Here is a 72,089-nt window from a genome sequence, read left to right as displayed (position 1 = left end):
ATATATATCTGCAGAGAGGTTGGTGGCAGTCTGTTTAGCTATCTGGTCAGCGAAAGCGTTCCCTTTTCCTATATCATCTACAATCTTTTGATGTGCTGCACATTTTACGACAGCTAACTGAGTGAGAAGTGCAAGCGCTGAGAGCAGTCGTACTATTAGGGAGCCATGCTGGATCTTTGTACCATGTGAAGTTAAGAACCCTCTTTCTGACCAAAGTCTACCAAAGTTGTGAACCACCCCAAAGGCATACTGACTGTCTGTATATATGTTTACTGTAAGCCCTTCGGAAAGTTCACAAGCTCAAGTCAATGTTATAATCTCTGCGGCCTGCGCGGATTTATGCATGATTCTCTTGGTTTCCATGACCGTGCTTAATGTGGTGATTGCATAAGCAGCTGTGGATGCCATCACAAAACAGCTCCCCTTGTGGATTATTCAAAGGAGTGTCTTTTAGATCAATTCTACCCTTTGTCTCTTGTTCGGTAGTATACAGATAATAATGTGACTCATAGTCACTGCAAGCAGTCCTTTGCGCGAAAGGTTAGAGTTCAGCCGGATTAAGAACACAACACCTCTTAATTCGTATGTGAGGAGCAAACAAGATCAATTCATATCTCGTCAACCGTGCAGAAGTGAGGTGTTGCGTTTGAGTTCTGTTCAATAGAACATCTACAGAGTGAGGCACCATAAGGGTTAGAGGATGGCCTAGGACCATTCCCTCACTCTGTTTTACAGACGCAGCAGCAGCAGCGACAGCTCGCAAACATCTTGCCAAAGCGCATGCTACAGGATCAATGGCGGGAGAAAGTAACTGTATGGCCTATTCTTCCCTCCATGTTCCTGCGTTAACACAGCTAAAGCACATCCATCAAATCCATGCACAAACAACACAAAGGCCTTTTCATAGTTTGGTGTGCCCAAAACCGGTGCCGGGCACAATGCAGTCTTGAGCAAATCATATGCTTGCTGGTGCTCCATGTTCCACGGCAACGGCAAAGAAATGCCCTTCTTCGTCAAAGCCAACATCGACTTAATCATTAGTGAGAACCCGGGAATCCACTGCCTACAGTAAGAAGCCATACCTATCAAGGCTCTAACTTCTTTCTGTGTATTTGGGACAGACATGCCAGAAATTAGTTTTATCCGTTCAGGTGTCAATCTTCTTCCCTCCTTTGAGAGGAGATAGCCTAGATAGGCGACCTCCTGACAACAATATTGAAACTTTTTAAGCAAAGCTTTGTGTCCATGCTTAGCCAGATCTATAAATAATAACACAGTGCCCTCCTTACAAGCGCTCTCTGAGTCGGCAGCTAAAAGCAAGTCATCAACATACTGAAGCAATATACACGTAGAGGGCAATTTAAGGGTATCAAGCTATTCTTTAAAAGCCCTACTATAGATACAAGGACTTTCCGTGTAACCTGGAGGTGCACGGGTAAAGGTGAACGAGCGTCCCTCTAAGGTGAACGCGAACACGTATCTACTGTCCTTGTGTATAGGATTACTAAAGAAAGCATTCTTCAGATCCACAACAGTAAAGTGAGTAGCTGAAGCCAGGATCATAGTTAATATTGTCGTCACATCACGCACAATTGGAAATTGCGGAGAGACAATCTTATTGATGGCACGTAGATCAATTATGAAACCAAATGGAATTGCATTATCGCCTTTTTTGTACACGGGCAAAATTGGACTATTGCACAAACTACCTGCAATTTCCTCAATCACTTCTCGGAAACGATGCATTTCAAAGCTTGCACACCCTCAACTGAAATCTTATATCGTGGAATACGTGGCAGCTTTACTCCATGTTTCAAGACTATTTTAACAGGCTCGATCTGCAAAACACTGACATCGTTGTCGTCAATTGCCCATAAACTCTCTGGTACATCACTAAATTCCGGCGGCAAAGGTCTAGTCAAGAATTGAGAGACAGAAAGTTGCTGTGGTGAAATTGTCAAATGCACTCCATCAGAAGAACAATGAATTACCGCATTTAATTCCTTCAACAGATTCAACCCCAGCAAATTCTCTCCACAATTCGAAGTCAAAAGAAATGGACGGTGGTCCATAAAGGGACCCAAAGAAATAGGTATCGGCGAAGAAACCGGACAAACAACTGGTGTGCCAGAAAATCCTACAGAAACATTAGTTTGCCCCGACAGTAGAATGTTTGGAACCCGAGAATGATCAATGGAACACTTCTGTGCCCCAGTATCAATCAAGAATAGACGTTTCCTATTTCCCACTACCATTTCAACGTAGGGACCTTTCTGATTAACGGGAATAGCCGTCGGTTCCAAACCCTGCTTCGGGCAATCCTAATGAAACGAAATGTCGACAAAAGGAAGTTCCTCAGAGAGGTAAGCGGCAGAAGGATGGTCAAATATTTTTCTAGTATCCACGCTTGGTACCTGATTATCCTGTGAAAAAGGTTGTGGTGGATCCTGTGCAAACTGACTTCTACCAGGGCCCCCAACACTCAGGCGACCTCTGGATCATCTACCGATATTTCCAAATGCGTTATTTGACCTTTGTCGAAGGACCGGGCATTGTGCACGCCAATGACCCTCTTGTCGACAATAGGCACACTGGTTAATGTTTACAGGACCCAAGGGCACATTTCCTTGTGGAGCATACTGACCTCTAATCTGCGAACTACCCCTTCTAGGGCCCAATTTGATGCAATAATACTTTTGTCTTCAAATAACCTATTCTCCTTTCGACTCTTTCCTTTTCATTATTGACATGATTCTCATAGTACTGAGCCATGTGCAGTACTTCTGATTGAGACTTTGCTTGCCAAGCACTCACAGAAGACAAAATTTGAGACTGGATGTCAGGCAACAATCCATGCACAGATTTGTCTACGAATAATCTTTTCGCAGACTCTGTGCCTAAGTCTTGTCCACTGAAATCCGAGAATACCTGTTCAAACCGATTAAAGAACTCGGTAGCACCCTCAGACTTCCCTTGGACACAGGCCTTAAGCTTGTCCCAAATAATTCTCTTTTTGGGAATTATGGTTTTCAATTTTGCAATAATTCTATCATGTAAAGTTAGTATCACCTGAGGCGGTCTCTCTCCAGCTGGCCTTTCTCCATCGAGTCTAATTATGTTAGCCCATGTATCTCCTAACCCTGGTACGTCGTCTACAGTCCTAACCTCTTTCCACAAATCTACGGGCAGGAGTACAGGAAACAACAGATCAATATCACCTAAGGTGAATACTGAGGCCTGCAAGACAGACTCTATGGGCCTCATTACGACCCTGGTGGTACAGGGTTAACAACGCTGCAATCTCAACTTTCGAGAAAAATGTCGGAGGAACCTCTCTCATGGGCAACTGAGATGTAGGCAACTCCGAACGCTTACTAAGCAACAGAGCACAATCGAGCGCTAAAGCAGTCGAAGAAGTGGCAAGTGAAAAAGCTCTCTTATAAATACTCAATAACTCTGTGGTACAACAAATCTTCCTTTTTACACATTCATCCTGCAGGTATTCTATCATTACCTGTATCACTTTCCTCTGCATTTCTGGTGTATACTGACTATAAGTATCATATACTTCAACTGGTGTTATCGACATATCTGTGATCCATCTAATCGCGTCCTGTGTTTCCTCGGATATCGATTTACGACAAGGGAGGAACCGCTTCTGTACATACATACTATCCTCATCGTCATCCTCATTCTGTAACCTTTCCAACTCCTTTCTATACTCAAATATCCTCTCAACATGCTCTTGTACTTTCTCCACAGTGTCTCTAGAAAGAGCTAAGGTGTTCAGATCCCTCAATCCTTGTAGGAGATCTGTATTGTTTAGTCTGTCCCACATTACACATAATTGAATCCCAAATCCTTCGATAAAAACATTTTTCTAAGGAAAATTGTCCATATTACAAAGTGCGGCGAAAACATTAGCTCGATCATCTCTCTCCATACAATACTTAGCCCACGCAATCAAGTCACGTTTCTTCTCTGGAGGTACAGTATTGTGAGTGACAACCCTTGATCCCGCTCCCTGATCAACTACAAGCGGTGCAAGACCACTTGGAAGAGGAAGATCAGGCAAGTTCAGCAGAGGTACTATTACAGGTGCGATAGGAAGAGGTGGAGGTTCAGGTAGAGGAGCAGCAACAAAAGGAGGAACGAGGACCGGAGGAAGAGGAACTGTAGGAGGAGCAGGAACACCAGGCGGAGCAGGGAGAGCAGGAATAACAGCAGGAAGAGGCAAAGCAGCAGGAAGAGGAACATACGAAGGTGGCGCAGTGGCACCAGGCCTTCGTTCATTTAACAATTTATCAATAAACTCGTCGGAAACATGAAAGTCTTTAGAAGGATATATTTTCTGAATGCCAAGTGAGAAAGCCCTATCCATATTCCTAGCTGACTCAGACTGTTTATTATATAACAGTGCCTTTTCAGCGTTCATTTTATGACGGCGCGCATGTTTTTCTCTACTCTTAAGCTCTGACAAAGCTTCTTTCTTCCAATTCTGTAAAACATCTAATGCTGCAGGTCTAGCCTTTTTCTTTAATACAATTGACTCTAAATACTCAATACGAGGGATTTCAAAACTACCATTGATTGGCCACTGAAGTTCAGAAGCATGTCTGGTTTGTCTGTGCCAAATATCATTAAACACTATACTACCAATGCCATGCTTACAGTACATAGTACACGCCGGCGACCCCTCCTGTGGTACCGGACGGCTAAATTCCAAACATTGCCTATCGCTGCGGAATAACGTTCTGAAGCAGGTAGACAATTTTACAGGCATATCAAAATATTGGTGTTACCTGGTCAATAATTGTATTTGCAGATACAATGTGCCAAAACAAATGATCAGGATACTTAAGAATCGGGTCACGACTCACCTGATTAATCCTAAGGAGGTCCGATCGGATTTCAAAATTCTTTCCTAACAGATTTTTTACCTCGTGTTTGGTGATTTCGGCAAATCTGCCCACCTCGATAAATGGACCCTCGTCAAGATACCGTCTCGGACCACAAGCTCATCGTCCAGGGATTGGGCCGTACAGCGCTGTTGAGGTGTCGCATCTCTTTCAAAAAGGGGCCCCTTTTTTTTGTTACACCGTACGATCCCAGTCCGATAGCATGCGTCAACCTTCAACAAGCTGGCATCAATCTTGAGGGTCCCTATTAGGGCGCCATCTATGAAAACAAAAAGAAGATATCGAGGCTGAGTACCCCAAAAGGAAATACACCAAACGCGGGTTACAAAGGAAAATACAAAGATCCTTATTTTATACTGAACAGTTTCAAAGGACAAAGCAACAGATAGCTATCGGCCCTCAGTACAACACAGCGAACTCCAGCTTGGTTTGGTTTGCTCACTGAGTGGAACTGTACATTAGAATAGTCGCACTTTTTATACTCTCAAAATCATGATGTTCAACCCACCTACGAGTTAATATAAGTTAATACATCACAGACCTAGGGTTCGTGCCGAGTTCATACATCTATATATTTAGGATTTACCTTTAATACATTCACTAACAAATCACAATAGCAACAGTATGTCTTAGTATTTCTCGTAGAGCCTTCTCAAACAGTTTTATACAATGCAGTCAAACAAGTGTTCACATTTCGTTATTTAAATATATTGTGTTTAACATATGCTCGCCATGTTACATTCGGAATGACACTGTCCGCCATCTTAGAACAGAGGGTGACTTTAGAGGGAGAATCTAAAATGGCGGATGAACCTAAAATGGCAGTTTACACTGATCTAAGGATAAGACCTTGCAACGCGGATTTCTCCGCAAGTGGCTTATAAGCAGCTTGGCGTAGGCCAATATACATATATACATACAGTATAGGAGGCACAATATGATTTTCCATTTGACAAATTCGCCTTGAGTCTGCGGGGCACCTGCAGGGACCGGACTGGAATTTCATCAAAGGGGGACCTGGCAACCGAATCTTGAACAGGTGTTATTTTACAATCCTCTCTCCATAGGAAACTCAGCGATCATCTTGCTAATGGTCTGGACCATTCAATTATGGTACACATTCTGTGTTTTGTAATTAGTTCAAACAAATAATATAACAAATAATTTCTCACAAAAATAGATTCACATACAATGAATATAGTACAATCTCACATATGACTAGACCAACCCAGTCAATATTCTGTGGTATATTCAATCTCTGTATGCTTCTCTATGCATTTCGGGGTGTAAAATGACCCTTCTTCAGGAGTCGTCAATCCGATTCCTTTTTCTTTACTCAAATCTATAATGCATAATTGATCATAATTTAGTAATTCTTCTAGTCATCAATTCCATTCATCATTATTATCTGTCATGATTCTTTATCTTACAATCACCTGTATATATTTCTTTCTTGGGAATTCATTCCAAGGATTTCTGCTATCCCAACTTCAAAATTTGGACATAAGATACTCCCTAAAAATTCAAAGGTATTAACGCTATACTACCCTCAGTAGAAATCACAGATAGTACTGTCTGTGTTCAATTGGCACAACAATTGTAAGTATTCAGAACTAGTAAAAAGATACATATATTATTTACCTGTGCTGTGTAGTAAGAGGCCACAAGGTTTTTTAATATGTAAAGTCCCGGCTAGATAGATGCCTTGTAGAAGGGTCCTTTATGTCGCACCTGTAATTTACAAATATCAATCATAAATCTAGAGTTGCTCTTTAGCTTATTTTGTTTGGTTAATGTGATTAGTCACATAATGTAACATGCCTTACCCTGAGCAATCTTCCGGGATAAGTAGATCTGCTGGAGTGTGTTCCTTGGTCAACTCGCTTGACAATGATTATCCTTTTAGAGCAGAGTGGGTGTGTTGGTCAAAAAAGTTTGCCAGTAGTTATCCCTCTAGGACATATCCTATGGATTAGAATAGGGAGCTATGTGGCACTTAACAGTGAGAGTCCTCTTAAATTCACATCTACTAATTCCTCAGTATAACTGTACTCTTACCTTCATCTGTGTGTTAAAGAAATAATCTGTGGTTCTTGAAAGAATTTACGGTGCCGCGAAAAAAGCAGTGCGGCAAAATGGCTGCTTTTAATTTATTCACATGGTAACATGATAGCGTGATGACATCACACTCGCGTCATCGTGAATAATGTAAATAATGTGACAAACGTATGTCTCTTCAGATGATCGTATTTTCTGATACTAAGATGCCTTTAGGTGGAGTAATTTACTATTAGAGTTTAGGTTTAGGCTAACAGCCTAAATGATGACAGATATTACAACATATTAACTTCTAATGTGGGGCTATGTTGTGTGTTATCATGCCTGTAAGCCTCTTATGCTCCTTTATAACGGATCAGTAAAAATATATGTATGCACATCCATACGTGGTAGAACCATTATGTAGCTCAATGATCCATATTGGTCTAGTTTTCGGATCCGTGGTAAGTGCATAATGTAATCCCCTGCTTAGTGGTATCTATCATAGCCCAACTTCTTAGTGATATTCTAACTGGATATAAATAAATAAATTAGAGTTCTGAATTGATCACTTTTGCTAGTGATAGTTCTCATAACTTTAGCATTGTGTCTTGTCATGCCTGTGAGCCCCTTATGCTCCTTTATAACGGATCAGTCAAAATATATGTATGTACATCCATGTATGGTCAAACCTATTATGTAGCTCAATGACCTTATTGGTCTAGTTTTTAGATCCATGGTCAGTGCATAATTTAATCCCCTGCATAGTGGTATCTATTTTAGCCCAACATCTTAGAGATATTCAGAATAGATGTAAGTAAATTAGAGTTCTGAATTGATCACTTTTACTTGTGATGATTCTCATAACTTTAGTATACCGTCTTAAATACTGATCATAAGTCTCTTGGTAGGAATGATATAGAAATTTGAATTAGGCAAGAGGGAGTTGTCTGATCTCTGGGTTATAGGTGTTTATAAAATAAAAATCATGCTCACGCTCTAACATTTCACCATCAATGGATGAACTGTATTAGATATTGCAAATCTCAAGAAAGTACCACGTATTAGAGGAAAGCCGCCAGGTTGTAGTCCTCCTTCATACCATTGGGTGATAAGCTATTCAGTTTTTCTACCCAGAATATTTCTCTATGGTCCATATGTTTCCAATGGTTCCCCCCTCTTTTGGATTTTGTGACCACCTCCGAAATGACAAGGGCTAGGTTGTGTTTGTTCTCTGCAAAATGGCAAGCCACTGGTTATCTTACGTTGTTTGTCCTGATACTACTCTTATGCTCATTCCAGTGTTCTAAGGGAACATATTTACCTATACTATATATAAGTGTTAATAACTTCATTGGTTGCCCCTTATCTCGTAGGCACACCTTAAACCACCTCCTAATACGTATAATACTGATTATAGCAGAAGAATGGCAGCAAGTTGGTCTTTGCAACATTGTATAGCATGTTGCTACATACATCCCATGATTGGTTGGCATGCTTTCCCAATCTTGGACTTTCGGCTCGATAGCAACACGTAAGCAAAACGAAACCCAGGTGCCGCAAGCAACATCGGACTACTCCCCATTTTCACAATTAGTCCATCGTCTCTGATCAGTCAGGCGCCAAGCCAAGGCTTTTCCTTTGTAGTTGACCTCAAAGCCTGCTCTCTGTTCTGGGACACTCAAGGCAGTGTAGGCACACTATTATCGTCTTTTGGGCTTAATGAATAGCCCTTGTTTTCAACTTCTATTTACTGCTATTTGATTCAATTGAATTTGGTCCTATTACCCTTCTTGGCCTCTATAGACTTGCGCACTCCATCTTACATGGGATTTCTGCATTTTTGTCTAATACTTTGCTTGTGCATATGTTTTCTTCTTTGCTTAATCTAAGAGAAATATGTCTTACGTACATGGTTTATCCTTTTGATTCCACTTGTGTCTTGCAATTATTCCTTGAAGTAGCATGCTTGATCCTAGGCCAATAGACACCTCTTTATTCCTCACACTAAGCTGTTTTTTCCAGCATCTCCTGACGCTGCAGCCCTGGTCTGTCTATGAGGTAGCTTTCCAGCATGGCCGCTCTAGCCATGTTATGTTTTCCTCTGCAGCAATCTTCTATATGTCTCATCTACTTTGCGTGTCTGCGTTTATACATTTATTAGTCACCATGTTACTTTATCTTCTTCTTTATCTTCTTCTTTACATGTTTCTCTTGTAACTTCAGTTAAATCTTCATTCTTTCAGTATTTGCATATCGTTTCAGTAAGTCTCAGTATCTTTTCTCTATGACATCACTCTGCTTTTGTCAGAATTCACTTATAGCTCTATGATGTCCAATGGTGTGTGAAGACATCCTTCCACCCTCAGTGCGATGGTACATTCGATATGGTTGTCTGAGTGCATATCATCTCTCATACACTCAATGCAGTATTTGGATGATACATGGACCCTCATTACGATACTGGCACTATTAGCCCCATGGTTGGTGCCGGTATCGTAACAAGTCTGCCAATGTTCAATGGGGAATTACCACCCCATTCCAAGGTTGGGGGGGCGGTAATTCCCCATGGGAATTGGGAAGGGCCAATGTTCAATGGGGAATTACCACCCCATTCCAAGGTTGGGGGGGCGGTAATTCCCCATTGAACATTGGTCCTTCCCCATTCCCATTTTTGCCCCATGGGGCTCAATGGGATTGGGGAAAGCGCTAAGTACGGTAGCGCAAATTGCGGTACCGTACTTAGCACCAAGGTCCCTTTGCGGGACTCTACTTTAACGGCTGGTCCCGCAAAGGGACCTCGTAGTAAGGCGCTAAGTGTTTAACGGCGCCGCAGCCTTTTATGGCGCTGTTAAGCACTTAGCGCCAGGGTCCTAATGAAGGCCATGGTGTCCTCCATAGGGCTCTTCTCCTACTGTTCCAGTATGAAAGAGGTGAGGAGGTGGGAGCTAGGGATGACATATCCACCTGCTCCTCTACAGGAGGTAGGTATGAACAAACAATGGAGTGTTTAACAATAGTGAATTAGGGAAGGTAGGTAAGCAAGATTAGGCATAAATATACAGTAATTTATATAGCAAAAACCCAGCTGGCAAACAATGGAGTGCTGCACCATAGAGGATGAGGGAAGCTATGCAGAGGAGGTAGCTACTAGTGTAGCTGGCAAACAATGAAGTGCTGCACCATAGAGGATGAGGGAAGCTATGCAGAGGAGGTAGCTACTAGTGTAGCTGGCAAACAATGAAGTGCTGCACCATAGAGGATGAGGAAAGCTATGCAGAGGAGATAGGTATTAGTGTAGCTGGCAAACAATGAAGTGCTGCAAAATAGCGCATGAGGGAAGGTAGGTGGGGAAGATTAGGCATGGATGTACAGGGATTTATAGAGCACAAACCTTGCTAGCAAACAATGGAGTGCTGCACAATAGGGGATGAGGGAAGGTAGGTGGGGAAGATTAGGCATGGATGAACAGGGATTTATATAGCACAGACCTAGCTGGCAAACAATGACGTGCTGCACAATAGGGGATGAGGGAAGGTAGGTGGGGAAGATTAGGCATGGATGTACAGGGATTTCTATAGCACAAACCTATCTAGCAAACAATGGAGTGCTGCACACTAGGGGATGAGGGAAGCTATGTATAGGGGAAGGTATGAATGTAGTTGGCAAACAATGGAGTGCTGTACAATAGGGGAAGGGATACGATGGGTAGTGAGTGAAGCAGGAATTGAAGGGGGTGTGGCCTTTAAGTGTGAGGTGTCTGCAAATCAGAAATATGTATGTGTACAGGTGTGGTATGTGTTGTTTGAAGAGTGGTGTCTTCAGAAACGCGCGTGTGTGTGTGTGTGTGTGCGCGTGCGTGTGTGTGTATGCTCGAATTCAGACCCTGGATGCATAGCAGAACTGAGCCAGTTTTGTAGTCTTCCCTTTTTCTTTTGCATATCTTTGATTGCAGCCTTGCAATGTTGTGGCTATACGTCTTGCAGTGCCCTCCAAAGTTGGTGAGTTATTACAATTACCCAGGGGAGTGTTTTGGACACTGCCTTGTAGATGATGCATGCTGTCTTGAAGATAATGCACTCAAAGCTTGTAAGCCAGTGTAGTTCTTTAAAGAGGGAGGGGTGATCAATACCTCTGCTTCCAGCACATGGTTCCAGTAACAGTGTTTCACCACATGTGTGAAAGTGCATAGCATTTTGATTTCATTGAGTGTTAATACGACGCAATTAAGGACATGCTACAAGTGTAGCACACGCATGCCATTCAACCCACAATAGTCCCACAGGTGTGTAAACTCTGTCATGCAAACCAATGATGGGAAATGCAATAGCTCCTGATTGTTTATGCAAGTTCATCTGATAATCAATGTATAGGAAGTAAAGCCCCAACAGAGAAACATATGAACCTAATCAGACCTTCCTAGTTAAACTTACAAGAAGAGGATTAACTAAGTCAGTGACCATGTGTAGTGTAAAAGACGCCATCTTTTGGGACAACCAAACCCGTAAAAGGTGCCACACAATACAGTAGTAGTAATAAACTTTATTCTGATACCAATATCCATAAAAGTACAAAACACAGATATAAAACACCGTTAACTAAAACTACATTCATTAAAACATTAACATTCATCTATCCCCTTCAAGTTAAACAATTGCATAAAAACACCCCACACTCTACCCTCCCCCCCACTTGAAGGGAAGGTCTACTTTAGTTTGTTAATAAAAAGGCCTCTTTGTTCTGTATGATCTTCTGATGCATTTTCAGTGCCCTACTTGAAAAGATCTTCAATACCCAAGCTTTCAGAGGGCTTTGGCTTTCAACAGAAAGAGAAGAGCTGGGCCACACCGAGTACAATTTTCTCTCTAAAAACTGGGACTAGCAGCCACATTCTTAACACAGAGTAGTTTGGGGAAGAAAGCAAAAAGTGTGCCAAATCCTCCAAACACGAACCGCATACAGGACAGACAGCATGAATGCTTAATCCCATTCTCTTTGCTATTACGTCCCCAATGGTAGACTCTGGTGATGTGACTTCTTTGTGATTTCTTATGGGATAGAACCAAATAGTCTTTTATTTAGTTTACAGTCTCTAATATTTCTCTTTTGCCATAAATCCAGGCTGAAACTCTCTTTCCCATTTTGAGACTCCTCGCCCTAGTGAGGAGGCTTGGCATTTCAAAGTGCCCCTCCAAATTTAAGTTCTGTAAAGTTTGATTTATGTAGACGAGCCATTAAATTTGATTTTCCCCATTACAATTAGAAATGTTTCTTATAAAATGCTGGGAAAAGGAGGCATTTAGGGTTTTCCCAAATCCTGAGCGACATTGAAATCGGTTCTCTTGCCACATCATTCACAATATAGCTCAGTCCCAGTTCGTTGTGGACTGCAAAGTTCAGTGCCGACAGTGATAGGGCCAATAAAAGGCATTTTCTTCACATTGAATGTCCTTTTGATTTGCATAACCCCAGGTCGCAGCACCATATTTACCGATTCCTCTGATCGTAGCCATATAGATCATTCAAACAATCTTCAGCAGTTGCTGCCTATATAGCCCCATAAGTCAAACAATGCACCCCAACTTACTGCCTTATACTGCATAGCTGTTTTTTAAAATGGGCCTCAGGGGAAAAAGCCTCTGAAAAATGGATCTTCAAATAGTCGAATGATTCGACCTGAGGAATTGGATCAATCCCAGAGCACATGGTCCTAAACTACCCATTCTTCCTAGTTGGATCATATCACACTACTGCAGATTTTTTAGAATTCACCTGTAGGTCTAATACTCCCATAAAGGCTACATAACTGTTGATCAGACATTGCAAAGCTCTTGGGGTCCGGACTATAAGCACGGAAGCATCAGCATAAACTAGTACTGACAGTGGCATCCCCCATATTTTTGAGACATCAGTGTGACAATCTACTAGGAACTTGTGCAGCTTGTTGATTGATATATATAGAAAATAAAATTGGAGCAAGTACGCCGCCTTGCCTGGCTCCGGCCTGGATCAGAAACCAAGATGTGCAATGACCCTCTGCCCCTGATCTTACACGCACCAAATTATTCTCATGTAGGGAGATGAGGAGAACCAAGCCCCATGGTGTAAGATCGTAGGACCTCAGCACCTGCCATACCTTCGTTATCTTGACCTTATCAAAAGCAGTGCTAAGGTCCATAAATGTAAGATACACTGGCTCTTTCTTTATATGCAGTGAGTGTGTAATAATAAATTAGAAGTTTAGGCATTGGTCAATAGAGCCCAGGGATGGATGGAATCCAAGTTGGATTGGGGATAAAATAGAACTTCTGACACCCAATCCTCTATTATCTTCAAAAGGCATCTCCCAAATATTTTACAGCTTGAATTTAGATGTGAAATAGGGCTCTCTTTCTTGTATAGAGGGACAACAACGGCCTTGTTCCATTCTTCCAGGACCATGTCCGTCAGCATTATCGCATTGAATAGTCCTGCTAAGATGGGCTACCAAATCTCAATAAAATCTTGATAATAGTCTACTGGGATTCTGTCAGAGCATGATACTCTATTCCTTTTTTACATGTTATTAGCCTTAGTACATCTAAAGAGCCAAAATTCACATTGTTGTTACTCAATGCTCGCAGCATATTTCCCATAGTAGCCTGAACATCCTTACTTTCCCTCTCCCCGAGGGCTCCTGCATTCATAGCTGTGTAGTTATAAAGTTTGGAAAAATGCTCTGTCCAAAATCATAGTCTCAATCCCTGACACTTGCACCCGATATACAGGGATTATATTAATTGCCGCTCAAAAGCTTGGAGTACTTGCCCATATAGTATCGCACCTCTGCACAACTTTATCCTTCAGTAACGAAAGGAACACCCTTCTTGCTGATCTGCACTGCTAATCAAACCAGCCTTTCTGGGCTCCTTTCCTCCTTCCCAATGCCAAGGTCCTCATAGTTTGAGATGATTGATTCTGGTTTAGCATGAATTTTTCACTGCTTAGTTTCAGGATTTGATCCCCTACCCAGGGGTTGTCTGCCAACTCCCATCTTTGATATTTGTTAGCAATGCCCCTATAGGTCAACCCTTCCAGGTGATGAAATGTATTCCTGCTTGCTTGGTGCCATTAATTTTATCTGAAACACTAAAGCCAAGCCGAAGTGGTCACTGAAGAGGGATGGCTGTGTGCTAAAATCCACTATCTGATTCCACAAATTTACTGTCACCATAATCGATTGTTGAGCACCGTCTAGTGCTTCTAAAGGTCGCTTGACTTGGAATATAGTCATCTATTTTACCATTTAGCGATCTCATGCCCATCTTAACTAACCAGTGCCAGAGTTTCAGACCTTCTGCACAGGATCTGGGATCCTTCTTCATTGGTGCAGGAATATTCAACACTGTCTTGTTCCGGGTCATTTAGTCCCTCGGGGGGCCTGTTTCCCATTTTGAGGTCCAGTCCACCCACATATCATCACTACCTTGTTCCCGCGCTGGGAGGAGGTTTGGTGCCTTTTGCAGAATGTGCCCTATTAAATGAATTGGCTACATACACTGATGCACCGTCTATTCTTTCAAGTTCAAATATCTGTAATGGAACATCAGCTGACCCCTCCAGCTCTAGTAACTTGCAAATAAGAGTGCTTTTAAACAGTGATGCCAGCCCACCATATGGTCTACCCCTTCTGCCTCTTTTGGCCTTCATGTGGTAGTGGTAGGCCCTATATCCATCTGGCACTATATCCCCCCCCACCCATGTCTCCTCTGGGAGTATAATATTGTACTTTTTTAGGTTATCCTCAATGGCAGGTTCAGCTATTTTCATTTAAACCCCAGCAATGTTCCATGATAACGAAGATATTTCCTCTGCATTCCTTACCACACCTGCTGGATATTGTATGTGACCAGTTGGTTTTTTATTCCACCCACCCCTCTGACTTCCCTCCGATGAAAGAATACTGCATTTGTCTGTGTGACCATGGTCAATTGGAGTCTGGGTATGGTGACCAAGTATCCCCCTTATAGTGTTGTTGGCCCCCACCTGGTCATTTGGAGTTGGTGTCTTTATCATCATCTACCCTGACCAACCCCCTCATTGCTAGTGCATTGCGACAATGCAAGATACAGAGCCAGTAGTTCTTATTTGGAAAACTAAAACGGATATTGAACCCGTTACAAAACATACAATCTGAAAGAATTCCTATAGTGGGGAACAGTTTAAATGAAATGTCCGACACCCCCAAGACTTCTGAGAGGGCTTTCACCAATGCTCTTTTATTTCCGTGTGTTAGCCCCTTAAACAGCAGATCAAGTATGTCTTTCTCCAGCCACTGAGAGGGTCTCCTTTGGATAACTCTTGCATTGCTGCCCCACCCATTTGTGGCTTGCCCACTGCTGAAGTCTGTGTTGCTTGTTTGTCTGGAGCCTTAGTTCACTTTTTGTTGCCATCTTCATTGGGAATAACCACTGCCTGGTCCAAAATTGCCCCGACATTTGTTGGTTGTGCATGAGTGCTTCTGCAACTCTGTTCTATGGCTGTACATATGCACCCCACAGTCCTTCCTTTGGTATCTGAAGTTTTTGCTGGTAGCTGTTGTGGTTCTGCAGATTTCTCTTGCATCGTAGGCAATTGGTGGTCCATAGATTCATGACCGGCTCAGTCACCAGAATTCGCCTTCTGGGAATTTGCCCTAGCTTGTATGTTTAACATAGATTCGCTCAGGGCACTAATGGTCTTCAAACACACATCTATTCCCGCTGGTTCTCTCTCACTTCTTTCCAAAGAAATCCTAAGGGCATCCTTCAGTTCCACATAAGCAGCAGTGGGCCTGCTCAAATACTTAGCAAGATGTGATATGCTGCCTTTGTGCTTGCTTGTGTGCATCAGATTCCATATTGCCACCAACAATATTTGAGGCCGCGTAGTTCTGTGCATCGGAGGGCCCATGGTAAAGGGTCAAAGATGAGCCTGCCACACTCCATAGCTCCCCCTCCCAGGTGGCAGCTATAGATTTGGCTGGCTCAAGATCCACTAGGGTGAAGTCAGCAGCTCCTTCCATTTTATAGGGTCTCCCGGCCTCTTCCCACTGACATGGCAGACTTTCATCACTTAAGGGGTCTTTAATAATCACAGGGCTTATTGGGAGCTCCTTGAAATGATCCATTCCAGGTCTGCTTCTAGCAGAAAAGGCAACCCCCACATTGCTGTCAAAAGAACTGTTCAACTCCAAGTCTGATTCAAGCTTGGTGTTAGAAACAAGTGCACATGAATCCAGTGAGTTAGTCAGGACATAAGAGAACATTATCTGGTGGTTTTGTCTTGACTCCCATTGTTTGGGATTGGAGACATGTTTCTTCATAATATCGATCAATAGAGTGCTCCAGCATTTCTCACGATTGACCTGTCCAATGAACAGCCCATTTGGTCTCACACCCAACCTCCACAAACATCCTGTGTCACAATGGACTAGGAACGGGGCCGGAGTGTATCAATAAGATATTTATAAATTTATTACTAAATGAAAAAGGAAATCAAACAATGTCACAGCTACCAATGTTGTGGCAACACTAATGCAACGATCGGTACAGAACAATTAGATTAAGATATCCTATTACAGTTCACACAGTCGTTTAATGGCAAAACAGAAAAAGAACAATTTTTACCAAGTGATAACAACAACGGTTTAGCTGCAACACTCCCCGCTGCAACACTCACCCTCTAACATCAGCTAAACCTGATTCCTTTGAATGGAAGGCAGTGGCAAGGAGTAGAATAGAGAGAGAAAATTGGATTTGGGGTAAAGCCCACCACCAAAAGATGGGAAGCTAGCAAAGAAAGTGAAAGCCTGTTTTTAGAACAAAATGGCAGAATGGGATTTTGATTATTATTCACAACTGCTAGGGGACAGAATGAAAGGAAATTCATATTGCTTACACTTTAGGAGATTTTGGAAAGTTTATAGAATGCTAATCAGCACACCAAGGCCAAAATAGAAATGAAGTGGGAAAATCGGTTTTGGGAGAAAGCTAATGCAAAAGGGAATAATACAGTGGCAAATGGAAATTCGTTTACACTGGGTTTACAAGGACAGGCAGCTCGACAAAGGGGTTTAGCTTACAATAGGTAAATCGGTTTTCAATGACAAGGACAAAGGCACATGAGAGGTAGACATCTAGGCAAAAGGGATTTCTCCCAATGGTACAACGGATGGGGTTTAATAGGACAGATGCAAATGGGAATTTGTTTGGTAATGCACACAATACACGGACAAGTTCAGTTTTCAGTTACAAGGAGATTCGTTCTTTTGAGGCAGCACCTTAATGACTAGAATAATTAAATATACCAGAGACAAGATGGTTGATTTCGAACTTGAACAATCTTGAACTGTGAACTTCAATGGGGGAATTAATTGATTTACTTTAAAAATCTATGGATTTACACATACAACTGAGAGGTTTTCCAAAGGAGATCTGTTAACATACACAGGATAATAATAGATTCTTCTATGGGAAGGTGACTGAATTACACTGGCAATTTTGGGGTTTTGCAATGGTTTTTTCAATAGGGGTTTCAATAGGAGAAATATTGGATACAATGCTACAAAAATGAAGGGCTTGTGCAGTGTAGGGTTGGGATATATGCTACTTACAAAGAAAGCCTTGGTTTTGGATTCAGGAAAGCCAGCTGGATATCAGGATACTCTGGACAGCTAGGGCAAGGGGTCTGGTCACTGCACTCTCAAAGATGATAAGGTTCAGCCACCTTCTCTCCGTCCTCCTTCTCCTGTATCCCAAACTTTTTGTCTGTCCCCTGACCTAGTACAGCCCGTTTTATATAGCACAAATGACATCACTAACTTTACAATCTAGGGGGAGTACCCTGTAAATACCCCTGCCGCCAGGAATGGACAGTTTCTCTCTGTCTCTCCGCCCCCAGTCATGATTGGTTCAAGGGAAGAAAGCACCATCTGTCTTTTTGCATTTATTACAATTCTTTGTTCTCATGACCACTTTTTGGCAAAAACCAGCTATGTCTCATAACTTCATACTTATATTAAACCTGACCATATTAAATAGATATGCGATTGCAGTGGCTCATTGGGAATTAGGTAAGACAAGTGCCAACTCTGTACGAAGTAGTATGGCCTTTTGGCACATTTCTGATCATTTTCATATAATGTATAACAGTTATGATTTAGCAAATGATCCAGCATGTTCCTAATATCATCTTCCATCTTTTCATCAACTGTCATATTTGTCACCTGTTCAGATCAGCCAGAAACTAGTCTTAACTGGACATTTCAGTCCTAGTGAAATGCAATGAATGTCAACTGGGAGTGTCGGTCCCACCTGTGGGAGGGCTGCTTCATCCCCCACAGCCATTTTTCTTCCTCTGGGCTCAGCCGGTGACCAGAGATTTTTATTAGTCCCTTTGAACTTTGCAGTTTGCTCTTTGAGGTGGGTGCAGTAAGGGCTCACACCTCCCGGTCAAGCTTTAGCCATACTTTGCCTTCTTTGAAATCTCTGGGCTCCTGCCTTCATGTCTGTCAGAGCAGGGAATTATGATGCCCTGAGCAGCATCACATTTTATTGCAGGATGGTTCACTGGTAGGTGCGACTTCCAGCTGGAAGCTGGGCTTTTAATTGTGAAGTTTCCTGCCTCAACCCAAACTAGTTGCTCCTGTAATAAGTGTCTTTTCAAAGGTGACTGAAGTTTTGTGGGTCGGAACCTAATATGCATTCGCTTTGGTCAACCCCCCACATCATATTTTCTTGATATTTGCTGTGTGAGCAGTGCTTTCTTTCACTGTGGCTTTTTAAAGCCGTTGTTCATTTAACACGTGTGCAGGCTTTTTGCTTCTAATTTTTAAAATCCTGTCTTGCCGGTCACAGGATTCTTTGATTTCTCCTTTTTGAGCAAGTTTGCATTTGCTGTTGGTCCATTGATAATGAGGGGTAGCACCCCTTCCACATGGTTCTTTAATTTGACGTGAACAAAAGAAAAAGCCAAGCTGTTTTTCGTTTGCACTACTTAAAGGGCTGCTGTTCAAGTGAAAGGGAAAGCAAAAGCCGTTTCTGGTTGTAGTGTTGAAATTCTTGCCCCTCATGGGAATTAAAAATATATCAAGGCTGTTTTTGGATACAGTGTATAACTTCTTATCATTCAGGTGAAATAAAGGCAAAGCAGGCTATATATAATCCCTGACACTTGCACCCGATATACAGGGATTATATTAATTGCCGCTCAAAAGCTTGGAGTACTTGCCCATATAGTATCGCACCTCTGCACAACTTTATCCTTCAGTAACGAAAGGAACACCCTTCTTGCTGATCTGCACTGCTAATCAAACCAGCCTTTCTGGGCTCCTTTCCTCCTTCCCAATGCCAAGGTCCTCATAGTTTGAGATGATTGATTCTGGTTTAGCATGAATTTTTCACTGCTTAGTTTCAGGATTTGATCCCCTACCCAGGGGTTGTCTGCCAACTCCCATCTTTGATATTTGTTAGCAATGCCCCTATAGGTCAACCCTTCCAGGTGATGAAATGTATTCCTGCTTGCTTGGTGCCATTAATTTTATCTGAAACACTAAAGCCAAGCCGAAGTGGTCACTGAAGAGGGATGGCTGTGTGCTAAAATCCACTATCTGATTCCACAAATTTACTGTCACCATAATCGATTGTTGAGCACCGTCTAGTGCTTCTAAAGGTCGCTTGACTTGGAATATAGTCATCTATTTTACCATTTAGCGATCTCATGCCCATCTTAACTAACCAGTGCCAGAGTTTCAGACCTTCTGCACAGGATCTGGGATCCTTCTTCATTGGTGCAGGAATATTCAACACTGTCTTGTTCCGGGTCATTTAGTCCCTCGGGGGGCCTGTTTCCCATTTTGAGGTCCAGTCCACCCACATATCATCACTACCTTGTTCCCGCGCTGGGAGGAGGTTTGGTGCCTTTTGCAGAATGTGCCCTATTAAATGAATTGGCTACATACACTGATGCACCGTCTATTCTTTCAAGTTCAAATATCTGTAATGGAACATCAGCTGACCCCTCCAGCTCTAGTAACTTGCAAATAAGAGTGCTTTTAAACAGTGATGCCAGCCCACCATATGGTCTACCCCTTCTGCCTCTTTTGGCCTTCATGTGGTAGTGGTAGGCCCTATATCCATCTGGCACTATATCCCCCCCCACCCATGTCTCCTCTGGGAGTATAATATTGTACTTTTTTAGGTTATCCTCAATGGCAGGTTCAGCTATTTTCATTTAAACCCCAGCAATGTTCCATGATAACGAAGATATTTCCTCTGCATTCCTTACCACACCTGCTGGATATTGTATGTGACCAGTTGGTTTTTTATTCCACCCACCCCTCTGACTTCCCTCCGATGAAAGAATACTGCATTTGTCTGTGTGACCATGGTCAATTGGAGTCTGGGTATGGTGACCAAGTATCCCCCTTATAGTGTTGTTGGCCCCCACCTGGTCATTTGGAGTTGGTGTCTTTATCATCATCTACCCTGACCAACCCCCTCATTGCTAGTGCATTGCGACAATGCAAGATACAGAGCCAGTAGTTCTTATTTGGAAAACTAAAACGGATATTGAACCCGTTACAAAACATACAATCTGAAAGAATTCCTATAGTGGGGAACAGTTTAAATGAAATGTCCGACACCCCCAAGACTTCTGAGAGGGCTTTCACCAATGCTCTTTTATTTCCGTGTGTTAGCCCCTTAAACAGCAGATCAAGTATGTCTTTCTCCAGCCACTGAGAGGGTCTCCTTTGGATAACTCTTGCATTGCTGCCCCACCCATTTGTGGCTTGCCCACTGCTGAAGTCTGTGTTGCTTGTTTGTCTGGAGCCTTAGTTCACTTTTTGTTGCCATCTTCATTGGGAATAACCACTGCCTGGTCCAAAATTGCCCCGACATTTGTTGGTTGTGCATGAGTGCTTCTGCAACTCTGTTCTATGGCTGTACATATGCACCCCACAGTCCTTCCTTTGGTATCTGAAGTTTTTGCTGGTAGCTGTTGTGGTTCTGCAGATTTCTCTTGCATCGTAGGCAATTGGTGGTCCATAGATTCATGACCGGCTCAGTCACCAGAATTCGCCTTCTGGGAATTTGCCCTAGCTTGTATGTTTAACATAGATTCGCTCAGGGCACTAATGGTCTTCAAACACACATCTATTCCCGCTGGTTCTCTCTCACTTCTTTCCAAAGAAATCCTAAGGGCATCCTTCAGTTCCACATAAGCAGCAGTGGGCCTGCTCAAATACTTAGCAAGATGTGATATGCTGCCTTTGTGCTTGCTTGTGTGCATCAGATTCCATATTGCCACCAACAATATTTGAGGCCGCGTAGTTCTGTGCATCGGAGGGCCCATGGTAAAGGGTCAAAGATGAGCCTGCCACACTCCATAGCTCCCCCTCCCAGGTGGCAGCTATAGATTTGGCTGGCTCAAGATCCACTAGGGTGAAGTCAGCAGCTCCTTCCATTTTATAGGGTCTCCCGGCCTCTTCCCACTGACATGGCAGACTTTCATCACTTAAGGGGTCTTTAATAATCACAGGGCTTATTGGGAGCTCCTTGAAATGATCCATTCCAGGTCTGCTTCTAGCAGAAAAGGCAACCCCCACATTGCTGTCAAAAGAACTGTTCAACTCCAAGTCTGATTCAAGCTTGGTGTTAGAAACAAGTGCACATGAATCCAGTGAGTTAGTCAGGACATAAGAGAACATTATCTGGTGGTTTTGTCTTGACTCCCATTGTTTGGGATTGGAGACATGTTTCTTCATAATATCGATCAATAGAGTGCTCCAGCATTTCTCACGATTGACCTGTCCAATGAACAGCCCATTTGGTCTCACACCCAACCTCCACAAACATCCTGTGTCACAATGGACTAGGAACGGGGCCGGAGTGTATCAATAAGATATTTATAAATTTATTACTAAATGAAAAAGGAAATCAAACAATGTCACAGCTACCAATGTTGTGGCAACACTAATGCAACGATCGGTACAGAACAATTAGATTAAGATATCCTATTACAGTTCACACAGTCGTTTAATGGCAAAACAGAAAAAGAACAATTTTTACCAAGTGATAACAACAACGGTTTAGCTGCAACACTCCCCGCTGCAACACTCACCCTCTAACATCAGCTAAACCTGATTCCTTTGAATGGAAGGCAGTGGCAAGGAGTAGAATAGAGAGAGAAAATTGGATTTGGGGTAAAGCCCACCACCAAAAGATGGGAAGCTAGCAAAGAAAGTGAAAGCCTGTTTTTAGAACAAAATGGCAGAATGGGATTTTGATTATTATTCACAACTGCTAGGGGACAGAATGAAAGGAAATTCATATTGCTTACACTTTAGGAGATTTTGGAAAGTTTATAGAATGCTAATCAGCACACCAAGGCCAAAATAGAAATGAAGTGGGAAAATCGGTTTTGGGAGAAAGCTAATGCAAAAGGGAATAATACAGTGGCAAATGGAAATTCGTTTACACTGGGTTTACAAGGACAGGCAGCTCGACAAAGGGGTTTAGCTTACAATAGGTAAATCGGTTTTCAATGACAAGGACAAAGGCACATGAGAGGTAGACATCTAGGCAAAAGGGATTTCTCCCAATGGTACAACGGATGGGGTTTAATAGGACAGATGCAAATGGGAATTTGTTTGGTAATGCACACAATACACGGACAAGTTCAGTTTTCAGTTACAAGGAGATTCGTTCTTTTGAGGCAGCACCTTAATGACTAGAATAATTAAATATACCAGAGACAAGATGGTTGATTTCGAACTTGAACAATCTTGAACTGTGAACTTCAATGGGGGAATTAATTGATTTACTTTAAAAATCTATGGATTTACACATACAACTGAGAGGTTTTCCAAAGGAGATCTGTTAACATACACAGGATAATAATAGATTCTTCTATGGGAAGGTGACTGAATTACACTGGCAATTTTGGGGTTTTGCAATGGTTTTTTCAATAGGGGTTTCAATAGGAGAAATATTGGATACAATGCTACAAAAATGAAGGGCTTGTGCAGTGTAGGGTTGGGATATATGCTACTTACAAAGAAAGCCTTGGTTTTGGATTCAGGAAAGCCAGCTGGATATCAGGATACTCTGGACAGCTAGGGCAAGGGGTCTGGTCACTGCACTCTCAAAGATGATAAGGTTCAGCCACCTTCTCTCCGTCCTCCTTCTCCTGTATCCCAAACTTTTTGTCTGTCCCCTGACCTAGTACAGCCCGTTTTATATAGCACAAATGACATCACTAACTTTACAATCTAGGGGGAGTACCCTGTAAATACCCCTGCCGCCAGGAATGGACAGTTTCTCTCTGTCTCTCCGCCCCCAGTCATGATTGGTTCAAGGGAAGAAAGCACCATCTGTCTTTTTGCATTTATTACAATTCTTTGTTCTCATGACCACTTTTTGGCAAAAACCAGCTATGTCTCATAACTTCATACTTATATTAAACCTGACCATATTAAATAGATATGCGATTGCAGTGGCTCATTGGGAATTAGGTAAGACAAGTGCCAACTCTGTACGAAGTAGTATGGCCTTTTGGCACATTTCTGATCATTTTCATATAATGTATAACAGTTATGATTTAGCAAATGATCCAGCATGTTCCTAATATCATCTTCCATCTTTTCATCAACTGTCATATTTGTCACCTGTTCAGATCAGCCAGAAACTAGTCTTAACTGGACATTTCAGTCCTAGTGAAATGCAATGAATGTCAACTGGGAGTGTCGGTCCCACCTGTGGGAGGGCTGCTTCATCCCCCACAGCCATTTTTCTTCCTCTGGGCTCAGCCGGTGACCAGAGATTTTTATTAGTCCCTTTGAACTTTGCAGTTTGCTCTTTGAGGTGGGTGCAGTAAGGGCTCACACCTCCCGGTCAAGCTTTAGCCATACTTTGCCTTCTTTGAAATCTCTGGGCTCCTGCCTTCATGTCTGTCAGAGCAGGGAATTATGATGCCCTGAGCAGCATCACATTTTATTGCAGGATGGTTCACTGGTAGGTGCGACTTCCAGCTGGAAGCTGGGCTTTTAATTGTGAAGTTTCCTGCCTCAACCCAAACTAGTTGCTCCTGTAATAAGTGTCTTTTCAAAGGTGACTGAAGTTTTGTGGGTCGGAACCTAATATGCATTCGCTTTGGTCAACCCCCCACATCATATTTTCTTGATATTTGCTGTGTGAGCAGTGCTTTCTTTCACTGTGGCTTTTTAAAGCCGTTGTTCATTTAACACGTGTGCAGGCTTTTTGCTTCTAATTTTTAAAATCCTGTCTTGCCGGTCACAGGATTCTTTGATTTCTCCTTTTTGAGCAAGTTTGCATTTGCTGTTGGTCCATTGATAATGAGGGGTAGCACCCCTTCCACATGGTTCTTTAATTTGACGTGAACAAAAGAAAAAGCCAAGCTGTTTTTCGTTTGCACTACTTAAAGGGCTGCTGTTCAAGTGAAAGGGAAAGCAAAAGCCGTTTCTGGTTGTAGTGTTGAAATTCTTGCCCCTCATGGGAATTAAAAATATATCAAGGCTGTTTTTGGATACAGTGTATAACTTCTTATCATTCAGGTGAAATAAAGGCAAAGCAGGCTGTTTTTGGTGGCAGTATTTAAATGCGGCTTTTCAGGTGAAAGGGATTTCTGTTTGGGGCCTTTAAATGCACCACACAGGATGTTATTATTTCTTCCATTTCTTTCATTGCCAACTGATCTCCACCCTCCCAGGTGGCTCCTCCTCAGCTGGAGCAACCCCATTAACAAGGTAGAGACTTCCTCATCACCACTGCCACCATCTGGTGTTAGATATACCAACACATTCAGTTCAACCCCCAAGCCACTCCTCCAGTTACAGTGGCTGCTTTCAGAGCCTCTGTACTATGTGCCACCCAAATTATTGTGGCTTACCTGGTTGGGTTGGGTGCTCCTGCTACTTTTGCACGAAGGTGTGTGATGGTCACCCCTTTATTACTGATTGCTTTCCTGACCCTGAGTTTTGCCACCATGCTGAGAGGACTGTACCATGGTCAGTAGCACTTTCACTTCCAGCAAGGAAGGAGATTTTTCTAAGGCAAAGTCTCAGTCCACCAATACTACCAGTACCAGTACCAGTGGACCGATGGGACCAGTGGGCCAGTCAGGGCTTGGACTACATCTATAACTATAAGCTGTAGCGCCAACTCTCCCTCTTCCTGTAACTCACTGCAAGGTTCAGATTGGCACAGTGCAGCACTTAGAAATACACCTATGTGCTCTAATCTGTAAGCTATATACTATAAGCTGTAGAAACGGCGCAACAGCACACCTTACCAGCCTATAGTGCGGACTACCTGCACTTGCACTCTGGAATCAAACTCCAGCTCCAGACTCAGGCTCAGCTCAGGCTCAGAATGCCCCTCACAGGTTTTTCAGGCTCTCACCAGGCACCAATGAGACTTCAGTGTTCACCATGTTCGCCTTAGACGATTAGAGGAAAGGCCCTATCAGCGTTCGTACTGGTGTTGCTCATGTTGTTTCAAGCAGCACTGCCACATAACAGCCGCTTCCGACACAATACATTGGATCCATTGACTTGTATGAACACATTAAGCTGAGGTCTTCTGACTAGATGTGAACTACCATTTTATCATAGACACCGTCCATTTTGGTACATGTCGTTTTGAGACCTAACACCAACAAAGTTAGTATAGTATAATGGCGGTGTTGTTTAAAAAATGATGTAACAGCTAAGTTGGGACTGAAAATAGACCAAAGTTAGAAGGCTGTTGGTTGACTAATCGTATTCTCCATCCGTAATAGCAGTGGGTACTGGACCCCAGCAGTTGTTCTCTTCTCCAAAGCCTTAAAGCCACTGTGGTAGCACGTGTCAAGGGTTTACCTTTGTTAACCACATTATAATTTGCATTGAAGTAGCTACACCTCACACTTGTACATTCTCAGGACTTCAACTGAGCTCCAAACTGTTCCCAGAACCACATCAGATACAGACCCCAAAACCGGGCTCAGACTGGCCTATAGGGCAACAGGGCAACACCTGAACCATAAACACAAAATGCTAGTGTGGGTCTGTTTTGGGTGAAAGTGGGCCACTTTTTTGGCCAAGGGGGGCCACTTTGATAAGTTAATTCACTATGCACTACAAGTTTTTCAATTTGTTTAAGCAGCAGGGTTCTATTGCAGCCACCCCACTTACCAGCCGAGAGACACTTGGGCCCATCAAAAACTCCCCACCGCAAGAACAGAAGACTCAGCCATGGGGCAAAGTGTACTGCCTTTATTATTTAACAAAACGACAGGGATCACGCTAGAAAAGGGATGTCACAAAACCAAGCTCCACCCCCAAAACCGATTGGGCATTCACATTGATCATTTTAGGTGAACTAGGTATATTTTCTATAGGAGTTAATTCTACTATTGGATAGCCATATCTGGTGGCTCCTCCTGTGACCACCTCTGCATGTTTCAATGTACAATGTTGCAGGGTCGCAGGGAGACCATTGGCTCCTGCAACATATTATATCTTCCTGTGAAAGGTGACTCTGGATTGTGTAGAGTGGGTCCTCAAAGCCCTGGGAACTTTGATGTTTACCCAGCTGAGTGTACATGTTGCCACCTCTGATCACCTAAGCCGGTGAGAGTGCATTCAGTTGGCAGTACATGATCAACACTGTTATCTTTCCACCTCTGATTTAGTGGGAACAGTTTCTCTCTGTTCACCACGATTGAATGTGCATTGTCTTGTTCTGCTGGGTCACATGTGTTGAGATCACAAAATGTTGTTCACTTGCCTGTAATTATGAGGATTCTTGTCTGAATTTCTTGCGGGTGGTTTATTGTCTTGATAACCAGGAATGTTCCATATCCACTCGTCCTTGGCCGGGCACATCTTTTCTGCTTGTCTCTGGCTGCAGCGATCATACAAGCCCTTCCATGTACTTGAAGCTTGTCTCCCCTTCCTCATTCATTTCAGTGGACCTATAGCTTCCCTATTTGTCCTTATGGCTTTTCAATGTAAGTGGCAGTCAAGCATATGCAAGCTTGATATAAGTATATTTTGGCGTCTTGCGGTTCAGTTTTGGCAAAAAATGTGACTATATATAGAGATATGTATATGTGTCTGTCATCTACCTGCGTAAGTCATAAGCGTGAGTCATAAGCATGTGTTTCATGTCTATATGCAATAAGCTAATGCATGTTCGTGGAACTTTGTGAATGGCTGGCTAGGTATTTCATGTCTAAGTGCAGCTACATCATGTTATCAGTGATGACATCATTGATTTCTTGATTTACTTTACAGTCAGTCGACTTGTTCGATTGATTGCATCTCTTGCAGATTATCGACTGGGTATGGCCTGAATGAGAGAGTAATGTTTCTCACATCGGCGATACATTGATGATGGCAGTGAAGGGCCTAAGAGAGAGATGCATCTGTCGTCTCTCAGTCTTTGGGATAAGAGAGTTGTGTGGGGGACATGAGGGCCATACTTCTGTCTTCAATCCCCCCTCTAGCTGTTGTGTCGACCACACTACCTACATGACTCTCTCTGTTCACATGTAACTTTGGGAGCCAAACCTTTGTCATCCCTCCGAGATGTCCATGGTACTTTGCATGGTCATCCAAACTCCATGTCAAGTAACTGCAGTCTCCACCAAGGTTGCACCAAACCCATTTTCCCCAATAGTCATGGGTGTTGAGTGGAAACTTGAACAACGTTCCTGCGGGAACAGAGGACACTGCGTCAGTTGTGATTCCAGTGTATTCCATATTTTTGTCTATTCATCTTCATCAGTCTCTAAGCCTATCAATACTTTCATCCCTCTGGTCTTTTCAGTGGTCTTTTTGCATTGCATGATGGCTATTCTGATGACACAAAAGGCAAACAACACTAGTACCAGGGGTGCCACCAGTACCTTCAGTCCGTTGGCCATCCATGTGGGTATCCATGAAAAGATTTATGACAGCCAGCAGTCGTCCTTTCCTACAGTATTCATTTCTGCCATCATTTTAGCATGCAGCTCTGATAATCGGGTAATGGCTTCTGTCAGGGACCCACTGTCTTCATCATGGGCAAGAATAAATGTACAGCAAGAACATCTGATCTTTGCACAAACGCCTCCCTCCCTGGCCATGAGGAAGTCTAGACATATCTGTTCTGGAGAGCCATTAACCTCACTGCTTGCAGCTCTTCCTTGATGGCATTGAACCTTTTGACGATTGCATTTATCATCTGCATCAGCTCCCAACGTGTTATTTGGAGCCATTTGGCATTTGTGCTAGTTTGGACTGCTGGAAAGATGGACGCGAAGAACATTTCCGTTTTGAAGAACACTCTGTGCTCTGGTGGTATCGCATCCAGGGCCTCTTCCATTTTTGATGATGCATAGTTCCCTTTTTTGTCTCTGGTCAACCCTACAGATCTCTTCTTCCTTTGGTGAGTATACATTTTGGGGAATGCGTATGTCCTTCCAGGACACTATCAATGCTGGTGTGTTCAACTGTATGAGTGAGAATATTCTTCCCCAGTTGGGTGGCAGCTGCAGGTATGCCCTTGACCCGCAGGCCCAGTTTTGATCCATAAGCACTATGGTTCCAATGTTCATGCCTGGTACCTCTGAGATCTGCTTACACCCCTTATTCTCTCCAACTTTTACTGGACCATCATTCTGGAAACATAAAGAAGCGACCTTCAAGTGGTATGATGGGCATGGGCTCACCTTTGTTTTTAACCAATGAGAGCAGTTTCACACTTGCTTTCCATTCCTCGAGGCAGTTGTCATGTTCCCTTTGCACTACTTCCCTGTAACTGTCATGAGCGTATGTGCTTTGCTCCCACCCACTCCTTCCTTCCACCCATCTGCTGTGTATACTTGTCCATATACTAGCATCTGCGTTTGTTCCCAGCATCCTGACATTTCCCCTCTCTCCCTTGGTCCTGCATTGGTGTACCGTAACTCCTTTTGTGTCACTACCCTTGTTTGTCTCTTTTGTAGGCCTTCAGTGACATATTCTATGGTCTTTTCTGTACTCCAGTAATCGTCCATCATGTCTTGAGTCTTGATGTAACTATCTTCATACAGGATCGTATATCTGGACATCAGCTTAGTGTGGCTTGTCTCCCTTGGAATCGTCCTCTTGTGGTGCAGAGTGATAAATGTATCATGCATTGTGCTATGTCCTTTGGAATTTCAGTTGCCATGAATATCCCGAATGCACAAATGGCATAGGGGATGAGAGAAATAAATGTAACAACTCTCTCCAATGACCTGTGTTCTTATCACATGTTGTTTGAAATAAGGGCCAAAACAGTTAGATAAGAATTTACCTGGATGAAGTCTGTGTCTGCTAGTCACCTAGGTCTCTTATCACCTGTCTTGATATGGCTTCCGTGATGGCATGGATACGGGTTATGTTAGCAGCGATTAAATCATGTGCATTTGATAATAACAGTCTTCGTAGAATAAGCTCAGTTTAACTGCACAATCAGTGGCCTTCTCTGTGATGTAAGGCCCATTGAACCTGGGTTTATACCAACGCCGGATGAAGTTTCTCAACAGGACAGTGTCCCCAGGGTAAAGTAGTGGTGAATTTAGAAGTCCTTCATTCATTTCTAGGGCATTATCTTCTTCGCTGTTCTTCGACCTCTCCTGCCTTGCCTGCAGTTGGCAAGAAATAAAAGAGGCGCTAGCCATCAAAGAAGCAACATATTTGTGCATTTCATTTTCTCCGTCAGAGATGGCATGGGCGTCTGTCAATGCCCTGGTGGGAGGATCCAGGGTGAGTTGCATGCACCATCCAGTTGCCACCTTATGGGACGTTAAGTGGTGGTCGGATCCGGGCTGACTGTACAGTGCAAACAGGGCTAAGGGAAAACAATGGAGCCATACCTTTTTTAATTTGGCTTTTTGTGTGCACATATTTCTTTGTTCAGGCTGTTGAGGTGCTCACAGACACCATTAATTTGCGGTGATAGGCATAGGAGAATGTGTGATGTATGCCCAATAGAGTTGTGATGTGCTCAGAAGTCTCATTCATGAAATTAGATCCATTGTCAGACCGCAGGACCTCACAAACCCGCCATCATGGGCACACCTCTCTAACAAAGAGTTTTGCATCTCTGAAAGCATAAGGGTGTGAGCAGGGACTGGCTTCGATCCATCAGGAAAATGGGCACTCAACCACTACCATGTAGCATTTGTCCTGCCATACCTGGATCATGTCTATGTAGTCTATGTGGAGGTGTTGGAAGGGCCCGATTTGGCGGGGTATGGCTCCTCTCACTACACGTAAAATATGCCAGCTGTAAAAGTCTTATAGGTGACATTGTTTTCCATGAATACAGCTATATGCTCTGCCATATTTGGACAGAATCACTCTTCCCCAGTGTGTGCAACAAGTACGTTCGTACCCAGATGAGTAGGATAGTGCAATTGCGTGAGCGCAATCTGCAAAAGTGCTATTGGAATCACTAGCTTGCCTGTGCTCTCCTGTCACCAAAAATCATCTGTGGGGGATATTGAACATCCCCGTCTCACCCATAATTCTTTCTCCTCTATCGGCGCCCTTCCCTGAAATTCCATTATCTGCGTGGCTGGCAAGGTATTATAGCCTTCCTTTAGAAACATATTGCGCACATGAATACATGTGTTTGATGGGGTATCCAAGTCTGTGATTTTAGAGAAATATGCTGCGCACTTCACTTCAGCGTCTGCAACTTCTTTGCACTGGAAAGCTAGGTCCTCCCCCCTTGTGTGTGCCTGACACATCAGGACCGCTCTGGCTGATGGGAGTTGAAGCGCATCTATTAGCCTTTCTAATGAGGGCCCATGCTGCACTGATGTGCCGTCAGCACGTTGGAAGCCCCTCTTCTGCCATGGTGACAGCCCAGCGTGAATTATACATGTCACGTAGGCCAAATCGGAATCAACAATGTCTTTCTGGTCCCTGCACGCTTCTAATGCCATTGTGAGAGCCACTTATTCTGCTGCTTGTGCTGAAAAATATGAAGGCACCTTGTGCTTGCTATTACTTCAGCTGTCCCGTCCATCTTTATTCTAACAACTGCCGTCACTGTATGTATTTCTCCCATTGTCTGGTCTATTGTTGAAGACCTGTCAACATAAAGCACTTCTCCCCACTCAAGTGGCTTCTCCCCCATTTGGGGAAGGTCCTAATACTGTTCCATGTACGTAGTACAGTCATGTACATAGTCTCCCACCTCCACTGGTTCAGCTAGAAACGTTGGCGGGTTTACAGTCCTGCACCTTACCACCTTTATCACTGGATTCGAGATAATTAGCTCATATCCAGAAGCTCTCTGTGTGGTTAGCATACTCTTGGGTCTTTCGAGGATTGCAAAGAGATCATGCTCCACGTACAAAACATCTGGAAACAGGATTGCTCTGCTTACTGTTTTTCCGCTTGTACAGGGAGTCTATTCAAAGGGCGGTTCTCCCTAAAATAGATAAATATAAAAAGTAAATACAAATATTCTCATGTTGCTGTTCAAAATAACAGCTATTAAACCTTTGTTATTTAACCGATTTAAGCATTATTGTATAAAAGTAAGCTTTTGCTAGTTAATGTGATATTTTGTGCCTGTTATCACATACATTTTATTAACTGGATGTATCTATTTAATTAAAGATGATAAAAAAGCACATGCATTGACCTATCATCTGGGTCAAAGGTCGTGTGATGATTTGTCCGGCTAAAACAATTGTGATGCCATAACTGTGACCCCTATGAAATGACACTGCTGGTAGTCAAGACAGCTGATTGGATTTACTGTGTCCTCAGGTGTTGTTTATTCATTATTATTTAGATTCACTCTTGCACGTTTATTCTGTATAGCTAAAGGTAAGTTAGCACAATAGAGCGTCAAGCGGGACTAGGAATGCATGAATGTGATTAAACCATATGCACATTGTGTAGGTTTAGTCTCAGAATGTACTGTCAGTCAAACATATGAACGATTCTCCTTTTGTAAAAGGTCACTCTCTCCAAATAAACTTCTTTTTTAAAAAAAAAAACATTTTGAACACAAGATTGATAAAAAATGAATGGGTCAAACTCATTTCACGGTAAATGGCTAATGTGCAAGAAGCATTTCAGAAAAAAGAACACTTTTGAAAAATTAGTATCACTTTCCTAACAGAGCTATATTTATCGTAAAATTAAAATCCACCAAAACAACATCAAAACAATTCAATGTGTACAGGAAAACTAAATTTCTTGGATCTTGCATCAAATTACTATTCACTTTCAGCATGGAAGAAAACAGCATATGCCCGTGGCATGACAGTGATGCAATCCCAAAACTGATGTTTATAAGTCGGATATATTATACTAATTAATGGTAATGCAGAGAGCCTTTCTTTCCCTGACAGCACACTGTGCAACCAGATCTCACTCAGCAGCCCACACTAACCTGTTTAATGCAGACACAGTTGAATCAACAGTTCAGTGTTTATTCTCGTGGCAGCCAAATTGCTACCCTTTTATTTGTACAAATCCCAAGGTAAATTTGAATGACCACATTTAAGCCCGAATTGATGCATTCAGAAAGACGGTGTTGTGCCAGCGGTGCACCGGTTTATGGAACATGAAAGTGAAAATAGTAGCCCTCAGAAATCCCTGTTTATACTGATATTGAGGTGTTAACTCTGATCTGTGGTATGGAAATGTGAACCTTTTGACACAACACACTGATCTCCGTCCAGGCACCTGTTTTGTGGTTTGTTTGATTGTGGGCAATTTGGAGTCCTCAAATAAGAGAGGTAATGTGCTGGTCAACGGAGTAGCAGAGTGAAAGAGACAGAATGGGCCTCATTCCGGGTTTGGAGCTAACCATGGAGTAATTAGCTCCATGGTTGCCTCCGAAACCGTCCCAAATCCGGCATGGTGAATGGAGTAATTACCAGTCCATTCCAGGGTTGGAGGGACCGGTAATTCCCCATTCACCTTTTGCCCTTCCCCATTCCCATTTCTGCCCCATAGGGCTCAATGGGAATGGGGAAGGAGGTAATTACGGCACCGTAAATTACAGTATCATAATTACCTCCGAGGTACCTTTGCAGGTCCCGTACTTAACTCCTGCTAAAAGCAGGAGGTAAGGAAGGACCCGCAAAGGGAACTCGGAATACAGAGGTATGGGATTACCGGCATTGTCACCCTAACCGGTGCCGGTAATCCCTTACCTCCAACCTCGTAATGACCCCCAATGATCGTGCCAATGCTGGTCAGCTATGAACACACTGCCTACTCCAAGCCTCCATTAATGACTGTGACAAAGAGACAAGGAAACAAAGACACCCAACTAAGCATCTCAGTGGGTCAAAACGTCTGGTGCAATGATCTGTTTGGTAACTAGGGGTCCACTCAGACTGCCATCCCACAGATGCTGATTAAAGTGCCTAGGTGCTGTGGTAGGTGTATCGTGCGAAATGTAACTAGAGCCACGTTATATGTTTGCATTGTATGTCCCTGCAGTTAATATGAAGGTCACTATTATGCTCATGTTGTAACATCACAAGCCCTTATATATGGGATAAGTACTGCCTGCTGTGTGTTACCTATTCCAAGTCAAATAGGAGTTCTGCGACCATAGAGTGATGAGGCCAAAGGTTGAGTTTCTTTTGGAGCTAATGGAACTATGATGTGACTTGACACATCCTTTTGGTGTGTGGTGGGGTATTTTATTTCTTATAATACATGACTACAACATCAATTCTGTAATACTTGGCTCTTGCCTGCACTCATGAAAGAGAGCTTACAGTTGTCAATATGTAGACTACATTTAGAACCTGTACTCTTGAAAAAAAAAACTTTTAGGCAGATTTGAATGTGTTTAGTAAAATGTACTTTGCAAGTCAGCTTTGCTATTTAAAATATGCTGAATCATGCAAATAGATCCTGTCCCTCTGCACTAAACTCCAGAAGTGCCCTAAATCACCATACCCCAATAACAGTCTCAGTTTTAACCAATAACTAAATTGCTAGGGAAGGAAAACTCAGAAGAGAGGAAGCCGAGAAGGTAGTCATCACTATAATTAAGTGTTTAGATGTCAGCTGGAATCCTGCACGGATAATCGCTTCTTAAATTGCGTGATGTCTCTGGCACACAGTCTCCCACGACTGTAATAAGTTATTACAGATGTCTTTCATCAGTGATGTCATTTTCTTATCACAGGTAGATAGTGATGTCACTAGCAATAAACCGGCTTTATATAGCTATTCCAGGCACGCAGGTTTCATAATGCTATAATCATCCTGTTGCGAGATCACAACTGTACGACTATACCATAATCCAGCACTTGGGACATAATAACTGCCCAAACATGTCACAGTTCTCTGCTTGTGATGTCAGTGAACACTCACTGACATGATGATCAGAGGAGCTGAGTGAAGCACATGGTGTGAGATCCTCCGCACTGACAAAAAGTGCTTGAGCGCATCCATATATGGACAGCATGCAATGTCCAAAATGGCAGGCTCGTCGCACAATGTTTGCCAACTTGTAAGCACGTATTAGCTGCTTCTAAAGTAAAAGACTCATTATCATGTTGATATTGTAAAGGATAATGCACCCCCATTAAATTCATTGCAGGCCTATCTGAAGACAACTTGGTGACACATACCTGCATCCAAGCTATCATGAGCCCTACACTTCTCAGAACTCCTGGGTGACCTAGACTGTCCTTATAATGTAGTGCTCTGTGTGCATTGCAATGTGCATTATAATTAATTCATGTAAGATAGAATCTTAAGGTGTCACCCCTTTACTGTGCACACCATTGCTGCGCATCCCAAGAGGTTGCAATTGTAAAGCTCCATTTCACTGTATATATGTATATGTGGGGTGCAGGTTAAGTTAATAAAAAATGTGGGGGTCTGCCCTGCATATATATTTTATTTCATTGTTTTTTATAAGGCACCTAAAACCATACCCGAGTTGGGTTTCTAAGCGCGGATCTGGGATTCGAACCTCTGTTGCTCTGCATGGTCTTGCTTCCAAGAACAGCGCGTTTCCCCTGTGCTGTCCTCCGTTTACATTTGCAATGAAATGGGGTAAAACTAAAAAAACATGTTGGCGATGCTCAGAAAAGCGCAGTGACCACATAGATGGAATCTTTAAGAGGAATGTGAGACACTAACATTATGAGCAGCAAGAAGGTCATGCTAGTATTAGGGAGAAACTTCTCAGTGGTGGGCTGAAAGGCACACCCCAAAGAAGGAGGTCCAGAAGACATGTTTCTATCCCATCAGTCATTCTCATGTCACACTTTCCCGATGTATCGGATGGAACAATTAACATATTTTGGAAGACACTTTCACTGCATTGCCTTTTGTTCAAGGAATATTTTCAGGGTTGTATGCTAGCAAATATGGGGTCTCATCACAGCATCTTTGCACCAGTGGAAGTGCAATTGTCTCAGTGCAAAAATGAAATATATGAATGTATTTCACCATGATGACAATGTTTGCGCCACAGAAAGCATTGCCTGCAAAAATGCTACGAAAAGATATTTATTTGCATTAGAGAAATGATTGCATGAGTCATTATGCCATGCAAAATTGCACTTGCAGTAACAAATGTTCCCGAAATGAGGCCAAGGCGTGCAGTCGGTCTGCTGTACTTCAATGATTGTCCTGAATTGGCCTTTACGCCTCGGTACACTGTCATCCTCCTGTACACTTGCAGTGGTCCATTCAAGCAACTCTAAGTATCTGATTTATGGAATATTTTGCACGGCGCAAAGTACTTTTCACTGGTGCAAAGTGACATTGCACTGCCAACAAACACGCTGATTCATGAAACAGTGCAAAGTGTTTTTTTACCATGCAGAGTCACTTTGCACTGCAAAAATACACTTTGCACATTTCCATCAATCATGGTGGAACCGTGCAAAGTGTATTTTTGGCGTGCAAAGTGAATTTGCACGGCAAAAAGACACATTGGGCCTCATTCCGAGTATGGCGGTAAGGGATAGCGGCCACCGGTAACGAGACCGGTGGCGGTATTCCCTTACCGCCATACTCCGAGTTCCCTCTGCGCCCTCGCCCTTAACGACTGCTTTGAGCAGGTGTTAAAGTCAAGGGCGCAAAGGGGCCTCCAAGCATATAACGGTGACCGTAATGAACGGTCACCGTTATTTGCATCTTCCCTATTCCCATTGAGCCCTATGGGGCTCATTTGGGAATGGGGAAGAGCCTTGGTGAATGGGGAATTACCGCCCCGCCAACCTTGGAATGGGGCGGTGATTCCGCCATCCACCAAGGCGCTGCCGGTCCGGGTACGGCGTCAACCAAGGCGTTAATAGCGCCATTGGTTAGCGCCATACTCGGAATGAGGCCCATTGCACTGTTCCATGAATCATGTGTTTGTTGGCAGTGCAAAGTCACTTTGCACGAGTGAAAAGTACTTTGCACCGTGCAAAACATTCCATGAATCAGGCCCTAATGGTTTACTGACTTGGTCTGATCTACTCTGTCAGTCTATACAGAATTCCCCTGAACCTTGCTGTAGCCACATTTGGCATCAAACTGTGCAGAAACAGCTTACACAGCTTTGCTCAACAAAACACAATTTTCTTTTTGCTACCTGAACTTTATATTTTGCATTGACTTAAATGTGTAAATCCTAAACTCGCTCGCACACTATGGTGCCCATCCCCGAATATCGAGGAGTGTCTAGGATATGGGGCACAACTGGTGTTTCACTTCCTGCACCCGCCTTTCTCTTCGTGCAAAGCCCTGATTCGCAACAGCGATGTGTATACAGTGGAAGGACGGGCTGAGGTGAAATCAATAAGTGGCAGCCCCCCCTTTTCACACTGACAACTGGACAAGCCTCAGTTCCCTGACTTCAGATGTGTGTGTGTGGGGGGGGAGGAGGGGTGTCAGCCCCTTATCTATCAAGGGCCAGTAAGCATGCTCGCATTGGCCGGCCTTAAAGGGCCCACGACTGCTAGCGTTATTTGAATATTTTCACCTTTGGTGAACAAGGCCCCAAAAGAGATGAGAAGGGGAAAACAGGTCCTGTTTTTTTAAAAAACGGTATTAACACAAGTGCGAAGTGTGAAGCATGTCTATAGGCCATGCGTCCTTCTCAATGACTGCTCTTGCAATGTCCAGATAATTGTGAAAGAAATATATAAATAAGATGTGCAAGCCTCATCATGCGAGAAGAAGTGCAGGGCAGTCACGTCTGGTGCAGGACAGTCACGTCTGGTGCAGGACAGTCACGTCTGTCAATGCATTCCTTAAAGCGCGAGTGCAAAAATGGTGTTTAAAAAAGGATCCGTAGCTTGTCTCAAACTTCATGGCTTTTCTTGGCACTCATGTGAGACATTGGGCCTCATTACGACCGCGGTGGTAGCCGTGCCGGTAAAAACGGTACGGCTGCTGCCAGAGTCGTGTTTTTTTCTGGTGCTCAGCAATGGGGAATTAATTACTGGGGCATTACAGCCCCGGCGGTCCCGGCAATTCCCCAAAGCCTGGTGCCGGAAAAAATGACTCCCCATTCCCATTCGAGTCCCATAGGACTCAATGGGAATGGGGAGGACAGAAGCGCCGGTGCCGGTGCTTCTGTCAAAGTCTGCGAGCGAGTGCCGTTCCGCCCACCTGGTCAGACCTGGCGGGCGCGACGGCACCCGCCCGCAAAACTCAGAGTATGCCGGTCCGGTAACAACGGTGCCGGTATCTTACCGGCACCGTTGTTACAGGACTGGCATACTCATAATGAGGCCCACTATCCTGGCTCTGCAACGGTGCTGCACGTTGTAGATTTGACATTGGGTAACATGTTTTGACTACATCTAAGCCCATCCAGGAAGGCTTGCTTTCCTCCTACGGGGTCTAAGGTGGTCATGACCGTGCACTGGTTTGCATACAGGGGTGGACTGGGACCCAAAAGTGGCCCTGGAAATAATATCTAAAGTGGCCTCATATTACACATTTTCAGCAAGCCCAACCCTCTCCCCATGGAAATAAAATAAGTTATCACACAAAAGGGGCCCGTGCAGAGGCCAACCGGGAACTCTCCAGATTGCCCTATAGGCCAGCGTTAAGGTGGCACAGTGACATTTAGTTGGCAAACACAGTCGCCATATGGTTAGCACAGTCACCTCATGCACTAAGAAGTTGGAATAAGGGAAGCGGTACATTTCTGAGTACTTCCACAACCCCACAGTAGTGAAGACGTAATGGCTTTACTGTTCGGCAGTATCCCTTATATCACAGACTCAAGTTCAGGCTTTACCCATCCTTCCGCCCATTGTACACTATCCTTCCTTGCTATGCCGCCATCTTCAAATTCTTAAAAAGACATGCGCTACAGTGGAGGCTGCAACGCACTCACCGCACAGTCTGAAGATGGCGGCATGTGCCTGCTCCATGAAGTAATCCCCCATACGGACGCGGGAAGGGCAGACACAGCAGCTTGCCCCTCACAGGCTCTCCAGTGGAATTAATCAGATCATTCTGGAGCAGTCTGGGACTTTTTTTTACCAGTTGTACCCTCGAGAGCCACCAGAAGGGCCCTGCTGGAAGTAGAACGTGTCCTGGAGGCTCCCACATCAGGCTTCCTAGGTGGTACAAATCCTGATTTCACACGTGTCTTTGTTTCCAGCAATTCACCTCTAACAGGCAGCCCTTTAATTAATATATGCAGTAGACATGGCCAAAATGTAGGGGGGGGGGGCTTTTGTCTCACGTGTCCCAGCTCTTGTAAAGTGTTCTGGTTGATTGCTTTGCAAACGTTGCTTACTTTATGCAAAGCAAGAAGATGCACAACTGTGTCAACAAATGACTACAAGCAGGTGGGTTTATCACAAAGGCCATTCTAAGGTTGTCTTACGTTTAGTGAGAGTAAGACTGCAGAATTTAACTCGGGTGCTAGCAGCAAGCAAACGGGACAGGGCAGGCATATATTATTCAGACCCACCTCGTGTTTTCTTTGGGAACTAGTATGAAAACGTGTAGCAGCGCTGCCATAAATGGTTGAGACCAGCCTCATTCAATTTCTTTGGGCATAACCAGTGGGAAAGGGGAACCGACCTCTTCATCTGATTTAGGCAGAACCTACTAGAAAGTTGGGTGATATATTTTTGAACAGCTCTTATTTTTTTTTATGAAGACAGCCAGCAACAAGTGTTGCAAAATGCTCCTGTGTCCAATTTGTGACCAGCATCGATTGAAGTATTTCACGAGTTGCCGTGCAGAACTGAGTGTACCTTCTATGGGTTCTTGACCAATTTTTCTAAACTGTGTGCCGCAAAATGCATGATTTGAACACAGTATTTTATATAATTTCGAAAGGAAAGAGCCAACCATAACCTTATTGTATTAGTTCAGGCGTACTTAGTGGAGCCTTTCACATCTGTCTACTTCACAAATTCAGCCGCAGCCACTGCCCTAAACTCTAGTAGTGTGACCAGAGTGTGCACGGAAGCCCAAGACGGTTGCTGGCTAGGTCTTGCTCCCTTCTCTGTCCACATTAGGAGAACCCAAATTCCCCCATAAAAATGGACTTTCCCCAAAGCTCGCCACCCCTTTCCGGCCGCAGTGGTTACTCCTCTGCTGCTCCAGGCCTATGAATAACACACGACATACGAGGGTCTGATGGCGAAGCATCTTTTTGCACAGTGTCAACTTCTTCCCATGCTGAGTAATCGAAAGTAGGGCCGCAGCATACAGTGATGAGGACCTGGGGCCTTCCCCTCTACATGTACAATTCCCAATGTGCATTCAATCAACCGAGTGCTAAGCGTACATGCTAACATACATAACCTATGTCATTGTGGAGTTGCTCGTCCACTTCTGTTTTATTTGTAATTTCCATGCTGGGACTTGCAGGCAAGGATACATAACTGGAAAGATCAACACTACAAGTCCCACAATGCATAGAAAACGAGCTGATTATAGGAGCATATTTCGATTTTCATGGCACACCTCGGCAGGTATGCTTTGAAGTCGAAATATGCCCCTGGGGCAATAACTGACATTAGAAAAATAGGATTGCCCGGGGACCCTGTTTAATACAGCTGCACACGTTCAACCTTCATAGCAACAGGAAAGGGGCACCTACAGTGCGGCCTGCTTGTATCTGGCCTACGTTTTACTAGAGAATAATGGTACGATAACAGTGTGTATATTTCAAGTAGTAATCAGGCAGAGGAGATTGTCCACTGAGAAGTACAAGCATTCCCGTTGTTTTCATTGTTTAATCCTTCTGTACAAAAAGGGTCCCTGGCTGCAGCTCTCAGCAGTAAGCGCAACACTGAATGCAGTCAATGTATCAACAGCGCCATCTAGTGGAGTGTAGGTCTTAAATCTGCACTCTCGGCTCGCTCGATCGTCGCCTGCTTTACAAAGCATTTTCCAAGGGGATTGCGCCAAAAAGCCTTTGTGAATCAGGCGCCATATGTGAAGCTACAGAAGCCCTAACCCTGTGTTGGGGGCTGCTCCGGTCCACCGGGCAGCCCCATGTTATGGTCGGGTGGCAGCCGACCAGGCATCAATAGGCAGCGCTCACGCTGCGATCACAAGTGGTGGGGGTTCATCCTACCTGCTCCGGGGACACCGGAGCACCGCACATGGGCCAGATGGCAACCGGCTTACCGCGGCCCCGGCTCTGGGGGGCACCCAGGCCGGGGTCGCCATCCTGGCCTGCCTCACAGGGCCAGGGCAACACACAGGGACGGCGTTGCCCGGCAGGGGCACCGTCCGGACGGCGTTGCCCGGCAGGGGCACCGTCCTGGAGCTGGCCCCCTTCCTTGGGCCCAGCACACGTGGTGGGGCACCCGCATGGTGCCCCTAAAGACACACACACACGTGGAGTCAGTTGTGTCTCGACTGACGAGCCGGAAGCGGCTCGTTTACTTTATTAACTTGGTCACGTGGTTCCCCACGTGACCACTACAACACACTTGGGCGATACCATGCCTCCCTACAGGGGAGACATGTAACACTCCTCCTTTTTCATAACAACGAAACAACAAAAAAAAACACACCCCAACATAACTACTACCACTACAACCACTCTACTAATCCACCCTTTATTAACCTGGGTGAGTGGTTGTACTATTACTGAATGCCACCATTGTTGACCCCCCCTGGCACCATTTAAAGCATGGCCACAATATGCAGGATCACAGCTTCACATCACCACTTGAATGGGCCATTTTAAGCAAGTCCAGGGTCTGCAGGGTCCCATTCTTCATGTAGATGGCTACTGAGTCCATATCAAGCAATTGCAGATCTGCAGGAGACCAGTCCGACACCATACGTGGGCAGCCACCCATAACAGTTCAGTTCACCACTCAAGGGCCGGCAAAGCCGCACCTGAGAAGGCCCAGGGGCCACCTCGGCCAAGTCCACAGTCCTAGGTGCTGCTGCCCTGGCACCAGGCCGCCAGTTCCACTCCCTCCAGGCACACATTGCTTGCCTGGGCCACACCCCTTTCCTTTGTTTGTTCTCTCCGCTCTTCAATCTCCCGACTTGCGAGTGGGGGAGGGGCAGCCACCTCACCCCCGCCGCCTTTGCGGGCCGACCTGATGGGCCTACCTCAGCCATTTGCCAGACCCCTTGTGCGGTGAGGGGCATCCCCCTCTCATCGCGGCTGGTGCCGCACAGTTCTCTCCCCCTGGGGCCACGGCACCTCCTCATTGCCTTCACGGGCCCAGTCGGATCTGGGCCCGCATCCTCATTTCTTCTTCTTCCGTGCGGCAATTTATGCCGCTCTCTGTGGCCGCGGCCGCCTCCATGGTGGGGAGAGGCAAAGCGACCTTGCTGCGCGGCTCCAGCAGCTCCCACTATGGTTCGGCCACTGTTGTCGGCCGAAATTCAGGCGAGGGGCAGGCAGCTCTCCTGCCCGCTCCTCGTGGCGAGCGCCCCAATGTTCTTGCGGGCCCAGTTGTTATTGGGCCCGCCTCCTTTCTTTTCTTGAGGCCGAGGCTACAGGGGATGCCTCCCCCCAGGCGAGAGGGGGGGGTTCACCCTCCGATGTGCGGCAGACGCCGCACCCCAGATCTCCTCCTCAGCGGTGGGGGACGCAGCACTATCCTCGCTGCCTCTGCGGGCCCCATTAGAGTTGGGCCCGCCCTTTTCTTTTTGTTGTGCGCCGCGCACTGCCGGTGATCCTTCCCGCGGCTCGCGGGTGGGGGAGGGGCAGCGCCTCTGCCGGCATGTTCCCGGCGGGGGAAGAGGCAGCCCTGCGTTCTTCACTGCGGCGCGGGCCGCACACTTCTCCCCCCTCCGTTCCCGTGGCGGGGCACACCGACACACGCGACCGATGCCGTGGACACTCTCTCCCCCGCAGGGGAAACACCTCATCCCTGCTCCTGATGGTGGGGGAAGATCCTCTTCCTCTTTGGCGGGCCCTGTCGGAGATGGGCCCGCCTATGTCCATGCGGCACAGCCGTCGACCTGTTCCGTCTCCCTCGGGGGACGGGGCGGGCAGCTTGCCAGCCTTCTTTTGCGCGGGCCCAGCTGGTGTCGGGCCCGCCATCCTATGTTTGCCGCTCCTCCCCTCCGCGGCTTGCGGGTGGGGGAGGGGCAGCACCTCCTCTGTGGCCGACGCCGCAGAAACTTCTCTCCCCCACGGGGATACAGGGGAAAACCGCCTCCGCTCCTCCACGTCGCGGGCCCAGATGGAGATGGGCCTGCACCATATCTTCTTCGGGGCACGCGGGGCCCCTCGCCTCGTCGCCATTGTTGGGGGCTGCTCCGGTCCACCGGGCAGCCCCATGTTATGGTCGGATGGCAGCCGACCAGGCATCAATAGGCAGCGCTCACGCTGCGATCACAAGGGGTGGGGGTTCATCCCACCTGCTCCGGGGACACCGGAGCACCGCACATGGGCCAGATGGCAACCGGCTTACCGCGGCCCCGGCTCTGGGGGGCACCCAGGCCGGGGTCGCCATCCTGGCCTGCCTCACAGGGCCAGGGCAACACACAGGGACAGCGTTGCCCGGCAGGGGCACCGTCCGGACGGCGTTGCCCGGCAGGGGCACCGTCCTGGAGCTGGCCCCCTTCCTTGGGCCCAGCACACGTGGTGGGGCACCCGCATGGTGCCCCTAAAGACACACACACACGTGGAGTCAGTTGTGTCTCGACTGACGAGCCGGAAGCGGCTCGTTTACTTTATTAACTTGGTCACGTGGTTCCCCACGTGACCACTACAACACACTTGGGCGATACCATGCCTCCCTACAGGGGAGACATGTAACACTCTGCAAGCCCCATTTAATTGACATTCTCCAGCCTCTGCTTGGTTCTCACCTTTACGTTTCTTTTGACCCACAGCAGGGCGGCGACACTTGAGCTCGTATATTCACAACAAAATGGCAACGTGTATTTCCATTTCAATGAGCGGGCTATTCATTGACATGCAAACCCACAATATTAAAATGTCATTGTAGACAGTGTTGTGCTTACTTCACAGGAAGGTTAGGTAACTTTAGGACTGTACCAAAGCACATTTTCTCTGAATTGATTCTCTTTTCCCTAAGGATAATGTGACATTTTAATTCTGTGGTATTTTCATTATATGTTTTAATTTTCAAGACATCTATGAACTAGTTCAGGAGGAGTAAACACATCTCTTAAGGGCCTCATCACGACCTCGGCGGTAACCCTTAAATCCGGCGGTAGCGCTATTACTGCCGCATTTAAGGGTCCGCCGAATCAGGGCTTCGGCGGATTTCGCCCCAGCTCTTGGCCGGGCGGAAATCCGCTGAAAATTTGCGCTATTACCGCCGGCGGGAAATCCGCCGGCGGTAAGAGCGTAAATTTTCCCCATTGAGCCCATTGGGGAATGGGGCATTCCCGAATGGGTTCAATGGGGAATGGGGACTTCCAAGTCCGCCCAACCGATCCCGCGCTATTAGCGCCGGGGGCTATGGCAGTCGCGCTAATAGCCCCCGTGCTAATAGCATTAGCGTTACCGCCGAGGTCGTGATCAGGCCCTTAGAATTCATTTGGCAATGAAGATTTCATTGGATGACCGACTTCACTGAATATGTGCATTTCTCTCAAAGTTATTTACCTTCAAGATCAGAGACTTTCTTCGGGGACATAAATAGAGTCATTGGCATACCACGCTGTGCAGGCTTTTAGTCTATTTCTAAGTGTCCCCGATTTTGTAAGATATATTAATTAGGGTACTGGTAGCTGTAATGTGCCCAGGACCATACCTCAATCCTGGAGGGTGTCAATAGTTGTACCCATATTTAAGAAGGGTTCACGCCAATGTCCCTCAAGCTATTCAGATTTGGATTGAAGAAAACAACATTCTTGATCTGCGCCTGATTGGCTTTAGGAAATGTACGGGTACGGATTCTGGTGGTCTGGTACTTTATAGTCTTATAGCTCAATCTCTGAGGAAGGGTGCTAGGTCAACCTTCGTTGCGTCAATGGACCTAAGCTCTGCCTTTGATCTGGTTGATAGAGCTACACTATGGGAGAGATTGAGAACATTAAAAATGCCGCCGTTTCTAATTGATATTATTATGGCCTTTTATACCGATACGGGAGTTATGGTAAGACTGGACTCAGAGGGTAACTTGACTAAAGAACTTAAAATCTACAACGGGCTTCGCCAAGGATGTAGGCTGGCACCCACCCACGATTTTTAACTTATACGTAAGTGGTGCGGGTGTGGCCCTGTCAGACAAAGGCCTTCTTCCACCTAAAATTGCGAATATCCATCTGGCATGGATGGCTAATGCTGACGACTTCCTACTCATAGACACCACAAAAGTTGGATTACAAAGATTATTAACAGCCTTTGAGGATTTTATTAAAGGTATTTCTTTAAAAATAAATACAGCCAAAACCGTGATAATCTGCTTGGGCAGAGCCAACAAAAAAGAGAATTCCTACTTATGGACATGTGGTAATGACAAACTAAAAGCATTGCCTTTATTCAAATATTTAGGTTTTGTAATTTCGGGAATGAATACAAGAGCCATATTTAAGTCCCAATTAAAACTAAAGGCGGACGTCGCTATTCGGCAAATGAGAGCACTTGAGACTAAATATGGTAAATTTACGATGGTCCCAATTAGGGAATATTACCTAAACAAAGTTATCCCTCGTTTGATATATGGTGCTGAATTTCAACCCATTAGTTGGGAGGCTGACTGGACCTATATTGAGAACTATATATGGAAAACTCTTCTCTACTTTTTACCTAAATGTATACCAGGTGAACTTATTTTATATGAATTTGGACTAACTTGTTTGGTGGCAAACGTAAAGTGGAAAAGATTAGCTCTATGGAGGAAATGCAACCTAGGGGCCGAAGCATCATTGTATACGTGCGTGGGGTTGGATATTCGAAATCCATTTAATCATGCTCTGACTATGGAGACACTACACTGTCTAAAAATGATGGGTATCTCGGCCATTTCGCTGAAGAAAAATCCTGTGCGGGTAAAAGAGAGTGTTATTGGATTTGATTGGTTAAATACAAAGCAAAAAATTGCTGAATCCTCATTGTACCACCAAGCCTGCTCTATAAACAAATGGTATCCAATAATGGAAAGATACCTGCAAAAATATCCCAGTAAACAGATCAGAAATGATTACATGCATTTTAGGTTCAATGTGGTTTTAACTAATCAAATTAATGTCATTAGGAACAACTACTAAGATGACTGGAGATGGTGTAGGTTTTGCAGAGTTGAAGGCATGGTTGAATCACTACAACACGTTATACTTGTATGTCCGGCACTTAAATCCGCTAGGGTAAACTATTTTGCAAAATATGTACATGACACGTCCAGTGTTAATAGGGATTTCATTTGGTCAAGAATGTTGCACAACTGCGAAGATAATCTGAACATTAGAGTGGTTACTTTTCTGAGGAATGTTTGTTCTATCTTCTTTTAGAGAATGTATGTGTTCTTTTTTGTGGATTGAAATATCTTTTAAATGGCTACTTATTTATTATCATCAAAAGATTCACATTGAGTATTGAAAAAAAATGTTAATAGTAGTTTTGTTTACATTTGTATACGCTTTTTACTGCTTTGTTTTACTTGCTCTTATTTGTAAAGGTTTAAAATAAACCAAAACAATAAAATAAAAAATAAATAAATAATGTGCCCAGGATAACACAGTGGGCCTGATTTAGAAAAGAGTTTAAAGGGAAATCCCATTGAAAAACACTGTAAATCAGGCTCATTCGGCCTCATCACAAGTTTGGCAGTAGCCCTTAAATGCGGCGGTAACAGTGTTACCGCCGCATTTAAGGGTCTGCCAAATCACGAGGTTGGCAGCATTTACCCCCAGCTGTAAGCTGGGGGTAAATGCGCCCGGAATTTGCTGATTTTTGGCGCAATTTCCACACAGTAATACCGTCGATGGTAATCGCGCCTAAAATTCCCCATTGTGTCCAATGGGGAATTCCCCAATGGGCCCATTGGGAAATGGGGAATTACCGTTCTGCCAAACCCGTGATCCGGAGCTAATAGCGCAGGGGGCTTTGGCGGTAACGCTATTAGCCCTGGCAGTTTCCGGGCAGTAATACCAACGGGATACTGCCCAACTCGTGATGAGGCCCATTGTGTTCAAACTTGGAAGCTGGGATTAAGTGCAATGATTCAGAGTCAGCAACTCATCATAACTCATCACAAAGACCGCAGACCTGATTCAAAATGTGTTTCTCAATGGGAAAGTCCCATTGAAAAACGCCTGGTAAATCAGGCACTACACATTGCCTATCCAGTTTGTTTTGTACATTTCCAAGGCATCTTAGTTTACCTAAAGAAAACCGAGGGGGCCTGATTTCCAGCAGCATTTTACAATAACTAAATCCCATTAGGGTTCTTATATGGGGAGTGGGTGCATTTGTGCAGTCAGCAAGAACATGTTTTCTTACTGTGGCTAGGCTTCTTTTATACTGGCATTAAAGCAAAACCAACAGTAGTATGTTCCTACGTGGGGATCCTGGCATATATTGGCAGAGTAAGCATGGACATATTTTGTAATAGTATTGTTAATTGCATTATGGACAAAGCAAGCATGTTCTTAGTGGGAATACAGGTCTTTATGGGTGCACCAGTATGGACATATATAGGCACAACCAGCATGCCAATGAGGTGTGAACTGGCATAGTACACGTATATCGTGAGCAAAGGCATTATGAAAATGCATTGTAAAATGCTACTGTCCATAGTAGTTTACGGATAGTAGCATCAAACAGATATGTTTGAATGTCTTACACTACAAATCTATTGTAAATTGTGTGGTTTTTTACCTAATTTGTTAGCGAAAGTGCTCTGTAGAATTTCCCCTTTTAACCCATTATTTAAAAAATATTCTCAGGTGAACCCCCCTCTCACTTCACTTGAAACCGCTTTGGATGGTTTGGGCTCCCTCGCTACACTTGGTTGTTTCTGCACATTCAGCCGGGGGCAGGACAAATCACCTTGCGCCTGCGGGCTCCCCTTGGGATGGGCCCAGCTACCTTAGCTTCAGCCCCCCTTTGTTAGACAATCCTGGCTATGCCTCTGTGCCTCAGAGGTCAGAGTGAAACCTTCACCATGAAAGCATCATAGTGAGCATTTGTAACATAGGCATTACTTTAAATAACTAAGGCACTCAAATGGTGTGTGCACACACTTCAAGCAAGAAATATAAACTGAACTGTACATGGGCATCGCCAATCAAGACAATCAGGTTTTTGACTTTAGATTAAATGAAACAAAAACATTACTTTTGTTTATATATGCATCTAACCCTGAATTCTTTTATTTTTTTATTTTCTTATTCTTGCATGTATAGTTTACAAGAAACCTTACACAACATAATAACATTAGCAAAGAAAAACACTTTCCATAAAAAAGAGAACAAAAGAATATAAATATTTCCATAAAATCCTGAAATTAAAGATGGGCTTACAAGTAAACTTTGGTTCTGAAGATTGACCGTAGCTTCCAGCGTTTTTTCCGAAAGGAACTTTTTCTTCCTTCATTTTCTTCAAGCACTAACCCAGTGGGAATACGCCCAGCCCGTTTTTAGAACAATATACGGCATCCCTTTCCAAACGAAGAGCACCAAGACACACCTTTTGTGCACTGTGTCAGGAGTCAACAGCAGAACTCACTAGCTCTCTGAACTACTAAAGCATGAATTACAGCCTAGTATCACAGTAGAATGCAATCAGCAGAAAAGCATTTCTGTTCACCGCGCGGAACGCTGAGACCGCACCACACAGACTTCCCCTGCCTTCAACTCTAGTTTTAGCAAGCTCCTCATAAGATGCTCATGTTATTGGATTTCTGTGTATAAATTGCACACTCTGATTTCAAACTTGTATTAGAATAATACATGCACATAATTGTATGCTTTTCAGGTTCACTGCTTAGCCCTGAAGACGACCGCAGCAGGTTGAAACATGCGTCAGCGTTTAGCTGCACCTTTGCTATTTATTGAATTTGTTTTTTGCTCTCCTCTGTACACACAATGAAATAGTAACTTGGCTGACCCAAATTGTTGCTGACCTGCAGGACCTTGAAATTGGTTGAATTTATCTTTTGCTTTCTGTTGTACATACAATGCAATAGGTTTTGATCGGACAAGGTAATTAGCAGTACCCTTGGAGTTTGCCAATTTTGGACTTTTGCTTTCTGTAACCACCAGCAATGAAATAGTGACCCTGGTGGCCCCAATTGTTTACTTTTTTTAGTTCTATCTGTTATTTGCGCTGACGCTAATGGTTAAAACTAATAAATAGTGCCACATTGGCAGACAAATATACATGTTGTCATCTATTGCTTATTGCCTTATATTGCTAATTCAAGTAGGGAGAGCAGCAAGCAGCGGACAACCCTTTTTCCAATTTAATTCTATTTTCATTAGGTGCCACAGGGAAGACACCAGGTCCACTACTACTGTAGCACCCAGTTGAGTTAAGTGGTATAGACGACACCTTACACTAATTTGGTTCAATTAAATCCAAGTGCAAGCGTATTTTGCTCTAGGTTTCCCCAACACACCAATTATTCCGGTTATTTATATGTTAGCATAGTGCAGGCATGCACATTTTCTAAAAAAGGCGGCTATTACCATCTAGTGGCTATTCTAAATATTACACTCACATCTAACAATATCCATAGGATGTGAATAGATATTTCATTTGAAATATCTTGTACACAAATATATATTCCTGTGTTCTCCACATACATAGAGCAAGAATACACAAATCTGCATGTTTTAATAAGGGCGGTTTCAAGGAGGAAAGCCAGGAGAATACCCTCCCGGTTGGATCCTGACATGATAGAAGTGACCCAAACAGAGGTAATAAGATACAAATACCAGCCGGACTTCATATCAAAAAATAGATTGTAAAAGTGCCATAACGCAGGGAATTGCATGTTTCACTTGTAAGCAATAGTATATAAGTAACACACAGTGGCTGAAATTGAATGATACCCGTAGCAATATGCTCACAGGGTTATTGTTAGTAAAATGTACAGCTTTTAACATAATACATACGCCCGCCCTACTCTTTGAACTCGTCCCATCTCCGCATGGTCTCCAACCCACTACCTGCAACTTTCCCCCTCTCTCACACCTTCCCCCATTTCCTTTAATCACACGCTTTACATGGCACAGGTTTGAAAGCCCTATTTATTCCCTTTGATCTGATTTTCTCATACTTCCTTTCTTGCTCTTCCGCGGTGCCCTTCCTTCTGTCCTTTTCTGCATTGCATCTTTGCTGCCGCAAAATACTTTACATGTTGTGCGTTTCCTGGGAACGGCCGAGAAGGCCGGAGATGCCTCTCTCATGCTTGAGGAGTTTTGTCTGCCAGGATCTTGCTAAGTGAGTCCTTAGGCTCTAGACCAAGAAAGGAGCACGTGGAGAGACCGGGTTGGACAATAGCCTTATCTAAAAAGGCAGCGAAGAAGGGAGCCATAAAACGAAGTGCATTTATCTCATTGCGCATGCGTCACAGATAACCCCATGGGTGCGTGCGAAACGAAGTGCATGACCGTATGCTGCGGGTGTTATTATAGTGTGAACAGCAGAACTCTCCCCAATAGCAGACAGGCGGAAAAGTTGATCGTCTGATCTATGAATGGGAATCCAGCACCACTCAGGGGCTGATAGGTTTTTCAGTTAAAATGCTGATTAAGGCCATTTAATGCACGCACCCGTCTCGTATCAGAGCATACTACTGGCACCCGCCACCCTTCCCTTACAACTCCGTCTCAGGTTGCAGAAGCCACCCTGTGCCCATTGTTTCAGCAGAAGGTATAGGTAGGGACTATTTTTTGTGTAAACCATAGCTAAGGTTGGCAACAACAGCTTCCCAGTTAAAGCTGCCCAACTTTGGAACACCCTACTCCCCTCTTTGAGGGCTGACCAAACCTATTCCAACTTCAGACTTAACATTATGAACTGGCTCAAAGAAAATGATCACTAACACTACTACGGCCCTTTCTGATTTTTTCTAACTCGACTCCTCTCCTTTTCACCCACCCTCCCACCCTTTTTGTATATATGTAGTTTATCTCCTTTCCTACCCCTTTTTTTGTATATATGTACTGTACATTGTCATTTCATTACTGTAATCTACTCTCACCTATGTCCATGTATTTGGTAAACTTTATATTTTGTAACATATGCACTGTATTCTCTTTTGCTATATTCATTGCTATCTAACTGTACATTACATTGTATCTCATATTGTATTTTGTAACTCTGTAAGCTGAAAATATTTGTGTTCATGTACCCTGATACCCTCGGGTCTGGCGGGAATTATACATAAACTAAAAAAACAAACATAAGGCAATAAACATCAACTAGTTAACTGGGAGGAGAACTGTCTGCAATATTCCCCATTATTCACGTACATTATGCCTCTGACCTAGCCTAAACCTCTTTTGCACTCAGAGTGTTGGCGAACAAAATCGCTCAGCCGCTGGGGCTAAGCGTCTACCCCGAATTAGCCTTAGGCAAATAAACAGATAATTGCACATTTAGGGCCTGATTCATGGAATTATTTGCGTGTAAAAAAGGGTACTATTGCGCCAAACTGTGCGCAAAACCGCATTCATCGATTCATGGAACCGAATGCATAGTAATTTTACTGAACTTGCGTGGAGTTTGCAGAGGCTTGGCAAGTCTCTGCGAGCCATAGAGGGCCTTGCACGAGACTCCACACAGAGCGTGGGCGTGGCTTGCGCAGTGAGCTGGGAAGTCCATGGAACACCAGAAATGGGGAAGATCTTGCGAAAAAGTGGGAGTTCCTAGGTACGGCCTGCAGGCAGTACCGCGAACACCCATAGTTGGCTGCACGAGACGTATTCATGGATTCGATCATGCAACCTCTTGGCTGGAAAATGGACATGCAAGTCCTTCATACTATCCGCCACCCGAAGGCAGTGTACAGAACTGGGATTCTGATCTATTTTAGGGGTGTTTGTACACCGTTTAACGTGGTGCAGGAATGGTTTACAGGGGTTTGCACGCAGATTTCCGGAATAGTTACAGAGTTATGATTTTTTATACGCATGTTGGCGGGGTGCTGGTTACAGTTATGGGGAATGCCGCTCAGGGTCCCTGAGATGCAGGCCTGCATGCGTGGGACCACACACACTGTTTGAAGGGTGCATGTGTTGACGGCTGGGGGAGAGTGCAAAGCTGGCTGTTCTGGCTATTTTTGCTTTGCATGTGGGCGTGGCGGGGGCATTCCGGCCATGACTTGCAATTATGGTTACTTGGCGCTGTAAATTACATGAATACGTGGTGTGAGCATTTTACATACTGCACTCAGGCTCGCGCAGTGTCCTTCTCGGTGCGCAGCCCATGCAGGATTTCTGCGCACATTTCCATGAATCAGGCCCTTGATCACCAATAAAAATCTATTTTCACACGCAATTTCATGAGAGGCATAACTGGTCAAGGAGTTGTAGCTCGCTATGATTTTATAAAAAGCTGCCACGTCTATACCAGCGGACCATTTCTTAGCCACAGTTGATTTTCTCTAATGCATTGTTATATGGCTAATGGCTAACCCCTCCCATCCCCGTCTTCATGTATTTCAGTGATGTTATTTTCACCTCTGCAGCCTCAATGCAGAATGGTATACTGTCATGTCATCCGATGTCCACTGCTTAAGCGTGACATGCACTGAACAAAAATACAAGCTAGCGGTTTTGTGTAGCCTTGTGTTAAAGTATTATTATGCTTGGATGAACTTTACTGCTAGAACCTCAAAGCACTCACATTTCAGGTGATTCGACCAAGTCAACCCTTTGACATACTTTTTTAAGAAGTTCAGCCAAAGTTTGATCACGTGGCTTAAAGGGGGCATGAAGTTAGAGCTCCTATTCAGTCTCAGGTAGATTTCAGAAAGGCAGGCAGACAATGCAGTAGGCTAGCCTAGTAAAAATGGGGAAAGGGGGAATGCATTGGAGTGAAGTTAGGGAAGTTGAGAAGGAATAATGGCAGGGGGGATTTCTCCTGTGTGATGCTTTCTGTGATTTGAACTGAGCAAATAAGACAAATGCCATTTGGTGAGAATTTAGGGAGAGGGAACCCCTGAGAGGGAGTCCATCTTGGGTGACAGTGAGGGACATTCGAGAAATTAATCATTCAGTGTTTAAGTGAGTGTAAGTGGCATGTGTGACACAAGAAAGAAAACCCTATGTTCAGCTTGTGCAAGGACATCATCAGAGGTAGCAGCTGTGACCCCTGATCACTCCCCCTAAAACATCAGTGTCTCCTGGTCAAGGATTGCAGAGGCAATGTGAAAACAAAAATAAATCGGGTCCTTAGAGCACTCTTTATTTTCAGACATCTTTCTGTGAAGTTTGGCTTTCTCTAAAGTGTTATATCTGTAAAGTTTCAGCTAGAAATTAGAGTTAGGGGGTCATTACGAGGTAGGAGGTAACCATGACACTATTAGCGGCATGGCTACCCCCTTATCGGGTACCGGGTCTGCGTTCCTGGAATGAGGAATTACCGGGCCATTCCGACCTTGGAGGGCCCGGTAATTCCTCATTCAAGGAACCCATCCCCATTTGAGCCCCCATAGGGCTCAATGGGAATGGGGAGGGTGCTAACAACGGGCCCGTTAATAACGGGCCCGTTGTTAGCACCCTGGTCTGCTCGCGGGACCCGCTAAGGGCGCCTGGTAAAACCAGGCGTCCTTAGTGGGTTCCGGCTAGCAGATTCGTAAAGGGGCGGTAAGGGGTCGACGGCTCTGGCACCTTTACCGGCGACGTTAACCCCTTACCGCCAAAGTCATAATGAACCCCTTTGTCTTTTTAGGACAGGCAGACTGGATGCCCAAGCCATAGCTGATTTACAGTCATCTTGATTGTTTTATGTTTCTGAGGCCTATAATTTTGTGCAAAAGTACTCTGCGTTTTGATGTTACTGTTGACTAGATATTCCTTTATCCCAGTAAAATAGCTGGTATTAGATCATATTTTGTGTATAACATTTCAGGTCTAACTCCTACATCCTACTGCTTCTAAGCACTGTAAAAATTGGCAATATTACTACAAATTGTGCTAGTACTTTTTTATCCACCTCAGAAGGATAAAGGGCTAATTCAGCCCTTCTCGAATATGACTTCGAAAGTGCAGACTGGCACATGTCAGATTTGAACTTTTCACTTGCTGAGCTATTCAATCGCGACACAGTATGTTGTTTATTCAATCAATTGAGCATGTATAAAGAAACATTATTCAGATATAAACCAACAATCCAATCTTGTCCCCTCCAGTCCTTTCTAAAACAAAATATAAAACTACTTTTTTCAGGTCTACTACTTGTGCATGACATTTTCTGCCTGCTTCTAATCACTGTGATAATAAGTGATATGTTAATAAGTAATGTAGCACCCAGTGCCAATGTATTACCAAATACTGTGGTATGCACATTTAAGGAGAAATAGCTGTTAAGATAGCCCAGCAGGTTAAGTGCACACTGGTGAGATCTGTGCATGTTTGAACCAAACCAAGGTCTACTGAACTTTTCATCTTTTGAGGTCAACACATAAGCATTATTTTTGGTTGCCAGATAATTGTAATTTTATATGAGTGATTTATGTAAGAAGATTTTGCGAAAGCACGATATAAGTAATGGATTATTATGAATGCCTAGGTGTTAGCATCAATACAAACATGCGTAGGCTCAGAATAAGCTTGGGTTGGGCAGGGTATAACCGTTTGCTGGTGCACTGTGGACCTTCTGTTAGTTGTGTTGGCTTAGCTGTGTCTCCTGCACTCTGAGGTATTACCCTAACTCTCACAGTAATTTTCTAGCTAATGGTATTGATGACTCTAACAGTGTGAACACAATTGACCATTGCTACTATAATACTATAATAGACCAGATACAAAACAAAACATAAAGATAAAAGAAGGAGGTGTCCTACAAAGGTAATATTAACCTAGGAGCCAAATGCTTCAAAGTATAGAGGAGTATTTTGTAATGGTATTGTGCTTGTGATTCGTGCTTTGCCCAAAGATTAGTATTTTCTCTCATTTAGTACACTGTTTGCCAAAGTCAGTTTATTTGTGCTCATAGTTTGTTTTCTTATTGTCTGTCAGCGACACGTGTTTCGGTGCTGCAAGTTAGATGAAATAGGGAGGTAGCTAATCATTCCTAATTGCTCGTAGCTATTTGTAATACGTGCTTAATGCCATATTAGCCTTGTTTTACCTCAATAGCTGCTTGTTCCTCTTTGGCGTAACTTGCGCCTATGGATGATCTGCTCTAGCTGATTTCTTCTCCTGATGTGGATACAGATATGGTAATAGGGAGTTAGGCTAGTATGTCATAAATAAGACATTATAGTGAAGAGACGCTGCTATTAGTGTCTTCTCTGCTACTTATTCAGTCCGTGATATTGGCGCTGGAGTGCAGCTAGAATATATATTAGTGTGAGGTTATCTCTTTAATAAAGTTATGCTTGGTTAATCCTCTATGTACTGTGACCCAGAATGCTCTAACCGCATACCTAATTAGGCTGTGTGAGTTCTTCGGGATCAGTCCCATGCATCGCGTGATTGTTCGCACACCGGTGCCATTTTCTGCTTTATTTATGTTTTGGGACTGCATGTGACATCATACGCCGCAGTGCAATTGGCTCTTAATTACACACATCATGCATGCTTGAATTTTACCCACTCTTCTCTTTTTGTGACAATCACCCTTGCCAACCCTCGAACACCCATGAATCTATCCCCAGAGTAACTTATACCCTCAGAGAAAGTAGCCATACATTATATTTAAAAAGGCTCTTAAAAAGTGCCTGTAACTTGTAGCCTTCATCATGATACTTCCTTCTGCAGCATGACTGCAGAGCCCTCCAAATTCGCATTCATACTCCCGCTTCCTTCAAAACAGCAGTTTCTTTACTCTCCAATCAGTAAATTTCTCTTGTTTTCTCTCACACCCCTTTCCCTGGCAATATTCAAACTATGAGGCCACTGTTACTCAGCTGTCAGATATCCTTAGAATACACTTTTTAATTCTGCTAAGGTGACACCCCCTGATATAACGCTGCCCTCCTCCCTATTGCAACCATCCTACCCCAAACAATTCTGGGACAAGAAACATTCTGTGTATGCAGAAAACCACCCCCATCCCGCACATTCATGCATTTGGATTAAAATATTAATTCAAACCAGAAAAAATGTGCCTCATCCTAATGGGAAATAACCAATCACAACAAAAGCTGGAGACCAAGTAAAAATACCAGGTCACACAGCCGCTCTCAATGGGGCCCAACACGGGCAAATAATCTTTCGAAGTTCAAAAGAATGGTTTTGTTCCGGTATCAAAAGTGATATGCTTATTTCAAATGAAAAGAGTCTGTTGGTTTATCCAAGTAATAATTTATCCAAAGTAAATCAAAACAAAACTGTCACTAATATCTTCTTAGTGAGGGAGCAGTTGCTGCAACTCATATGTAATACAGACTTAATGCCAATGCATTTCATAAAACATTTCCTTCTTCAGTGCAAGTCTAGTCAGTTCCAAATCAATAACATAATGCACCAATATCAACATAACAAATCAAACACATAGCACATATATGAAATAATAATAGAAACATACCGGTCAGCAGAGATTCCAAAGAAAATCAAGGGAAATAAATAGATAAAAAGAAAAAGAAATAATAAGTTGATTGTCTTATCAGGGACAGTAAACAGAGTAAAAAGATTGAAAGACTTGGGTTACCTTGATGAAATGGCACAGATGGAAACGTTCGTTGTTCATACCCACAGTGAAATGGGACACAACGCTATGCCGTTGGTACAGCGGCTGTATTGCAAATCACGGTTGTGTTTACAATAGAATCTAATTAAGGGAAAGGATCGAGGTAAGTATGGTAACGTGACTAGCACAAGTATCTAAAAAGGATAACTCACATATGCTGCACTTGAATCTCGTACCTTAATGCACACGGAGCAAATGAAAACTCCTGCGTGCAGCTGCCAGGCAGAAACTCGGACTGCCGTGTATGCCAGTTGCCGAGACAACGGGTCTCTTGTACTACACGTGACCACCACGTGCCATTTGGAGGCCGGTGGTCACGAACCGAAGTGAATAGCAGGTGATAGCCTGCATAGATCGCAAAAGTAAACAATTTACGGGCATACCTACATTATGTCCTTAATTACCATGTATTAATATCCAAAAAGAAAAAAGTCAAATAGAAATAGAAAAAATACTCAAATGTGATCAGGCCCAAAGAGGGACCCGAAATAGACAGAGGTAGACTGAGGAACAACATCTGTGATTATATCTCTCCTTAGGATGATAAGAGTAACTCAATAAACATAAAAACATGCAACAAGTTTGAAGTATATATCACTCCATCCAAGCGTTACATATCTGTAGGCAGTGCGCTTGTTAGTGTACATTTGGTATAAAAGGACCATGGAATAATGATATTACACGTGATCAAAACATGATGGTTAGGCACAACCTCGTCACGGGTGGTGGCGCCCACATGCGACACCTAGGGTCCCAGACCAAGGTCCAGGGCTTGCAACAAGGTTGCTTGTAAGGTAACATAGGAACAAAGGTGGTACAAGATATAGGAAACATGTAGTCAATTACAATAAAGACAAAGTCATGTCACCAACAAACATCACGCATGAAGTACATCAGGACATCAAGATGGACACAATTGTCCTAGTGTTTCAAATAAAGTTTAGATGTAACAGTGGTAATTAATTTCTTCGTTCAGACCATTCCGGACCAGACTACAGAGTGTATTGATCCAAAATGTCTCCCTACGATTGAGGCGTAGGCCTAGATCCTCATGGGGGTTATTTCTAGTCAAAACCTCCAGAACCAAAAACTTGATTTGTGAAAGATTGTGGTTATTACTGGCCCAATGACAGGCCACAGCTGAGTTTGGGTTAGAATTGCGGATGCAGGAATTGTGTTCTTTCCAATGTATCTTGGCAGCTCTGGTAGATTGGCCCACGTAGTATTTACCACATGGGCATTTGATGCCATATATGGTGTTGGTGCTGTCACAAGTTCCAAATGTCCTGAGAAAAATCTTCTTGCCTGTTCGTGGATGGAAAATAACATTGCCTTTAATTACGGAGTTGCAATTGATGCAGTGCAAACAGGGGAATGTACCAGTGCGTTGTGTGATCAATTTCTTAGAGGGTGGCCTTGTCTATACCAGTTTATCCCTGAGGTTCTTGCTTCTCTGGAACGCAAACACCGGTGATTCATTGAATAAATTCTGTACTCTTATGTAATTTTTGAAAATACTCCAATGTTTTTTGATTGTCTTCTTGATGTTGTTACTTTGGATGGAGAATTTCGATACATATACTGGTGATTTTAGCTCCCTAACTGTTTTTTCCGAAGCGGATAATAGAGTATCCCTGTCGAGACTGTTGACTCTTTGAACTGCCGGGTCCAATTCTTTTTGGTGATAGCCTCGTTGCAGGAATTTTTCTTTCATTACAAGTAGTTGCGAGATACAATCTTCAGGATTACTAACGATCCTCTTTACCCGTAGAAGTTGGCTAAATGGGAGGTTCCTCAGTAAGCTCGGTTGATGGAAGATCAGGCGGTGCAACAAGTTGTTGCGGTCGGTGGGCTTCCGAAAAAGAGTGGTGCTGTAGCCAATGTTCTTCTTCGTTATTTGTACATCTAGAAAGTTGATCTTGTCACGTGATGACTCCCTGGTAAATTGGACACATGGGTCAATATTGTTGATGTACTCAAAACAATCATCAAATGATCTCTCTGTGCCTGTCCAAATGCCAAAAATGTCGTCTATATATCGAGTCCACATGTGGATGTCTTTCTTCCATTCTTGATTGTTCAATATGCGATCCATCTCAAATTTAAACATAAAACAATTGGCGTATGTAGGCGCCATCGTGGCGCCCATAGAAGTACCAGAGATTTGTAAGAAAAATTGACGGCATAGCGTTGTGTCCCATTTCACTGTGGGTATGAACAACAAACATTTCCATCTGTGCCATTTCATCAAGGTAACCCAAGTATTTCACTCTTTTTACTCTGTTTACTGTCCCTGATAAGACAATCAACTTATTATTTCTTTTTCTTTTTATCTATTTATTTCCCTTGATTTTCTTTGGAATCTCTGCTGGAATAATGTTTCTATTATTATTTTATATATGTGCTATGTGTTTGATTTGTTATGTTGATATTGGTGCATTATGTTATTGATTTGGAACTGACTAGACTTGCCTTGAAGAAGGAAATGTTTTCCAAATGCATTAGCACTAAGTCTGTATTACATATGAGTTGTGGCAACTGCTCCCTCAATAAGTAGATATTAGTGACAGTTTGGTTTTGATTTACTTTGGATAACGTATTACTTGGATAAACCAACAGACTCTTTTCATTTGAAACAAGCATATCACTTTTGATACCGGAACAAAACCATTCTTTTGAACTTCGAAAGATTATTTGCTTGTGTTGGGCCCCATTGAGAGCGGCTGTGTGACCTGGTATTTTTACTTGGTCTCTAGCTTTTGTTGCAACTTTGAGTCAGGGTGTCTCCAGACATGTCTCAGCCTGCTCCTTCTGAACTCCAGTTTGAACATTCAGCTTTACTTTCACATTGACATTAACATTTTAAAAGATTTCTAACCTGTGGTGCCCACCCACTCACTTCCCTGTTTAAATAACCAATCACAGACAGCTTGTCCACAAAAGAAAAACACAGTATCTGCCTCTAAATATCTTGCTAAAATAAAGAATGCACACATTCATGCAGTCCATATTTTTTCTTCATATCTATGTATCCATTTCTAAGCAACAATACCCATTCCAAATTTAACATTGATGCTTGTCATCGAAGGGTGTACTAAGAATTGCAATAAACAATACACGGTTCATATTCCTTGGCATTTGTTCAATGACCGATTACTTGAAACACATTATTTACTCCAACATCAATGAAAAATGCTATCAGAGAAATGTTGAACAATAATAGTCAATTGAACATTCTCTTGCGCCATTGAGTAGTGGCATGAAAAACAATTAACATCACACACACATCACATATAAAATACAGTTCATTCTTCATTGGTATGGCATTGCTTTATATGCATATGGAGATGTTAGCTTCTAGTGTGTGCAAGTATGTCAAATACAATCTATGGTGGGTTGCATTAAAAATCTATAGGCTTGGGTTTAAGAAATGAGCACTTTCAATGTTAGACCACAGAGATTATTGGTTCATTTGCACCCCATAGGAATACATACTTTTATGATTTCCTTAGAGGATAGATAATAAGTATTCCCTCATTTCACTTCGCAGACTGGGTCTTTCTAACAAGGTCCTCCCCCTTCAGCACTATGTCATTAGTGAGGTTTCAATGTTCATTTACACTTGCCTCATTTTCTAGGGAAGGGAAGTGGCCCAGATAAGCTCCTTTCACCCCCTCAAATGATGTGGAATGTTCCAATATCTATTTTTAAATGGCTACTGGCCTTCACAGGTCATGATTTATGAATCTGCTGTCAGGCTGTGAAGCACTGCTCACTGTTTCCTAGCCACAGTCATTGACTAATCCAGTGAAAACATGGTGTTGAACTCACTTGTCTATTTCTAGAAAACACTGCCCATCGTGTGCAGAAAATGGTGTTACAATCTCATTTAAATCAGTTCACACTTGGCTCTGACTATGGCACAACAAGCAAGATACACTTAACACTCAAATGTAATAGTTTCCTATTTGAAAATAGTTGTCCATAGTTAAAAGACATTGCAATCTCTGTGTAGAAAATGCCATTTAAAATCACCCCCCATGACTTCCTATCCAGTTCTCCTCCTTCAGTGTACTTACTGATAAAACATTCTTGTGGGCATATATATAATTGCATTTGGGCTTTTGATCTCACTTCTGGAACTTTCTTTTAATGCACACAACCAGCATGGCACCTCACAGCATCTAGGCAATTCCCCCCAGAGAGCCAGTTGCACCAGTCGCTGCTTCAATACGTCTTAGAGACTCAGGCCCACTCCATTTAAAGTCTGCTTTAGGCATCCTCCTGAGCAAGGCCCATGGTCCATCCCATTTCTCAAGGGGTTATGCCACTCCAGCACTCATCTATTCGAGCAGGGGGTTCTCATCTGCAAACCTTTAGAATTCCCAGAGCTCTCTCTACATTTTCCCACACAGTGTCATTTGGCATCAGGATTTTTGATTGGTGGAAGCTCCCCATTAGTTTGCTTAAAAAGTAAACACTCCCAGCGAATAAACCCCCTTCGGTCCAAGTGACCCTGGTGGTTCTGCACAGTATAAACTAATATGCATTTTGGCTGTCCTAACTATTGATAGAAATGTTTACCATTATTGACCAGAGTCATACAGAATCCATAGACATTAAATATATACTAGTTGAAATTGGGAAAGTTATCAAAATTACATTTATTTATTAATTATGGATTCATATTGTAAGGCTTGTTCTCCCAATTTACAAACCGTTTTCCCTTTTTTCGTGTTCACTAGACTATTCTGTCGCAAAGTTAAATCTAAAATTGTATTCTGTCATGATAATGTAATCCCAAAACAACATTTCATTTTTGCTCAATTCCTCATTCGGAATTTCATTTCAGTTATGATTCATGAGAGGAGCAGACAGGCCTCTCAGGCTTGAAGCCTTTCATTATCTCAGCACAGATGTACTTTATGGCAAGCCAGATTACATAGCAAGTCAAGAACCTAATGGAAGTAGACTATTGTTTCTGAATCCAGGCCTTCCACCCATGTGACTACCTCCCACAATTAAGTGGTTAAGGCGACCATAAATAGAATGTTCTCAGAACGTAGATAGATGTATTGCTGGTTATTTTTCTATAGAGATACGCATATGTCCGTAGATGCAGCCTTGATCAGCCGGATAGCTTCCTTGTGACCTATTCTGGACTGTCTCAGTTCTTGTTTAAGTGCACTGTAAACCAGAGTTACCTTGCCATGGGACTTCACATTAAGCAAGTTTAGGCAAAGCCAAATTTAGAACAATGCTATTTGTAATACAGATAAATCAAATTCTTGTAAACTTTCTAACAGTCTAACCTGCAATAATTTCTTTTCAATGCACTGGGGACCTCAGGACCATCTTAACTTGGCACGTTCCCATTGAACTCCCCTATTATACTATATCTCTCATAATGCCATTTTCTATGGCATTGTGAATCCCTTCTTTTATAATAATTAAATATGTCCTCTTGAGCTTTGCAACGGGAACGCGCCAAGTTAAGCCATCCTTAAGTTCCCCAATGCGTTGAATTTCAGGGGTTTTGTTGTGATAAGTTTCTTACCTTAACTGACCAATTACAAAAATTATTACATTCAAATTCAAGGGATTTGTTAATCCATAGATTATTTCCGCACCACAGGAACTGGCCTTTGGCCATGGCCATGGCCACGTATGTCTGCCGTGCCCACTATATATTTTAGAACATTACTAGACCACTAGCCATGACCTTCAGCCACACACTTTGTTTAAGCAGCATGCTACCAACCCCTTGTTTTATGGCCAGTTTCTTGGAGACTGTTGTGATATATTGCACGACCCCAGCTAACCTCATTTAAGCAGCATGGAAAAGGTAAAAAATGTACCTGCTGCAAGAATAACATATGCACGGGTACCTTTATCCCCATAGGGAAAATCAAAAGCTGGCACCCATGAATATATATGCACAGGAACGGAACATATATCTTAAAGTGAAAAATACAAATGTAGTTCAATAGACCTTCCCCTTAGAAGAAAGTGTGCAAGACAAAATAGCATTGAACTTTCAAGTAAAGTCTCGAACACCTGAAAAATAACCTGGGAGAGGAAATGTTCCAATAAATATGATGGCAATGTAGAAAAGGTGCTCACCTTTTTAAAACCAGCATTCTGAGGTAAAATATTCCCTTGGAAACAAAATTCCCAATATGAAACAAGTGCTTGTAGTCTTGTGGGTAAGCGTCTGCACTGGGAACATGACAACCCGAGTAAAATCTGCATAGCCAAATACTTGGGCAAGCTTGCCAACCTCAAAAAACCAAGGGATTTTATCCACCCTCTGAAAAAGTTACACTGTCCACCCATGTGTGTCCTTTATTTGAAAAGTACACATACCATATTGACACTCAAATATATAAATCATCAGCAAACTATGTTAGGCAAAAAGTGTACAATTGTGACTTTATTCCCTTCTTCTTGACTGGGAAACTACAAATACCAGAATGCAATTCAGCAAACACCGAAAGAATGGTCTCTAAGTGCAATATTTTCAAGGACTGACAGTAACATGGATTTGAAAAAAATCATGAGGATGCCATGTGTTTTATGAGATATTTAAAACTAAGAAAACACACAGCATCCGGAACTGTGAACTGTCACCAATCCATTACAGTAACCGGGACCGACCCTGCTTAGCTGCAAAATAAGGAAGGTGCCTGGCCCCTCAGGCCATGTTGCTCTAAGTGGTCTTTTAACGTTTGCTCATTTATTAGGCAACATGGCCTGAGGGTGCAAGCTGCTATCTTGCTTTGAAGTTAAGCAGAGTCAGTTGCAGTTTTTGCCTGGGTGGGTGTTCTGGATGCCTATTTGGCACTATTTTTCACCCTCGACGTCAATGTACCTGTCAAAATATCTATTTTAATTTTTGTTCAGTTTTTTTTCTACAGCTGCGGGTACAGAACTACAGATAACCTCAGCTATCCTTAGAAATTGTAAGTATGAACTGCAGTTAGCTGTGGCTATCTGTAGTGATCTATAGCCACAAATATCAGAAAAACGGCAGGGAAAAAATGCTTGCATGCCCCGAGGCCTTCACCAGGTGCCCCCATCATCTGTGCCAGCACCCCCCGCTCCAGAGATCGCTCCTCACCTCTCCTATCCCCTCCCTACCCTCACAACACACAATGTTTCTGTGATGCATTTTGCTTTGAGATGTCAGCTATTTACCGATAATGTTGAGGTTACAAAAAGGCTTTGTGTTGCAAACTCAGTCCCAAGCCCCCCAACTCCCAAATGTCACTTGGTGTGCTCTATCCTCGTCCCTCCCAGCTCTACAATGATGGCATTTGCATGTTTTTTGAGCTGCAATTGGCTTTTTTCCTGCGTTTCATTTTCCGATAACCTCTTTTATAACTTTAGCAATATCTTGCATTGACCAAAAAAAAAGTTGGTGGATGTTCCATTTCTAAAGACAAAATGGTTTTGGTAATTTACCCGAGAAGTAGCTAGCTATTTGTGAGAAGGGGGTGCCATCTTCACTGTCAAATATTAAAAAAATGACTCCACAGAGTAACCACAAACCACAAAAGGCCTCTTTTAAATGCTTCAGGCCCAAGGTCTTTCTGATCTGGTCCAAAATCATCCGGCGGTTTGGGCTCTATAGTCCGGAAAAAATTGGCCTTGTCTGTCTGTGGGAAAATGAATGGGAAGTAGGCCGCATTTAGGATTTATTTTCGTCTTCTCAATAACTTTTTTTTTTTTAGCAAATCTAACTAACTTCAGGATTTTGGCCAAATCTGTTACTCAAATCAATACTTATTAACAATAGAATTCTTCAAGGTTCCTATGGAAGTCCATCTCACCTTAACTATGGGGAATTGACGGCCGCGCTATATTTTTCTGAGAGAGAGAGAGAAAACAGACACAGCCTCTTGCAGCGCTCACCTACTAAGCAGTGGATGCTCTGGGTGAGGAGAAAGGGTCTCTCCTTAAACAATAGAAACAATGGTATGATATGATATGATATGATATGATATGATATGATATGATAAGGCATTTATAACGCACCTATACACAAGTCTTTCAAGGCGCGACGCGGCAAGGGAGTGGGAACAGAGGGAAGACAGAGACAACGATCCTACTAGGCCATGTGTCATTCAGATTGCGCATGGCAAAGGGAAGAGGAAAAGTGTGGAGTGGGATGGGGTGGGGACAGTGCAGTACATGGGAAAAAAGAATAAATAAACAATATGAGAAGAAGGGCCAGCTGGTGGCAAGTGCAAGGGTAAGTGCAGACATAAGGTGTCAAATGCTGGTGGGGGACTGTAGGGATACAGAAAACAGTCCCCAAGTGCGGGGGTTGCCAGGGAGGCAGTGCAGGTGTGTAACTGGCGGGGAGGGGACCTGGGGCCGGGGTCAGACAGTGGGCAGGTAACCAGTACAGTTCAGCCAGGAATTCAGCAGGGGAGAGAAAGCAGAAGCAAAGAGGAAGGTTTTGAGGTGCTTTCAGAACTGGAGATGGTTCTCCTCAAGCTTCGGAGAAGCAGGGAGGCTGTTCCAGAGGGAGGCCCCATCTGAAGAAAGAGATCTACCACTAACTCATTGCTTGGAGAAGCGACTGACCCCGAGGGAATTGGAGGCGGATGAGCGAAGAGCTCGAGAAGGAAGATATTTAGGAAGAGAGAGTTGAAGGTATTGAGGCCCCAGGCCCCAGAAGGCCTTGTGGACAATGCAGAGGGCTTTGAACTTAATCCTTGCAGCCACTGGGAGCCAGTGAACAGATTTTAGTCCTGGAGAGATACTTCCAAGGACACATCTCGCAGTCCTGTTCTGGATGAGTTGCATAGAGTGGTGAGTAGAATCAGGCAGATTTAGAAAGAGGCTGTTGCAGTAGTCCAGCCTGGAGAGAACCAGAGTACTGGAGTCAGTGAGCTTCTGGGGGAAAGAGAGGAAAGGACAAATACCTCTGAGGAGGTGCAGCTGGTAGTGTGACTTCTTAGAGATGTCAGAGATGTTAGGAGAGAAGGAGAGTGTGGAGTCGAAGATGACCGCAAGGTTTTTAGCTTCGCATGTTAGAGCAGGAAGAGGGCCAAGAGCAGCCGGCCAGAGAGTGACAGGAAAGGAGGGAGCGGGTGTTCTGATGAGTAGAATCTCAGTCTTGGCATTAAGGCAGAGATCGTTGGTGGCACACCTCTCCTGGATAGCAGACAGACAGTCAGAGATGAGAGAAGGAGAAGAGGTGGCTGAAGGTAGCCTGAAAATGAGTTGTGTCATCCGTATAGCAATGAAAGTTGGGGCAGAAAGTGGCAATGCGGTGGGCAAGAAGCGCCAGGTATTGGCTGAACAGCCAGGGAGAATACCACAGGTAGAGATAGAGATAGAGGAGAGGATGGACCCAAGTTGGACCTGGGAGGGTTGATCGAAGAGGAAAGAAGTCAGCCAAGCCAGGGCCTGACCGGTGATACCCAGGTTATCACGGAGACGGTTGAGTGGGATGGCATGGTTGACTGTGTCAAAGGCAGAAAGAGAGATCGAGTAAGATGAGGACACATGTAGTCGGTGTAGGTCACTGGAATTTCCGCTGCCAAGTTCAAGCCTTCCAAAAAATAACCCAGGCACTCGTGAGAGAAGTGCTAAAACAATAGGTTTATTAAAAACAAAAAAAGTTTAAAATGCATGGTGACCGGTCTGCACACACTGGTCTATGGGTGCATGGTGAACATATAGCAGCCAAGATATGATGTAGCCACACGTTCCATGTGAAAAAACACATACTTCCTCAGGCTGGAATCCATGGAATTGTAGGGCTCCTGCAGATAAATACATGTTTGCATCAAATCACGTGTCTGCATCTGACACGGTGTGCCTGAATCATGCTCCACACCAGGCACCATTTAAGAGCGGTGATGGATGTACTGAATTGTTAAATATGTGCTTGAATAAGAACCAAGTGGTTTTACTAGATTTGTATAGAAACAAAGTGACGAATTGCTGGTTTGAGTGAGATACTTACATGATTTTAAGGGAGCCAAAATGGACCGGTTTTACATAAAAAAATAATATAGCAAGAAAAAGCTAGACAGGCTCGTTCTAATAGCTACAGACTCTGAAATCTGCAATGCAGTTTAAAACAGACTGGAGTTTCAGATCCCCTTTCTATTTAAAATGATCACAATGATGATACATGTCAATTGTAAAGTGCAAAGTGCAAGTGCACAAGCCAATCTCGCTGTATATCCATATACTTGTAAAGAGTGTCCATTTCTGTCATATCTTGCCCCAGTGGCCATTCCAACATAGTCAGCACTTGAGATATGACATATATGACCTGATCCTGATGTATATTCAAAATACAGTCCTCGAAATTCATTATGTATGTTCTGGATTAAAAAAATTAGATTTAACATTTATGTGCAAATTGCAGGAATCACATAAAGTGCTAGTACTATAAAGTGCTTCAATAGAATCCCATGTCTTTCTTTTTCAAGTGCAACATTGCAGTAATAAAGGAATAATGCTATAAAGTGTTCTAATAGAATCTAATTCATTGTGCAACATGCAATGGTAAGGAGATAGTGCTAATAAATGCATCACCGTAAACAAATCACAGTTCATAGAGAAAAGACAAAAAACATACTGCAAGCACCAAGCAATTGCATCAAACCAACTAGTTGTGGATTGCAATGCCTGAACCCAATGGGTCTAATCTTTTAAAAACCTACAGCATGTTGTCATGTGGATGTTTGGAAGCCAACAACTGAACCAATTGCTCCATTGACTAAACCTTGTTTCACATCAAGGTTACATTTTAGGATTACTTTGCAGTTTAGGCACAAAGTTTATATGTTCTCCAATACAGCTGTATTGGAGATTGATTATTTTAAGCTATTTAGTCATGCCGTTTCTTGTTGACACATAGGGAGTGTCATGCCATGTACTTCTAGTTTGTCTGGGGGGCTGAAATGCAGTATGGGTTGCATTTCTTTATTTAACAGTGTCTTGAATTGACTGCAGCTTGCAAGGGTTGGCTTTAAGGACACTCATTTTAGATGCTCTTGAGTTAATTGTTCCATTACATTAGGAGCAGATGTGTTTCGCCAATATAGCTCATGCATTAGTTGACCTTTTAAGATGGATTTAGCATCTTTAGTAAGCAGACCAGTTTTAATGCGTTTTAAAATGTTAGCATGGGTGAGGTCTGTAGACCTAGGCATATTTTGAGTTAGTTTTCTGTACTGAAAATGTTGCCAGAAATGTACATTTCCAATGCTGCACAGTGCATTGTTGCATTATTTGTGTCGTAAAGTTTTGAAAATAGGTTGACCTTTTACTGGTGTTAACTGTAGGTTGTTTACGAAAACAATAACATGTGTTGCGCCAAACAGTTTTCTGTAGTCGGATTTTAGGACTTCTTGCATTCTGAGGTGTAATTAAAGCCAACATGAGGTTGGAAACCATGGTTACTTCATCTATTAGGAGAACTTTCATTTGTTTCAGAATGCGGCATACTTCAGTAGCAGCCTCTGCTGATAATTTGTAGTATTCTAATTTGTTTTGGTGTTATACTGGAAGGAGCAGTATTCAGTGTAAAGAGACACCTCCTATGTTGTTGAAAGCTAAACCTGTGAGGGCTGTTACAACAGCCAAAAAAGGTTGTTGTTCATTAAGTTTTCTAGACATGTGCTCTTTATTTAAATTAAGAATGTTTTGCCAAAACCAGCTTCACCACTTACATACAGGAGCAGAGGTTTATAATGTTTACAGCTACACATTTTAGTTTCATGTTTAAACCCATGTTCAATTTCTTTGTGGCTTTCAGATAAATGGTCAGTTGTTCATCATTTGGCTGTGATTTTACCACTGACAAGTCTTCTTCAGATTGTTTATATTGTCACATGTTTTTTGTACCGTAGTCATGGCTATTTCTGCTTCATTTAGAATGAGTGGTTCTCCAAGTGGTTCTTGGCTGTCCTCAGGAGTGTCTTTATCTAGTAAAGCTTAAATGTTTCCTCTTGTTGGCGTTCATTGTCCAATATTCTTTTGTATTGTTTGAAATTGACATTTGTTATACTTCTTTATACTGCTCTCATTTGTTTTGAATGCAGCTTCAAATGTCACCTAATAATTCTTCTTCTTTTCTCCAAGGTTTAAAAAGTTGCAGTTGGGCCATGTAATGCAGAATATTTGCCAGTTGTGTCATCGGGTGTGACATTGTTTTTGTAGGAGCAGTTTAGGCCTACATTGTAAAAGCACATGTTTTATAAAAGCAGTACTTCTGTTTGGGTAGTATGTGTCAATGAAATTGTTTTTTAGAATGTCCTGGTTGTTGGGATCATTTGTGGCTATTGTTTCAATCTCTTGGTAGGATTTTAGTACTCTTTTTCCGGGATGAAGCTGGACCAAGGTTTAGCCAGACATGTGTTCAGATTTGCCATTTAAGGATGTACCTGTTAAACGGTATGCAGCTTCATAGCATCCACATTCTCTATGGGAAAGCATTTTTATACCAAAGCTGTACCATTTTTGTGACAGTATTTTTTTTTTTATAGATGATATGTTATCCCAGAGGTCTTTCAGCTCTGTTTTCTCAGCTTTGGTGAGATAGGCAGTGACATATATTGCAACTGCATTGGAATTGGCTGCAATGTATTGTATGTATATGTTTGCATTCCACAAGAGGGCAATTATTGCATTGTAATCATTGATGTACTTGGATGGTTTGTCCCTTTTAATGTTGTTTGTGTTTTTAGAGGATTTGCCTTTTACACTATGTGTCTATCAGAAGACCTCATGCTATTTACATGTCTTTTTTTGGAAACTGGTCTCAGGAAGCCAAATGGACATTTGGTATTGTGTTTACCTTTGTTTTATTATCTATCTTGGCAGTATTTGCCACACCTATGTTTTTGGAAGTGTAAGATGTGTTTACGTAGGTCACTATCTGTGGTTTCTGAAGAGATGTTGCAGGTTATGTATTTTTAAAAAACTGTAAAACAGTGGCGTCAATGTCATGAACTAATTTGGGAGCATCTTTTATCCACAAAGGCATGTGGATGTGTGGTGCTCCTCTGGAATGATATTCTTTTCTCCAAAAGAAGTATTGCACTTCTCTGAGTGGAGGGGTAGTTGTAATGCAGATGAAGTGCAGCATGGCAATGAAGTGATGGTGAAAGTTCTCTTGGTATTTTATATCTATTCCACCTTTATTTCGGTTTCCAGTGCATAAGAAATCATGCAAGTCATCCCATGGGTACTCTGCACAACTTAAAGTAACAAACCATGTAGGTGGGTCTATGTTCCTTACAATACAACATACATCAGGGTGTTGTCAGAACCAGAATTCCTTTGTACGACACACGTGTACCACATTGTTGTCTCTGTCCTCCCTCTGTTCCCCCTTCCTTGCCTCATCCTGCCTTGAAATACTTGTGTGCAGGCACATTACAAATGCCATATCATATCATATCATGCTTGCCAACAGATTTGCTATACTAGACTGCAAAACATTGTAGAGGCGCAGCTGAATAACTCTGCAGGAAGTCCCAACCCTATTCTACCTATATGTTGGAAACCACAAATTGCAACATGTGCAACGCCAGTAATGGTACCCATCCCACGAAGAGACTTTGAGACAAGGTATACATTGAGAAAACCTTATATGATGTATCCCCGAAGAGATGACGGTCCGCTGAGGGAAATCGCAGAAGAAGTGTGAAGATGTGAAAAGATGAGGCTGGTGATGTCACATGAAAGGAGCATGACGCACTGAGAAGGATGACCGAATAAGAGAATGCATAGACCTTATAGAATCTGATGGCGAAGTAAAGAATCAAAAAGACTTTCATGTGCAGGAATGAAGATTGCACGTGTGAAGAAGAACTGAAAAAATGCAAGCTGTTTATAAATATATATATTTAGTAACGAAAGTAGATTAAGTAATCATAAAGGCTGGCTATACGTAGTGAAAAGACTGCAGGTGGTGCCGCCAATATATATATATATATAGAATCTGGATAATCGATGTCATAACTTTAGTAAGCTCAACCCGTGGAAAAAGAAGAATTGACAGCTATGTGTGTGTCGCAGCAAATAAATATGCTGAAGCTCGAAGATGGACGAAGAAGACTGTTTGGCCTGATGTCAAAGGCTAAGGCAGCCAAAACTGGTTATCAGTCCTTGAAGAACAGTGAATGTGAGACGCTGAGACATCCCTTGTTGAGTTGCAAAGAGAGAACACCATGAGTGCTAAGTTTCTTTATTCAAGACAATTAAATGCAATAAAATGAGTTGATTCACGGTCTACTGTCATGTGAGTCCAGGATGGAAATAGAAGGGGGCATGCAGACCTGAACCTTGATAAGAACATGCTCATATTCCCAGAGAAGAAAAGCTACTACAAGGCCAAGTTCAAAGACAATCTGAGTGGCAGGAGGCATGAGCAATGAGAGATGGTAGGCTAATTGGGCAAGGAGATACGGTCAAGTCCACCCACCAACACCTGGGGTACCAGTTTACGTGTTGCTAGTGAATCGAATGTTCCGGAAGGGTACAAGCATAGCCGGAAGATCGCTGGGTTTCCTGTGGAAAGCAGCCGATATAGAAGTCTTGCAAGAAAATCGAGATGGTGGGACGGGTCCCTCGTTGACAAAATCCCTCCTGGTTTCTACAGTTGCTTTGCAGACAGAAGGCGAATGTGGTCGATTGGAGGGGGGAGTCGATAACGAAGGCCTTGAGCTGAACGAACGAATGGTGAGTAGACAAAGTTGAATGGAAAACTGAGGGGATGGGAGTGTGGTGATTTAGAAAGTAATGGGGAAAGTAACAGGAGATATTATTTTGTGTAATGAGAGAGAGACAGAGAGCCTGAGATCCTAACCCAAGGGAATTCAGAAAAATGTGTTATACACTTCAGTTGAAGTCAACTAGGCTACGTATTGGACATGTCCTTATAAGAAAACTATTTACATCCTGTGATTAGGGTATTATTAGGGGCGGAAATAAAGAGTGATCACTAAGGATTAATGTGAAAAGTCGACTAGTCTGTCTGTGTATTTGTGGTAAATTAAGGTGTCAAAGAGCAACAATTGTTCAAGGAAAATTGAGAAAAGGTTAAGGAGACATAGGGCATCATTACGAGGTTGGAAGTAAGGGATTACCAGAACCGGTAAGGGTGCCGGTGCCGGTAATCCCTTACCTCCATATTCCGAGGTCCCTTAGCGGGTCCCGCTGTAGGCACCTGGTTTTACCAGGCACCCTTAGCGGGAGCCGCTAAGGGACCACAGAGCTAATAACGGGCCCGCTATTAGCGGGCCCGTTATTAGCTCCATCCCCATTCCCATTGAGCCCTATGGGGGCTCGAATGGGAATGGGGAATGGTTCTCAGAATGGGGATTTACCAGGTCCTCCAAGGTTGGAATGACCCGGTAAATCCCTATTTTGAGAACCCAGACCCGGAATGCGGTAAGGGGGTAGCCATGGTGCTAATAGGTAGACTGAGAATTTTGAAAAATAGAGGTTTTGAGCGGCGATTGTTGGAGCATGCTCATATTTGTTGTTTTCATAAAAGTATTTTTGTAAACACTGGTAAGTATTGACAGTCAATTTAGACTTATCACAATGGGCGACATTACTCCTCTGATGCATTTATGTAAGACTCTGCCAAACACATACCCAAGCTCAAACTTTATATTGCAGAATGGGTGAAAGGCACGGCAGATAAGATGTTCAGGCCATGGCCAAAAGGGGATCTTTGTCGAAAGCAGTATTGCAACACATGACCACATACTTGCAGGCTGCGTACACGGGAACGAAATTGGAGAAAAGGTTAGCTATTTTAGAACTTTGGAAAATGTGTCAAAAAGAGAGAGGATCCACCACCTGAGGGGTGGATGCT

This window comes from Ambystoma mexicanum, chromosome 1q (genome assembly GCF_040938575.1).
Source record: "Ambystoma mexicanum isolate Mex_15411 chromosome 1q, UKY_AmexF1_1, whole genome shotgun sequence".
Lineage (NCBI taxonomy): Eukaryota > Metazoa > Chordata > Amphibia > Caudata > Ambystomatidae > Ambystoma > Ambystoma mexicanum.
This window is presented reverse-complemented; position numbering follows the sequence as displayed.